The sequence below is a fragment of the Oryza glaberrima genome, chromosome 1, assembly GCF_000147395.1.
Source record: "Oryza glaberrima chromosome 1, OglaRS2, whole genome shotgun sequence".
Classification (NCBI taxonomy): domain Eukaryota; kingdom Viridiplantae; phylum Streptophyta; class Magnoliopsida; order Poales; family Poaceae; genus Oryza; species Oryza glaberrima.
This window is the reverse complement of record NC_068326.1, coordinates 13,585,810-13,657,898: the sequence shown is the minus strand read 5'-3', so window position 1 is coordinate 13,657,898 and position 72,089 is coordinate 13,585,810. Positions and strand designations below refer to the sequence as shown.

The 72,089-nt window shown below is 41.7% G+C and overlaps 1 protein-coding gene and 1 pseudogene across 8 annotated transcripts; both read left to right on the top strand.

Annotated features, from left to right (window-relative positions):
- The first annotated feature begins 46,030 nt into the window (after positions 1-46,030).
- LOC127771059 (putative disease resistance protein RGA4) lies at positions 46,031-52,527 on the top strand. 8 transcript variants are annotated; one of them, XM_052296883.1, is made up of 4 exons: positions 46,031-46,156; positions 47,290-51,626; positions 51,716-51,879; positions 52,124-52,527. In XM_052296883.1, the coding sequence occupies exons 2-3, from the start codon at positions 47,639-47,641 to the stop codon at positions 51,877-51,879; spliced, it is 4,152 nt and encodes a 1,383-aa protein (XP_052152843.1). In that variant the 5' UTR covers positions 46,031-46,156; positions 47,290-47,638; the 3' UTR covers positions 52,124-52,527. The 8 variants fall into 8 exon arrangements, with proteins under 8 accessions (XP_052152843.1, XP_052152881.1, XP_052152867.1 ...); XM_052296921.1 differs by having other exon boundaries at positions 47,281-51,626; positions 51,729-51,879; positions 52,129-52,527; XM_052296907.1 differs by having other exon boundaries at positions 47,281-51,626; positions 51,729-51,879.
- Positions 52,528-57,863: 5,336 nt separating this feature from the next.
- LOC127771107 (disease resistance protein RGA2-like) lies at positions 57,864-64,867 on the top strand (annotated as a pseudogene).
- The last annotated feature ends 7,222 nt before the right edge of the window (positions 64,868-72,089 follow it).

The window sequence follows — 72,089 nt, the reverse complement described above, 5'->3', positions numbered from 1 at the left end:
ATCCAACTGATGTCACAGGGTGGTTCTAGTTCTATTGGTGCAGGAGCAGGTTCCTCAGGTGGTGGCAAGCGGTGATCACAGCAATGGACGTAGCATTCTGTGATCACGGCCAATGACAGGATTGCGTAGTTTGTTTCCTGCTAGTTTCATTTCATTGTCAGTTGTTTATTTTGTTGTTTTCAAAATAAACCTATCATTATGTTTATATTATTTGACGTGCTAACATTTGGTACGTACTGTTTGAGTGCTTGTGAGTTCGTGCAACATTTGCGGAGTTAACATTCATTTATATTTGTGTGACTTTGGGTGAATTAAATTTGTCAGACTACATTTGTGTGAATTCAAGTATTGTATTGTTGTTTTGTTAACAAAAAGTCCCGCATGTTTAATTTTTTTTCAATTTGAAGCATACATATGACATTGTTTGTGCTTTTCATACTGTCAAATTCTTAAAGGAATTCTGCGATGAGTACTAGTGCGGGTGGCTTGAACTGGACAGGAGGGCACACAAGCAGCGATGAGGATGATGCCATTGTCGACATACTAGCTGCTAGTCTGGAAATAAATGAGAGAATCAAGGAGAATACCGATTCAAACCGGTATAAGTTGGATGGTGGAAACAACGACGAATCGAAGGCAATGTAGGCAATGTTCTAGTTGACTGCATTGTAGATAAACAGTTTACATGACCTCCTGATCACTTCGTATGGCCTCGATGGAACATCCGAGGTATGTGCGCTAGAAAAACTTGGGATGTTCTTGTACACTACGGTTGGAAATCGTCCGATAGAGACACGGTCAATCGGTGGGTCCGTTATAGCTCAATAGTGTCTATTTACTTCAACCATGTTTTGATTGCCATGAATTAATTGGCTGCAGATATTTTGAAACCCGTGGATCCCAACTTCACGGAACCTTGGTTCAAATCATTTTACAAGTCAGTGCGCGCATGTGTCCATCGTGACTTATGCAACCACGTCTATTGAACACAGGAATAGGCACCACGTAACGATCAAAAATATTCTAGTCATATGTGATCATGGCGGGAGAGTTATTATTTTCTGTGATGCTGGATGGCCAGCTCAGTTCACAACCAAAGGATTCTGAACGAGGCAGTACAGTATTATCTCGATAATTTCCCAAGGGTATCGTTTGGTGAGTAATTTTTTTCCACAAAAATTTAAATGGCATATGTTACTACATTTCAAACATGACCATTAATGCAAAAAAAACAGAGAAAAGTTCTAACATGTTGAACAGGAAGGTATCTACCTGTGGAATCTGAATTTCCTAGTAGGATGAGATTTCTTGCACCGTACCCACATGTACGATACCACAACGATCAACTTGATAATGAAGGAGCGTTGCCACCCGAAGGACGAGAAGAGACATTTAACCATCGACACTTATCGTTGCGAAGTATTGTTGAAAGAACATTCAACATCGTCAAAAAACAATGGAAAATACTAAAAGAAATACCCTACAACTGAGATGAGCATGTTCCCACACGCATAATTCATCCTACTTTTGCTCTGCACAATTTCAGGATGGATAGTAGGAATGTGAATTATTGATGTGATCATCAAGTATAAGCATATATCCAAGCATGAGAAATATAAAACATGGCCAAAGAATACATTTAGTGAATGGAGGATCTACAGGATATTAAAGTCCAATAAGTTTTGGAATCCAGTTCGGCCTTCAGAGACAGCATTGACTTCAAACGGACCTAGTGCCTTCGTACCAACTCCGATTTGGGTGATCTTGGACTTCGTGGAAAGCTTATCTCGTTACCTTTCAAACACATCTGGTCTCATGTCCAAATTCATCTCGAGTCAACGGGAATCGCCAAAACAAGATAGTGCTGTTACTGAAACCGAATTTGGGCCGTGGGCCTTATAATAGACTAGACCCATCTCGGGAGTTTCTCCCTCCACCTCCACGAATTAGCACTTAAACTAGCTTTATTTTCCTCTATAAATAGCTTTGTACATCCTCAAAAACATCTGGGTTTTGTTTAGTTGAATTTTGCCAAGTGCCATTCATCTTGTCTCTAGTCCTCGTTCGATTAGTCAGCGACTATTGATTCAGAGCTCCCAATAGTTGGTGTGTTGATTTGCCTGGTCGATTAGATCTACCACTTCAATCGCAACTATTCCTTTGTGCTTAATCACCTATTCGCAATATTTAGATTGCATCTTATCTTGTTCTTGCAGTGTTCTCTCATTTGCATTGCAGGGATCATCAACCGCGCGTCACGGTTGGTACGACATCGTTTGTGGTGTAGCGATTGCACGGCGTCCTGGACTTCTTCTGGTTGGTAGCCACGTCGCAAATGTCGCACTCGATCAAAGCGAGAGTTATCCCCTCACCAGAAGATCGGGCCACGAGAGAGAGCGTCATCAGCTGGTATCAGAGCATCAGTTGCCTGGTGAGGATTTTAGTTTTGCAATTTTATTTCATCTACCCATCGTCTACCATATAGCCACATCATTTTTTCCCATCACCAACATTAGTTTTGAGCCACGCAATTTCATTCAGTTTTGCTTTATTGAGTTTTTGTCCACTCCGAAAAACGCGTGGTATAATTCGAGTAGTAGGTCAGAAGGCAAGTCTTGTTCGCTTCCTAATTTCTTGCGCCAACAGAACATGAAAGACCGAGATTTCCTCCTGTGATTTTGGTTTATTCCAAAAAAAAAAAGCTGCTGCGTGCACATCCATGCAAGGAAATTTCTTTCCAGTGCTAGCTAGAGTCTTCTTGTAATTTAATTAGCCGGTTGTTCCATTTGATAGCCGCCGCTTGTTCAAAAGAAAAAAAAAAGAGAAAAAGGCAGAAGGTGTAAAAAAAAAAAGAAAAAAATCCGCACCAAAAGAAAAAAAATCAAAAAAAGAGAAAAAAATTAGAAAAAGAAATTGTGGATATTTTTTGGTTGTTGGTTACTTGGAAAGAGTTGTGGGATAAAATTGAGTTGTTTCTAGTCCGAGTGCTAATCATTTGCTTGCTTGAACTAGGATTGAGTCTAGGTTAGGCCAACAACTTTGACTAGTATTTTGGACTATTATTCAATTTTGTATATCTGTTTGACTTTTGCTATTTCTTATGATATAATTAAGTCTACCAAGATCCACATACTACTAACCTTTACAGGTCCGGCTTTGCAATCGCTCCACTTATCAAGCGTGTCATTGTGCTACGAACCAGCCACGATGATTGACCTGCTTTGTATTCTTTGAGAACATTATAAGAATTTGGTATATGCTTGAGTGTTGAGTGACTTGAAACCCCACAAGCAAAATTTGTTGTTAATAAGAAGTTACATGCATCTGTTTGTTTTTCTTGTTTGCTACTGACAATGACAGGTGTGTATAAAGAGAACGGGATTGAGCATATAAAACATTGGCTTTCACATAAAAAAGAGGTACATAATGAGGTTTGTGAAAATAAGATATCGTTGTCTTCATTTGTTGGTAAATTTAATCCTCGGGACTATATTGACTGGGAGTTACTAGTGGAAGATGAACTTGAATATTATGAATGGTCTGAGGAATAAAAGATTAATGCAGCCACAAGTTCTTTTACTTCTTTTGCATCTCTTTGGTGGAGTGATATTTGTCTTGTCGGTAATAAACATGGTTGTTGGAATGACTTAAAAATAATGATGAGAGCTAGATTTGTACCCGATTATTATATTCGTGATTAACAAAAGAAAATGCAAAGTTTGAAACAAGGGAATAGAACCGTGAGAGAGTACCATCGGGAATTTAAAATTTGTATGCTGTACAGTGGTATAGAGGAGTCTAGAGGAGATACAATTAAAAGATTTTTACATGGGCTTGATTTAAAAATTCAACTAAACAAAACCCAAATGTTTTTAGGATGTACAAAGCTATTTATAGAGGAAAATAAAGCTAAGTTAAGTGCTAATTCGTGAAGGTGGAGGGAGACACTTCCGAGATGGGCCTAGTCTATTAAAAGGGCTAAGGCCCAAGTTCGGTTTTAGCAACAGCACTGTCTTATTTTGGCGATTCCCGTTGACTCGAGATGAATTTGGACATGAGACCGGTTGCGTTTGAAAGGTAGCGAGATAAGCTTTCCACGAAGTTCAAGATCACCCAAATCGGAGTTGGTACGAAGGCACTAGGTCCGTTTGAAGTCAGTGCTGTCTCCGGAGGCCGAACTGGATTCCAAAACTCATTGGACTTCAATATCCTGTAGATCCTCCATTCACTCGATGTATTCTTTGGCCATGTTTTATATTTCTCATGCTTGGATGTATGCATATACTTGATGGTCACATCATCCTTCCCTTCCTGTTTGAATACCGTCCTCGGTTTCTTGTTGCAATTATCGTCATAGGAGAGATCAACTGAAAATATAGAAAACAAGTAATCATTGTGTAGCATCATTTGTTCCTTATAAATCCAATTTACATCATGAGGAAACCAATTCACCTTTGAATTTAATAGTGCACATCACTCTCTTCTTGAATATTGTCATCGATCTTTAAAATAACGTTAAGTGAATTTATCCCAATAGTATCAACGTTGTACCATCCATTTGGTTTCTCATATTTTTCCATATTTAAAGGATGATTCATATCTAAACATATATAAACACGATGCACCATATAACATTCTCTATTATTATATTTACCAATGACATGATAATTGTTCCAAGAATAACATGAAAAATCATAAATTTTCTTCTCTAAGGTATTTAGATCACAAAGAACATCAAATTCGATATAACCAAAAGTACATAAAGAAGACAATAATTTCAGCTCTTCTTGGTCATCAGCAATAACAAAGACACGTTTATTTTGAGTGGAAACCAAATATTCAGAAATAGGAGTAACATGTTCTTTCACTAGTTGTGGCATGTATATAAGTGAAGCATTGCACAACTCTTCCTCATTACAAGCATTATCAATATCAACACAATGTGAATTTTTAGCTTGTGATAAAGGCAAAATAGAAATCTGTTCCACTAGAGGTTGCTCTAACATAGCATAATTAGTGGACAATTGTAGCATAGCACAATCTTTCTTACCTTGGTCCAGTTGACCATCAGTTAAATTACTTGAAACGCTCTCTTGACCTAATTTAGGTTCTTCATTGTTCTTTTCTTCAAAATTGTTTTTACCTTCGTGCATGATGTTTGATACAATAGAAGGCACAAGAATATTTTCATGTATCATAGGTATTTTTGTTTTTTTCTCAATCTGACTTTCAATATCGCAAGCAAGCAAAAGTAACTGAAAAAGATGGCTATGTGTTTTATTTTCAAGTCTATGCTGAATTTTTAAATCAAGCCCATGTAAAAACCTTGTAATTGTATCTTCTCTAGACTCCCCTATACCACCGTAAAACATACAAATTTTAAACTCTCGGTGGTACTCTCTCACGGTTCTATTCCCTTGTTTTAAATTTTGCATTTTCTTTTGTAAACCACGAATGTAATAATCGGGTACAAATCTAGCTCTCATCATTGTTTTTAAGACATTACAAGAACCAGGTTTATTACCGACAAGACAAATATCACTCCACCAAAGAGATGCAAAAGAAGTAAAAGAACTTGAACTTGTGGCTGTCTTAATCTTGTGTTCCTCAGACCATTCATAATATAAGTTCATCTTCCACTACTAACTCCCAATCAATATAATCTCTAGGATTAAACTTACCAACAAATGAAGGCAACGATATCTTATTTTCACAAACCTCATCATGTACCTCTTCTTGATGTAAAAGCCAATGTTTTATTTGTTCAATCCCGTTCTTTTTGTGCACTCCTGTTATTGTTAGTAGCAAACAAGAAAAAGAAACACTTGTAACTTCTTATTAACAACAATTTTTGCTTGTGGGGTTGCAAGTCGCTCAGCACTATAGCATATACCAAGTTCTTATAATGTTCTCAAATAATGAAAAAATGGATCAATCACCGTGACTGGTTCGTGGCACAATGACACGCTTGATGAGTGGAGCGATTGCAAAGACGGAACTGTAAAGGTTAGTAGTATGTGGATCTTGGTAGGCTTAACTATGTCACAAGGAATAGCAAAAATAAAACAGATTTATGAAATTGAATAATAGTCCAAAGTACTAGTTAAAATTGTTGGCCTAGCCTAGACTCAGTCCTAGTTTAACCAAGCAAATGATCATTGTCGAATAAAACAAAACTCGCTATAGCAAGCGACTCACTCTCCAAGATTCCAAAAAAAAAATATCACACTTTCTTTTTCTATTTTTTTTCTTCTCTCTTTTTTTAAAAAAAAATTTCTTTACGTTTTCTTTTCTGTTTTTTTTTTGGTGCGGCTCTTTTTTTCTTTTTATTTTGCACCTTCTGCCTTTTCTCTATTTCTTTTCTTCTTCTTTTTCAAGTAATTAACTCAAGCACATATACACGATTGTGTTGCATGCGTACCTCGGTCACAAGAGAAAACGATGAATACCTCCTATTTTTGTGGCGCAAGGAATATGGGAACCAATCTTGATTTATATACTTTCTATTTGTGCGTGGCAGCTCAAAAGGAAGAAAAACTGGGAATTGCTATTTTTTGGCACATGCACTTCGGATATATTGAAACACGATTAGCTTCTAATTTCACGCGCTATTTACTTGGTAACGTACCAGAATTCCACGGCATGCATGCACTAACACAGGAGGATGAAAAATGATCAGATCTAATGTTTTCTTCTCCTTCAACCGAACGTACAGGCAGTGAACAACCAAGATGCAAAACTCAAACCAGACGAAACTTGAAGGGAGAATAGCTACTTTAGTCCCTAAAGTTTCTCTGTAGGATCAGTTTAGTCCCTAACCTTTTAAATGGTCCAAAGAAATCCTTAAACTTTGTCATAAGGCCTAGAATAGTCCTTGGGTCCACCAAAATTATCATATGAATATGCCATGTCATCATTCATACAAAATCTATGATGAATTGTTCAATTTACCCTTATGTATATCCTAGAAAAATAAATATAAGGGTGAATTAGACATAACCATAGGAAAAAAATGCTTCTCCTTTTTTTCACCCTTCTGAGGTATATTTTTACTCTTACATAAACCATATATTTTTTAAAACTTTTTCCTTTTGTTTTTTATTTTCCTATGATGCATGTATGGGTAAATTGGACAAATCATATAGATTTTGCATAGGAAGGTGACATGGCATGTCAATGTGACAATTTTGGTGGGACCAAGGACTATATCAGCCCATATGACAAATTTAAAGGACTTGTTTGAACAATATGAAAGATTAAGGACTAAAATGACCCAGGAGTGAAACTTTAGGGACCATATTCGCTATTCTCCCAAACTAGAACTAAAACCAGCACTTGACACGAGAGTGGACCAAAACTCAATAAAGCAAAACTGAATAAAAATTGCAAGGCTCGAATCTAAGGTTTGGAGATGGAAAAAGTGGTGCGGGAATTTTGTGGGTGATGGGTAGGAAAAATAATAAATCTATAAAACTAAAATCCTCACCAGGCAACCAAAGCTCTGATACCAACTGATAATAATCTAGTCCAGGTGGGATCAGCCGAGGCCCAATAACTTAGGGTTGCCCGCACCGCAATAGTTCTTTAGCACATCCACTCAGGGAAAGGCCCAATCTCCCTAAAAGACTAGTCCAATAGGGGAAGGGTGGCTCTCCCTTTTAAGGTGGCTTCCTCCTCCCAAACTAAGCAAGGTGGGATTATTCAGAGGCTTACACGGTCGCCGTCCGACTTTGACATCTTTGTCAGTGGGTAATAGTGGAGGATGTCCTCATCACACAATACAAAGCTCAGTACTGACTAGACTGTACATAAATCCTTACTGGTTAAAACCATACAAACTCTCAAATCTAATAAACAATAGACATAACACATATTAGGGATAACATGTAGGTCACTTAGCACCTGCTGATACCGACAGTAAACCACATCGGCAATGCAGTCATACAATGTGCTCATAGCATGCTCACTATTTGTTGAGTAGTACATCTGCTCGAAGGATGTGTGTTGTGGCGGAACATGATAGCCATTGGACAGAGCATTATTTTGACAGTAATTGATGTGACCATCAAGTATATGCATACATCCAAGCACGAGAAATATAAAACATGGCCAAAGAATACATCGAGTGAATGGAGGATCTACAAGATATTAAAGTCCAATGAGTTTTGGAATCCAGTTCGGCCTCCGGAGACAACACTGACTTCAAATGGACCTAGTGCCTTCGTACCAACTCTGATTTGGGTGATCTTGGACTTCATGGGAAGCTTGTCTCGCTACCTTCCAAACGCATCCAGTCTCATGTCCAAATTCATCTCGAGTCAACGGGAATCGCCAAAATAAGATAGTGCTATTGCTGAAATCGAACTTGGGCCTTGGGCCTTGTAATAGACTAGGCCCATCTCGGAAGTGTTTCCCTCTACCTCCACGAATTAGCACTTAACCTAGCTTTATTTTCCTTTATAAATAGCTTTGTACATCCTAAAAAACATTTGGGTTTTGTTTAGTCGACGACTATTGATTCAGAGCCCCCAATAGTTGGTGTGTTGATTTGCCGGGTCGATTAGATCTACCACTTCAATCGCAACTATTCTTTTGTGCTTAATCACCTATTCACAATATTTAGATTGCATCTTATCTTGTTATTGCAGTGTTCTGTCGTTTGCATTGTAGGGATCATCAACCGCGCGTCACTGTTGGTACGACATCGTTTGTGGTGTAGCGATTGCATGGCGTCCTGGACTTCTTCTGGTTGGTAGCCACGTCATAAATGTCGCACTCGATCAAAGCAAGAGTTAGCCCCTGTAGGATCGAGATGTCGACTAGAGGGGGGTGAATAGGTGATTTAAAACTAAATGACACTTAATCAAAACTAACCTAAGTTGCTAGGCTCGGTGAGGATCAACTCTAACTAAGCAACTAAGGTATGTTTTGCAAACCTAGGGTGATAGTGGCTCAATTATATCTCTAGGAAAGTAAATCACACTCCTATGTCAATGTTTAGCAATCCTAGGGTGATATGATCTCAAGTATGTCTCTAGAAATGTAAATTGCACAAATGTAAATGTGACAATCAAATGAGACAAGGAGACAAGAGATTTTTCACCGAGGTTCGGAAACTCACCAGTTTCCTACTCCCCATTGAGGCGAGCCCAACTCCACCGCTCAACCACGAAGCCACCGCACGCCCCCTTCGTCAAGGGGTGGGCAAGGCGGGAGCCGGCCCACGGAGAGGACTGCCCAAGCCTCGATCACTCGGGGTAGTTCTTCCTTCACTCCGAAGGTGGTGAACTCCAAACCACTCACAAACTGGCACCGGGCCTCCTCCACAATCTTCTCGGAGAGGTCACCGGGCAACTCCTCCACAAGCCGTCTAGGAGGCGGCAACCTCCAAGAGTAACAAGCAATGACCCGGCGTGGCGATGATCAATCAAGTGCCACACTAGCTCTACAAATGGAAGCAATGCACTTGACTCTTGGCTAGAACAACCCTCTAACACACTAGATGGATGAACACAAAACTCAAGTGGGTGTGAGAGAGGTGCAAGGGGTGTATGCAATTGAAATGGGTGCCAAGAGAGCCCCCTTGCTGTTGGAGGGGGAGTATTTATACTCCCACCAACCAAAACTAGCCATTGGGGGCAAAATCCCCCAACTTTGTGCTCTGCCGGTCTGACCGGAGGTATGTGGCCGGTCAGACCATGCTACTCTGCAACGGCTAGAAAACTAGCCGTTGTAGCTCTGTCAGAGGGCCGCATCGGCCTGGCCAGTCAGACCGATGTTGAGTGGCCGGTCAGACCGCCATCAGCTCGGTCTGACCGAATACGGCTCCGTCGGCTCTGTATCGGCCACCCCGAGCAACACCATCCCGGCCTCCAGGGGGTCGGTTTGACCACGCAAGTGCCGCCGGTCAGACCGGCCTTTTTCTCCGGTCATACCTCCCGCTTGGGGCCGGTCAGACTGGCCAGGGCACGCCGGTCTGACCGCCCCTGGTCAGGCCGAGCCCAGTAAAAAGCAAAGTGTTTGTGTGTGTGTGATGAAATGTGAGTACAAGTCTAAATGCACAATGACCTAATATGGCAATTAAAATCATCTCTTTGGTAGGTCATTACCCCTCTTAATAGTACGGCGAAACTAAAAATAAACTAGCAAATTTGATCGCCCTACACCTCGATCAATTCAAATTAAAGCACAAGTTTTACCGTCTTCTTTCCCTTTGCTTTGCACCGTCAATTTTAATACATCGATAATCATCCATGCGCACATATGACGTGGACCTAACTTAAAATATATAGCTCAAAGACAACGGTTAGTCCACAATTAGCGCTTGTCATTAATTACCAAAATTAACAACGGGGGCCTAGATGCTTCAATCTCCCCCTTTTTGGTAATTGATGACAAACACCACAAATATATATAATCAAATTTAAATCACATGGATATATATTGCAATGACAAGCAAAAGCTCCCCCTAAACATATGCATAACAATCACAAATAGCAAATATGGAACAAATGCACTCTCATTCACATTTCAACATAGCACAAGCACAAATGCAAATTATAATGTGAACTTCAAGACATATTCATCCATGAGCATAAGATGGTCACATATATTTCAATATCACATACACCATCCATCATCGCACAAGTTCACATCACTTAACCATTCAAATCACATAAGTCACAGATCATCCTAAAAGGGCTCACAAATAAACATAGGCTATTACAAGACCACGAAGGGTCCAAATGACATAGAGTTCAACAAAACGATAAAGAACACACAATATAAGGTAATAGCCCATACCCATACATAATATTGCTCAAACCACCTTAATCTATTAGATAGGGGGTGCTAACCTCACTACTCCTAGTCCCATCCCACATAAACAAAAAAACACCTAGAATTCTTCTCCCCCTTATGGCATCAAGAACCAAAAAGGCTTCACTCTTGTGGAGGAGAAGGAGGACGAGTCGAGGAAGAAGGGTGAGGAGCATCACGGCGGCGATGATGCACAAAGGCTTGAGAGCTCTCCAACGCTTGGACCCGGGAATCCAATACACCCACTCTAGTGTGCAATCTTCCCATGGAAGCATTCAAGTTGCCAACATTGGTGCGCAAGCCACGAACATCCTCATGCATTGCTTCATTGAAGCCCGGTAGACAAGCATTGAATGCTCTCACTTAGGGTATTAATAGCCCCAAGTACCGGGTTGAAGTATTCATTAGGTTGCATTCAAAAGTAAGCATACTATGGATGGAAGAAAGCATTTGGATCATACCCATGAGGAGGAAGAGGTGCTGAGCTTGAGCTAGCTCCAGGGTGTGAAGAGGGCACCGTCCTAGGTGCACGGGGAGCTCCAAGCTGAAAGCGGGGCTTGTACTGCTTGTGCTTTTTCAAATTTTGGCCGGCAGCCCCAAGCTTGTCTTGAATCAACCTCATGATGTAAGGGGCATAATAGATTCCCTGAGTGAATGTCCCCTTGGAAATAGCAATCTCTTGCATCATGAGGGACACAATGTTGAACTGACGACCCTGAATGATTGCATCGATGACATGCCAAGCCACCCCCCTAATGTCATCATTGTTGCTAAGGCGAGGGAGGATAGTGGCTCTCACAATCCTATTAACCACACTAGGGATAGTCCTCAAGCCGACAACCTTTCCATGTGTGTACCACACTCCATCTTCATAGAACTGAGAAAGATAGTCTATGGAGAGTGGATTGTGAGTGTGCTCCTCATGCAAATCATCTCCAAAATCCAAGCGAATATTTAGGAGCCGCTGAAACTGCCTCCGAGAGATAGAACACTGGAGGGTGTCAGACATCCACTTCATCTCACTATAGTCTCCAGCCACCTACATTGTAGCATAGAACTGCCGGATCAAATCTTCATTGTAGTCTTGCTTGAGGGTCACAATCCGGTCAATGCCAACAATCTTGAAGAGATCATGCAAGCTCTCAAACTCTGGTGTCTCGTTGATGTCTCTCCAAGAAATCCACTTATGCTCTGCAAAAGCTTTCCCTGCATAAACCTGCTCATACACAGTCTTCTGGAAAGCGGTGTGAAACCGGGGATCCGAGGTGTCCCGAGGCCTCAAGAACTAATCATGATGCCTCAAGACGGTATACTGCGCTGGATTCCTCATGTTCACAACAAACTGGATGGTGGGATCAATTTGCATCTCATCACCTTCTTCATCCTCATCCTCCCCACTATCGCTGTCATCATCTCCACTTTCCTCCTCACTAGCCCCCTCAACATTTGCCTCAACCTCTTCATCACTCTGAGCATAAGCCTCTCCGCTCGACTCCTTAGACTCACTCACAGGATCCGGAGTGGGTGCACGACGACCATGGCGAGTGCGGGGAGGCATCACTGTCAAAGAGCAAAGGATGATAGGATATTAGCAAGAATTTTAGAAACAAATTGGAGAGGTGAAAATATGCCTGTATCCTGTGGGGAGGGGTGATCAGACCGCAGCCAGTAGGGCGGTCAGACCGACGGCATCAGGCCGGTCAGACCGCCCACTGGTGGGCGGTCAAACCAGGCACACACACCGGTCAGACCGGCGGCTGACCCACGGTCAGACCGCCTGTGGCTCCGGGCAGACCACCTCCCACAAGTTCAAACATCCAAAAATTTTCACAAGTACACATTTGGGTCTAAAATTTGCTAGAACAATATTGCACAAGATTGGAACTTGAACATCAAAGGGTATGGCCTATTTCATCAAGATTGGAATAATGGTGGAAACTACCCTAAACCCTAGAGATTGAAATAGACCGATTTGAGAGTAATGCACAAGAGGGAGAGTGATTTACCGGTTGAAGGAGTTGAATCACACCAAGAAACTACCATCTATTGGTGCGAATCGAAGAACACCTCGTGCTTCACTTAGGGTTCCATGTCATGGATCAAAAACTCAACAAAAACACAAACCAATACATGGAATAGAGAGAGGAAGCGGAGGAGAATCACTTACGGTGTAACCAGAGAGAAATCCGCGGTCAAACCGAGGGGATTTGGTGGAGGAATGAGTTAGGGTTTGAGGGGAGGTGTGAGAGAGAGAGTTTTTCGGCTTGGGGATGAGATGAGAGAGGGTAGGTGCGGGATGGAGAAGAAAAGGGGCAAAAACTGCATGGGCCCACCTCGGCCGGTCAGACCAGCCCTATGTGGCCGGTCAGACCACTGCACCTGGCCGGTCAGACCGCGCATATAGTGCCGGTCAGACCGCCAGGCCCCTGCCAGCTGTGCACAACCCTTGCACAAGCCGGCAACCCCCACACAATAAAATTCAGTAAAAATTTGATTTTTTTTGGAGCAAAATTTTGAAATGTGGGAGTTTAAATATTGCTATTGCTAACCATCCATAATATTTGAAGATTATGATGATTTGCAACAAAACTCACTTAAGTGCTAGGAGGTGACCTTTTATGGTCTATAGGGGTTTTTGGGCCAAATTGGTTTTCAAACAACTTTTGAATGATTTGGTTTTTGAAATAGGTTTGAATACCAAAAACATTTCAAATCCTCCTCTCTACCAATTTTGTTTTGAAACTTTTCTCAAATTCTTTCTCAATCTCAATTTGGGGATAAATTTCATTTTGGCCAAAACTAAGAATCTAGTTTCTTCAAAAGAGGGCCAAAATGGCATTTTCATTCAAAAGTCATTTTTCTTGCAATGTGAGGCTTGGAAAACATATAGGAAACCTATTGAAACATTTTCCAAGAGATAGTTTTCAAATTACATTGATATTGCAAAAGTTTTGACTTATGTTGACTTGGGCATTTTGAAAATACTACTAGCACTACTAGTTGATTTGCTCACATATAAAAGGAAGTAGAGCACATGTAAGAGTGCAAGACTCCCCCTTAATGTGACATGCTCCATTTTCGCAAAGAAGAACGAAATGGCAATAAATCTAAAGCATAAGAGCAAATAGGAACAAATATACAATATACAAAAGAAGCAATCATGGTGCACTATCTCAAGCCACATTAGAGAAATCTATGACATTTAACTCATTCCTCAATTTGCAAAAGCGGGTTTCATCAAGAGGCTTGGTAAAAATATCGGCTAGTTGATCCTCGGTTCTTATGTGGCTAATGACTATGTCACACTTGGCAACATGGTCTCTTAGGAAGTGATGGCGAATGTCAATATGCTTGGTTCTAGAATGTTGGATCAGGTTATATTGGCTATCTTTATGGCACTATCATTGTCACATGGGAGTGGGGTTTTGGTGAAGGATATGCCATAGTCCAACAAGGTTTGTTTCATCCAATACAATTGGGCACAACAACTACCCGCTGAAACATATTCCGCCTCGGCGGTAGAGAGGGCTACGGAGTTTTGTTTCTTGGATGACCATGACACAAGAGATCTACCAAGCATTTGGCAACTACCGGATGTGCTCTTTCTATCCACTTTGCAACCGGCATAATCCGAATCGGAATAGCCAACTAGCTTAAACTTAGCACCTTTTGGGTACCACAAGCCAATAGTTGAGGAATGCTTTAAATATCTTAAAATCCTTTTTATGGCCACTAAGTGACACTCCTTAGGAGCGGCTTGAAACCATGCACACATGCAAACACTAAACATGATATCCAGCCTAGATGCGATAAGGTAAAGCAAGCTACCAATCATAGAACGATAAAGCTTTAAATCTACCGGTTTATCTCCCTCATCAAGGTCGAGATGCTCGTTGGTTGCCATAGGTGTCTTGATGGGCTTCGCATCCTCCAAGCCAAACCTCTTGAGTAGATTCTTGATGTACTTGGTTTGGCTCACGAACGTTCCATCCTTGAGTTGCTTGATTTGAAGTCCAAGGAAGAAGCTCAACTCTCCAATCATGGACATCTCAAATTCCCTAGACATCATATCACTAAATTCCTTGCAAAATACCTCATTTGTAGAACCGAATATGATGTAATCAACATAAATATGACACACAAAGAAACCATCACCAATTATTTTTGTGAAAAGGGTGGTGTCAACTTTTCCAATTTTGAAATCCTTTGACAAAACAAAACTCTCAATCTTTCATACCAAGCCCTAGTAGCTTTTGAGAGTTTGTAAACATGGTTAGGATATTTAGGATCTTCAAAACCGGGAGGTTGTTCAACAAAGACAAGTTCGGCAATTTCACCATTTAGAAAAGCACTTTTCACATCCATTTGAAATAGTTTTATATCAAAGCATGATGCAAATGCAAGAAGGATGCGAATAGCCTCAAGTCTTGCCACGGGGGCAAAAGTTTCACCAAAGTCCAAACCTTCAACTTGTGTGAAACCTTGCGCCACCAATCTTGCCTTGTTTCTCACCATCAACCCGTTCTCATCTTGTTTGTTCCTAAAGACCCACTTTGTCCCTATGACATTGTGGTCTCTAGGTCTTTCAACCAAAGTCCACATCTTGTTCCTTACAAAGTTGTTTAGCTCTTCATGCATAGCATTCATCCAATCCGGATCACAAAGAGCTTCATCTACATGTTTTGGCTCAAGACAAGAAACAAACGAGTAATGTTCACAAATCGAAGCGACACGAGATCGAGTTTGAACACCCTTACTAATGTCACCCAACACTTGGTCAATTGGGTGATACTTGGAAAGAGCGGTGTGTATCCTTGGAGGCATAGGTGGATCTTGTGCCTTCTCCTCCTCCACTTCAACTTGAGCTTGACTTGGCGAAGCGGAAGTAGATGGCTCATCTTGAGTGGAGGTGGATGGCTTGTCTTCCACTTCAATAGGCTTGACATCTCCAATAGGCATGTTCTTCATAGCTCTCATCAAGCCTTCATCACCTACATCATCCAAATTCTCGTGCCCCTCTTGGGAGCCATTAGTCTCATCAAATTGAACATCGGCGGTTTCTTCCATAATACCTTTGTTCTTGTTGTAGACCCGGTATGCCTTGCTATTTGAGGCATAACCTAGAAGAAACCCTTCATCACACCGACTTTCAAATTTGGTTAGTCTAACACCCTTTCGATAAATATAACACTTGCAACCAAAAACTCGAAAATATGTAACATTTGGCTTCCTCCCAACAATTAGCTCATAGGAAGTCTTTTTCAAGAGACGATGCAAATAAAGCCTATTGGTTGCATGGCAAGCGATGTTTATGGCTTCCGCCCAAAAGGAATCGGAAACACCATATTCATCAAGCATAGTCCTTGACATCTTAATCAATGTACGATTTTTTCTCTCCACTATACCATTTTGTTGGGGTGAGTAGGTAGCGGAAAGTTCGTGTTTAATACTAAGATCATCACAATAGTCCTCGATATTGGTATTCTGAAAAGTCGGAACCATTGTCACTTCTAATTTTCACAAGAGTGCAACTAAATTCATTTTGGGCCCTTTTTGTAAATTTTTTGAAAAGCTCGGCAACAATAGACTTATCATGCAAAAAGAACACCCAAGTATAGCGAGAATAATCATCAACAATCACAAGACAATGACTATTACCACCAATGCTCTTATAGGTTGTTGGGCCAAACAAATCCATATGCATGAGCTCCAATGGTCTAGATGTGGACATGATACTCTTAGTAGGATAAGAATATGCAACTTGCTTGCCGGCTTGACAAGCACTACAAAGCTTATCTTTCTCAAATTTCACATCTTTCAAGCCTACAACTAGATCACATTTTGAAAGTTTGCTCAATTGATTCATGCCAACATGGGCTAGCCTCCTATGCCAAAGCCAACCCAAAGAAGTTTTTGCAACTAAACAAGTTTTCAAATTTGCTTCACTAGAATTGAAATCAACCAAATAGAGATTTCCATATCTAAAACCTTTGAACACACAAGACTTGTCAAGAAGACTAGAAACAATAACCTCTTGCGAGAAGAAATCACATGACAAGCCAAGATCACAAATTTGAGCAACCGAAAGCAAATAGAAATTTAGAGATTTAACAAGAGAGACATTATCAATTGACAAATCATTGGAGATAGCAATTTTACCTAACCCAATTACCTTTCCTTGGCTATTGTCTCCAAATGTCACTTTCTCTTGTTCTTTCCCTCCTACTTCAAATGTGGTGAACATAGCCCTATCACCGGTCATGTGTTGAGTGCATCCACTATCAAGCACCCAATGGCTCCCACCGGTTCGGTAGTTCACCTACAAAAGAAGATAAAGCTCTTTTAGGTACCCAAACTTGTTTGGGTCCTTGGAGGTTAGAGACCAAAGCTTTGGGTATCCAAATGGCATTCTTTTTACCACCAAGTATAGGGGAACCCACATATCTAGGAACAATACTACCATCATGAGCCTTGCTAAGCATATAATGAGAATCAAACATGCATGTCTTAGAAGGCTTACCACCGGGGCAATCACTCACCAAATGCCCAACCTCACGACACTTGGAGCAATACTTACCATTGCTCTTGACAAAATGAGTGGCACGGTGAGAAGGTTTCTTACCCTTCTTTGGAATGAATCCAAGTCCCTCCTTGTTAAGAATGCACCGTTGCTCACTCAAAATCTTGTCAAGAGTGTTCTTACCCTTGAAGCATCTCTCTAAACTCTTGTTGAGCTTAGCCACTTGCTCCTTAAGCTCATTGTTCTCAACAACAAGTAAGGCATCACAAATAGAAACACAAGAGCTAGAGCTAGAGTTAGGCATATCCATAAGACCATCACAAGAGGTAGAAATGCTAGATGATGCAACATGAGCAATATGGCAAGTAGCACTATCATCAAGCAAATCACAAGTATGCCAACATCAATGTGAGCTCCATGTTGAGTAGTGGAAAGGAGGTTGTCATGAGCTTCTTTAAGCTTCTCATGAGAAATGGTGAGTCTCTCATAAGAGGTCTTTAGCTCCTCATACAAGACCTCCAAAGAAGCATGATCCATCTTTAGGGCCTTCAACTTGACAATCTCCTTCTCACTATAAGCATGGAGCTCCACAAACATACTCACAAGCTCATCATAGGAAACATCATCACAATCATCATCACTCTCACTATCACTAAGAGATGTTACCTTAGAGGAGCCCTTTGCCATGAGACAAAGTGGAGCGAAGAGTGATGGAGCTGAAAGTGCATTAATTCCCCTAGTGGGTTTTGGTGATTAATGACAAATGTGGTTAAGGGACTAATGAGTTTATTGAGCTACATTCAGGTGCATTAGTCCAAGGTGTGGAAGATGGATGCTTGGAGACCCCCCAAAAAGTATAAAATCAAAGCGGACCGGAACTCGAGGAGTGCATAGGATAGTTTATTTATTGCAATGGAGTTTTAGGAAAAACCGTACTATTAAGAGGGGTTCCAGGTGATGCTCTGAGATATATCAAGTGCTCTTAGTGTGATCCAAGTGAAAGGTTTCCCTAGGAGTTATTTTGCAAATACTCCATCTGTCCAAATTTGCAAGTCCGGAACTTCCTGTCTTCCAGGTCCGGAAGTTCCGGTCTTGCGAAAAAGATTTTCCTAAGTGTAGTCCGGAAGTTCCTGTCTTCCAGGTCCGGAACTTCATGTCTAGTTTCCAGTTCAAATTTGTGAGTAACGGCTGGATGATGTCACCTAGCCGTTATACATAACTAGCTCGTTTCCAGCTCATTCTTTGGCCATTCCACTTTCTCTTTTCGAACCTAGAGCTGTTGCTAGCCTCTCCCAAGTGTTTCTTGCCTTCTCCACTCAATCTAGAGCCTAATTCTTGTGAGAAAGAGAGATTGAGAGAGAGAGAGAGAGGGGAAGATTTGAAGATGTGTGAAGACTAGGATCTTGGGTCAGCACTTGGAATATCTCGTGGGTTGTCATCTCGGTGCTTATTACTCTTCGAGATGATCTCCTAGACGGTTAGGTGTCGCCCGCGAGAATCCGTTGCATATTGTGGATGTCCCGGGTAAGTTTGTGAAGGATCTCCTCTCCTCCGAAAGGGAACGAGGTAAGTTAATGAAGTTCTTGTGCTGAGATTCTAGAGGCTTTCTAAGTAGAGCAACCCACACTTGTGGTGGATTTCTAGAAGTAGGTTGAGTTGGATCTTGGTGGTCACTCAATTCTAGAAATTTGCCTAGGGGTGTTTGGGGTTGAAGGTTGTGGATTTCCTCTAGGTTTTTTGCACAAGTGAGGCAAGGGGTTAATCGATACCTAGCTCTTTGGGGCTCCTCAACGGAGAGTAGGATCGCAAGATCCGAACTTCGGGAAAAAATCGCTCTTGTCTCTTTCTGTGATGTTTTTGTGGATGTTTCTGTGATCTATCCTCTGTTTAGAATACCTGTTTACCATCTTGTGAAGATTGGCTTAGTCTCCTGTTTCGAAATTTGAATTTCATCTCTGTTCAGTTACCCGGAAGTTCCTGTCCTAGGACACCGGAAGTTCCAGGCCTGGCAGACCAGAAGTTCCGTGTTCCTTACCAGGAAGTTCCGGGTCTGTTTGAATTTTACCGCTGCGATTTGTTTTTAAGTTTTCAGGGACAGCCTATTCACCCCCTGTTAACAACCAAATTTGGTAATATTGGCATCGGGAAAGAAGATTAGATCGAAGCAAAGTCGGAGGCGGAGATCGAGTTTGGAAACAGAGCAGGAATCGGCTGGAGTCCAGATCGGCTAGGATTAGGATCGGCTGGGTCTGAGTCGGGCTAGGTAAGCCGATGCAGCCGATTCCGACAATGCAACTTGATGTATGACATCGGGTTGAATTGAGGTGCTTCAAGGTGATTGCCGCACATGGATAGAATCCTGAGAAGGCAATTGTATCTATTAATTAGGATGTTTTATGTAATTTCCTTACAGATATGCTTGGGCAAAAGTCTGCCGCAAAGACTTATGGTACCTTAGAGTTTGTTAGAGATAGTAGTCGTGTCCGTTATGGACATATCTTGTAATTCTCGGGTATAAATAGACCCGAGCCCTATGTAACTTTTAACACACACGTTCAATACAATTTCGGCGCATCGCCACCCTTTTTGCTTTAGTTTTATTTCGACGAGTTCTTACTTTCGGGTTGAGCTGCATCTGTTTCAATCTTCAAGAAGAGGTAAAACTTGTTATGGCGGCTTGCGTTTTCGGGATTAGTGCTTCCATCTTTATGACACTCTAATCTTATTTATGTAATTCGTCGAGTTATCATATATCCTACATAATCCTTGGCAATATCGATATCTGACCTACAATTGGCTAACATCCGTCAATAGAAGGTAGCCGATTAGGTTAAATACCGATGATGACTTAGATTATATAGGATATCTACCACTCTATGACACATCCAACGGCTTGATTGTCTAGATATTGTCCTTCTTTTCATACTTATAGCTGCATCAGTTAAGTTTGATCTTATGAGCCGTGATTAGAATCTCAATCTCTAGCCCGCTTCTTGGTTGCTGATTAGGGTAGTATCGGAGTTTCAGCCGATCTTGCCTGATTTAACTACTTTTTATCCTATATGCTTGATTGACATGTTAAATCTGCCCTTTACGTTAAGATCTTGCTGCATTTAAGTATATTAAGCTTTTGTTTAGTATATTCTACTTGCTTTAATATCTTATTATAGAGTGGTATCGGAGTATTAGCCGATACATGCTAGATCTATCTGATCGGCTATGCTATGAACGTATATAGTCTCATTATTAATATATATTTCGATCTAAGTGATTTATACTGCCTCGGCATGGCGACCGATCTATCCCAATCACTTGATTTAAGTATATATCGATATAAAGATTATATATTGGTAATATCTGCAGCCGATCGAGTAGATTCAGTCCTTTCTTATTTATTAATGACTGCCGATCGATGCATATACGACATCGGCTCAAAGATAAATGATATGTCATCGGCACCTAACTGATCGGCTATCATTTATAGATTTAACTGCGGTTTCTTTGCTTCTATTTCTTGTTGATTACAGGATCAAATCAACTGGCACGCTCATACATTCGAAGGCGAGCTTTGGACCTGCACTGGAGTTAAGCAGATCTCCCAGGCCTCGTGTTTTCTGTCAACACCCCCCCCCCCTCTAGGCTTCATCAGCACGTTCAATTGGTATCAGATCTTGGTGCTCTAAATTCAAGCTTCACCTCTTTGAGTGATCCACGATGTCGGACTTAGGGGGAAATAATGGGGAAAATGGAAAGGAAGATGGAGCGAGCAGCAAGGGAACTCCACCACCCAAGGGAGCTACTATACCTTTTGATTACAACAAACTTACCATTCCCTCTCACAACTTCGTCTCCGTGCCTTCCGGGCGTGCTCCTCAATTTGATGGGACACATTACGCTGCTTGGAAGCACAAGATGAAGTTGCATCTAATCTCTTTGCATCCAAGTATTTGGAAAGTTGTTTGTACAGGTATTGATGTACCCCATGATGACATGGAGCTCACTTCGGAGCAAGAGCAACTCATCCATCGCAATGCTCAAGCTTCCAATGCAATTCTCTCCGCCTTGAGTCCGGAGGAATTCAACAAGGTTGATGGACTTGAGGAGGCCAAGGAGATATGGGATACTTTGCAATTGGCTCATGAGGGATCACCCGCCGTTCGTAAGGCCAAGATTGAATTGTTGGAAGGAAGGCTTGGAAGATTTGTGATGGATGACAAGGAGACACCTCAAGAGATGTATGATAGGATGATGATCCTTGTCAACAAGATCAAAGGACTTGGGAGTGAGGATACGACAAATCACTTTGTGGTCAAGAGACTTCTCCGTGCTTTTGGTCCAAGAAATCCCACTCTTATATCAATGATACGGAAAAGGAAAGACGTCAAGAGGCTCACCCCAAGTGACATTCTTGGAAGAATTGTGTCTCATGAGATGCAAGAAGAGGAAGCTCGTGAAGTGAGGCAAATGGTGAAGAATGCCGCTATGATCAAAAATCAAGAAGTGGCTTTGAAGGCAAAACAAGAAGAAGAGTCAAGTTGTGAAGAAAGTGAAGATGAAGAGATGGCTTTTATTGTCAAGATATTCAAGCACTTTCTTCGCAAGAGTGGCTATGGCAAAGGGAGGAAGGATGATGACAAGGGAAAGAGGCAATCAAAAAGAGCTTGCTTCAATTGTCGCGAATATGACCACTTCATTGCCGATTGTCCCAAGTCAAATGAATCTAAGGCTAAGGGAGGTAAAGAAGAAGCAGGAGCGTGCTCATGTGGCGGAGGCACACATGGCGGAGGTGTGGTACTTCGGAGATGAAGATCCCGAGGTCAAGCCCAAGCCCAAGCCAAAAGACAAGGTTGAAGGAGAAGGTGGTGTTGCTACCGTTGCCTTCAAGTCATCTTCTTCAAGCAAGGAGCGTCTCTTCAACAGCTTGAGTGATGACGACGACGACTCCTACCACTACTCATGTTTCATGGCCCAAGGCCGCAAGGTGATGACTCAAAAGCCCTCTCACACCTCTCTTGATGTTGATTCTAGTGATGAGGAAAGTGATAATGAATTAGATGATGTGCTTAAGAGCTTTAGCAAACCCGCTATGCAACATTTGGCTAAGTTAATGAGAGCTTTGGATAGTAAAGAACAATCACTCGAAAGGCAAGAAGAATTGCTTATTCTTGAGAAGAAAAGAAACCTTGCCTTAGAGGAGAGCTTAGCTAAAGAATGTGCTAAAAATGAACAACTAGCTAATGAGCTTAATTTGGCTAATGGTTCTTTATCTAGCCTTAGAGATGTCAATGAAACTCTTCAAGAGAAATTTGTTAATTTAGACAAAAGTCATAAAGATCTTGAAGTTCAATTTGACACTCTTTGGAATAGCACCTCTCAACCAAATGTAGTTTCTAATCCTTCCGACCCATCTACTAGCAATGATTGTGCTAGGTGTTATAATATTGATTTAAAATCTTATGCTACTAATGTTGATGCTATGCAAGCTCTTAAGAAAGAGAATGAAAGGTTGGGTACATTGGTGAAATATGGATGCATGAAGACATACCATTCAAAAGATGCCCTTTACAAGACCATCACCGCTCATCCTAACAAGGATGGACACGGGCTCGGGTTTTCTGGTGGAAGTCTTGTGTCTAAGCGTGTCATGGTAAATGGGAAAGAATGCTTGATGTTTGTGAGAGAAGGTAAAGCTCCACAAGCAAGTGAGGAGACTTGTCCCTTCACTGGTCAGACACCCGGAAGTTCCGGGCAAAATGACTGGAAGTTCCTGCCCTGTAAGACAGGAAATTCCGGACATTTTGTCAGGAAATTCCGGACATTTTGTCAGGAAGTTCCGGGCTTCTGATAAGCTGAAGGGGCTGACCGGAAGTTCCGGGTATAATGCCAGGAAGTTCCGGCCAGAGGGTCTTTACTATGATTCATATGTAATTTCCAAAAATTCAGAGGGCAAAGTGGTTGCTTATTTTAATGGGAATTACAATGATGAGTACCGCACTTGTGTGTGGGTGCCAAAGGCTTTGGTAACTAACATCAAGGGACCCAAACTTGGACAAGTTTGGGTTCCTAAATCCCAAGCTTGATTTCTTTTGTAGGCATACTCCTCCGGTGGCTCAAGTTGGGTTGTGGACAGTGGCTGCACCAATCATATGACGGGAGAGAGGAGTATGTTTACAAGTCTTGATGAGGAGGGTGGAAGTCGTGAAAATATTGTCTTTGGAGATGATGGTAAGGGAAAGGTAATGGGTCTCGGTAAGATTGCCATTTCCAAGAATCAATCTCTATCTAATGTGCTCCTTGTCAATTCATTAAGCTACAATTTATTGTCCGTGTCTCAATTGTGTAAATTAGGATTTAATTGCTTGTTTACCGATGTGGATGTGACCGTTTTTAGGCGAGATGACTCTTCCATAGCATTCAAGGGTGTGTTAAAGGGTGATCTCAATCTCGTTGATTTCGACGTGGATAGAGTGAATCCGGAGGTATACTTGATTGCTAAATCCTCTATGGGTTGGCTATGGCACCGTAGGCTAGCCCATGTTGGAACGAGGAATTTGGCATCTCTTCTAAAAGGGGAACACATTCCTGGTCTATCTAATGTTTCCTTTGAGAAGTATCATGTGTGTAGTGCTTGCCAAGCTGGGAAGCAAGTTGGGAGTCCGCATCCTATCAAAAACATCATGACTACAACAAGACCACTCGAGCTTCTTCATATGGACTTATTTGGGCCCGTGGCCTACATAAGCATTGGAGGTAACAAGTATGGTTTTGTCATTGTTGATGATTTTTCTCGCTTCACTTGGGTGTACTTTCTCCATGACAAAAGCGAAGCTCAAGACGTCTTCAAGCGCTTCGCAAAGCAAGCCCAAAACCTCTATGATCTCACTATCAAGAGGGTGCGAAGCGACAATGGAGGAGAATTCAAGAACACTCAAGTGGAGGAATTTCTTGATGAAGAAGGAATCAAGCACAAGTTCTCCGCCCCCTATGATCCTCCCCAAAATGGCATTGTTGAAAGGAAGAACCGAACCCTCATTGAAGCCGCAAGGGCAATGCTTGATGAGTACAAGACTTTGGATGTCTTTTGGGCGGAGGCCGTGAGTACCGCATGCCATGTCATCAACCGCTTGTACCTCCACAAGATCCTAAAGAAAATTTCTTATGAGCTCTTGAGTGGTAAGAAGCCTAATGTTTCCTATTTTCGTGTCTTTGGGAGCAAATGCTTTATTTTGAGTAAGAGGCCTCGCTCATCTAAGTTCTCACCTAAGGTGGATGAGGGATTCTTACTTGGCTATGAATCAAATGCACATGCCTATCGTGTCTTCGACAAAATCTCCGGTATTGTTGAAGTCACTAGGGATGTGACATTTGATGAATCTAATGGATCTCAAGGAGAGCAAGTTGTTGTACATATTGTAGGTGATGTGGATCCAAGTAAAGCTGTAGGTACTAAGGCTATTGGAGACATACGACCAGTCGAGACGTAGGATGACCAAGACAAGTTCAGGCCCTCTCAATGAGAGGTAATACCCTACTCCTGTTTGGGAATTTGAATCCGCCGGGTGTAGTATACATCTGACGATCTTATGTGCTCATGCCCCCTAGAGGGCCTCCTGCCCACCTTATATAGGATGGGGGGCAGGATTACAAGATAGAAACCTTAACCAATACGGTATCGATTTCCTAAATCTATTTTACAATATTATCAAACCAGGACTTTAGGCTGTTCCGTAATATACAAGGTGTCACGTCCTGATAAATTCATCCCAAAATAAAAATCATTTTCTAAAAGGAATAATAGAATTAATTAAAATTCGAAAAGAAATTGGCAAACACTAAAATACGTACAAGAAAAATTCGAATGTGGCCCGAAAAGGAGCCCTCAAATTTTACTTGAATTTTCAGAGCACCGAAAATAATTATTAAGCAACAACAACGATTATCAAAGTTTACTAAAAAGAAAAACTAAAAATAAACCCTCCTTCCTCCTTTGGGCCGAGCTCAGCCCAAAGTCCTCCCTCTCTCTCTCCCTTGGCCTACGGCCAAAGTCTCCATCTTCTCCCTCTCTTTTTCCTTCGCTCTCTCTCTCTTGGGCCGCCCCTCCCTCCTTCCCCTTGGCCCAGCTCCCTTCCCCTCCCCCTCTCGGCCACACGGGGTCCGTTTCCGTCGACCCATGGACCGTCTCTGTGTACCCGGTCTACCGTGATCCCTTAGGTTGACATGTGGGGTCCGCATGTCAACGGCGCAGCCTTCCTGTCTTTTCCAGGCTAGCACTTACACATGTTTTATAGTTGCAAAACCTAATTATAATAATCCGCAAATCTCCGTATAACAGCATTAAACTTCGGATGACCATGTCTTGGTCATACGAACTCTGAATCGACCCGTTTAAGTCTCCTAATGTTTGTTATAACCTAAAGAACCCTGTGCTTTCTTTTTATGTATTATTATTGCTTCTTTATAGGCTTGTAGCTTTGCTTGTGTGCTTCGCGTAGCTTCTCTCGTTCAGGAGGTTCTCGAAGCGTGGGTCGCGGTCGTCGCCGAAGGTTCGAAAGGCCGTTGTCTCTGAGCAAGGCAAGTCACATCATCCTTGAACATATTGAATCCCAAGTTTATAAAATTATTTTGATTTAAATTAATGCATTATCACTTTATTTAAATTCCCGCGTTATCACTGTTTTATTTAGCCATGCCTATTTACCTTTGTTATGACCTTATTATTATTGCTATTGTTATTATTACCTTGTTCACCCTAGGATAAATAAAACCCCAACTAGTGGGTACTCTATCCATGGTTCCCCTAGTATGAACTTAGGTAGATGCTTCGCTGATTAATTAGCCAATATTAGGTGGTTTATAACTTTAGACATTGGGAATTCTCATATCATTTGGACAGTATGGAATGGCTGGCTTATGTTGGAATTGGACACACACCTCCCCCTCTTTTCAAACCCCAAAAACGGTTTTAGGCTGGGCTCGAGGTGCGTGGTTGGGTTTTGTTAGTCGTACCTCGGGTACTATAAGGATTAAACTCGGGCCTCTGTTGCAAAGCACTACCGTACTTTCACATGTCTAGTGGGTAAGGCTTAGTTTGTGGCTCAGTCTGATTATAAACAAAGGTACACGGATGGAGATGGACGAAGTCGGGGGTCGATGGACATCTCTAGGACAAATAAAGACTACACGAGCTGCGGCCCGGTAGTCGAGATGTCATGGCACAGGGCTGGTGTCCTGCTGCTAGGGGCTCAATCCTGCCTGCCTGTCCCGGAGGTTCCGGCCGTAGGTCGGGTTGGGTCGGTACTCTTGTTTATGGCTAGGATGGGTTGGGAACTATGTCACGTCTTTCGTCCGTATGCCGTGGTGGTATGTGGCACGTGGTTACACGTGAGGAAGATGTGTCTTGTAGGTAAAGATGTACACCTCTGATCAGAGTATAATCTATTCGAATAGCCGTGCCCTCGGTTATGGGCAAGCCTAGCAATGTACCCAAGTTAGTGTTTTAATTCTTAAAACCTGCTTAACAACTAAAATGTGGAATGGTTGGCCTGGGTTGGCTTGGGACGAGCTGGGACCCAGGGTCGGGTTGCCAGTTTGGTCTGAATCATCGTAGGCCTTGGGTTAAGGCAGGTTCGTGTGGGTTCACGGCCTTGTTTAATAATATTGTGTAGCTCTAGGATCGTGTTTACAAAGTAGCTTTGAGCAACTAAGTGTCTTTTAAATGCTGTTTACTGCAAAACTTAACCCCTATATTATTACCCCTTGTACCCCCTTGCATTAATCATGCATCTGCCGGTGTGGCTGCTGAGTACGGTGGTTGTACTCATTCTTGCTTTATCTTTTCCCCTTCAGTAAGAGAAGCTTTGGAGAAGAAGTTTTAGGTGGAGTCCTGGCTTATACCCCAGTCCGCTAGTCCGCTGCTGTTTATTTTTGTTTGTCAGGCCTGAAGTGCCTTTGTAATAATGTAAATATTATCGATAAAATAAAGATGTGCCTTTTGTATCATGTTTGTGTGGTGTACCCCGGCTTTTCCTGGGACGGGGATTAATACACTAGCGTTTGGGAAAAGGTAATTTTCTTGGTCGCGACACAAGGAAACGTAATACCCAAGTCATGATCTGTTACATATTCCATAGATATAAGTTATCCCCTATAACTAGTCGGATAACCATGCCGTGTGGGTATGGTGTACCCATAATCTCCACAGTAGCCCCTGAGACCTTCATAGTCGAAAAGATAATCTTCTCTCAAACCAGATTACTCCAAAGCTGAGTGCTTCAATCATCTTTGCCATGGTCACCTGAGTACTTTTACCAAATCTGAAAACTGTGGAGGGCTGAAGAATAAAGTCAGGTGCATCGACTAGATGCACCTAATAGGTGTAGCCCCCAACTATGTGGTTAGTTGAACAAACTAAGCATATAGTCAAGGAATAAATAATCCAACCAGCTGAGTGGTTTTGATAATTGTAGTCGACCAAGTGACTTAATATTAATAAAGTAAAATACACCAGCGGTCCTTAAACTTGTCAGGAGGTTTCACTTAGGTCCACGAACTTGCAAAGCGCACATCGAGGTCCCTAAACTTGGTTTACTGTATCATCCCGGTCCAAAACCGTGTTTGACCGTGGTCTTGCCTACGTGGCACGCCACGTGGACGATGACATGACATTTTTTTTAATTTTGTTATTTTTTATCGCTTCTTCCTTTTTTTTTCTCTCTTCTTCTTCTTTTTTTTTCTCCCGCGCCACCGCCGGTCAACGCGGCGGTGCCCTAGCCCGTCAATTCCGAGTCCACACCAACGTGTCGGCGGCTCATCGCCGCCAGCGAGCCTATCCAACACCTGGGCTGCTCGTCGTTGTCCACCGCGACTCCATCAACGCAAACAACAGGAGCAACAAGTCAGATTCAGTGCCAAAATCCAATCCAAGCAGCAGCAAGCAACCAATCCAAAATCCAAATCCAACGAGGCAGCACGAGATGTAGCAGTCGCAGACATCAACCTACCTAACCCTCGGCTCGTCGTAGTCGCACGCCGCGGATCTGCTCGCCATGCGGTATGGCTGCTCCCTGGTCGCGCCATCAGCGCCAGCGCCCGCCCGTTGCCGATTTCCTCGTTGTCTTCAAGCTCGTTGTAGTCGGTCGTTGTCGTCATCCATCACTGCCGCTGGCCGTCTTCGCCAATCTCCTTCCCCGCCGAGCTCAGCGGCCTCTCTTTCTCTGTCGACCTGAGCTGAGGGCCATAGAGGCGTCCTGCTGGCTCCGCCGCCGGTCGACCCGGAGCCACGGGGCAGGATAGGAGCGCAGGCGGCTTCCAAGGCGACGCGTGGCCGGAGATCGGCAGTGGGCGGCTGAGCTCTTGGGCTCGCGATAACGGGGGAGGAGTACGGCAGTGCCACGAGTAGCGAGCCCGCGTGCGGGCGGCGCCGGAGGCGGCGAGCGGTGAGTGGCAAGCGCAGGCGGCATCGAAGGCAGCAAGCTGCGAGCGTGCGAGGCCCTTCAGCGCCGCCGTCCCCCTCCCTCCTGTCAGTGCTGCTGTCCTCCTCCCCAGTCACCGCCATTCTCCCCCCATCGCCGCTGCTATCCTCCCCCATCAACGGCGCCGTCTTCCTCTCCGCGCGCTCGCCTCCAGCACGGCGGCTTCGCAAAACCGCAGCAGCGGCAACGCCCATGGCATGAGGTGGTTTGGTTGCGCATGAGAAAAAGAATAGAGAAGAAAGGAGAAAAAATTCTATGTCATCGTCCACGTGGCGTGCCACATAGGCAAAACCACGGGCAAATATGGTTTTGGACCGGGATGATAGAATAAACCAAGTTTAGGGATCTAGATGTGCGCTTTGCAAGTTCGTGGACCTAAGTAAAACTTCCTGGTAAGTTTAAGGACCGCTGGTGCATTTTACTCATATTAATATATAGCACATGCGGTGTGAATCCCAGAATAACATGATCCAAGTGATATACCGACTGCTTTGTGAAATATTATGCGTGCAACCTAAAGTTGACTACATCATTGAAAATTCACATAGCAAAATAACCATAAAGAAGCTTATATGTTGTGAATGAAGAAATTTCCAAAGTATTGGGCACACACCATGCGCACACTACTTTAACAGATGTGCTTAAGTCCCTAAAAGACACATGGTTTTACCACACCTAGAAATATATGGCATATGTGGTGTAAAATCTGAGAAAATAAACTCATAAAGGATTTGCCAACCGCATGGAAAATGACAACAATATATAATCAGCCTAAGCCATAATATTGGTCAATAAAAATGCACACTTACGTGGCAAAAAGCAATGATATTGTATCCAATCAATTGCTTGAAAAACCCAAACAGTGCCTTGACTATATAAAAAAGTCAGGGGGGCAGCTATAAAAAACTTCACTGTTGGGCACCTTTTAAAATGCATTGTACCAACTTCTAAAAAGTTGAGTAACTGCTATATGAAAGGATTTTAAGGTATTAGACACATAATCATGCGTACTTTGGCCTAAGCAAAAAGTGCCTAAGTCCCTAAAAGAACGTGACAGGCCACACCTGAAAATATGGGCTGCAGACATATTAGGCCTAGGCCAAAAAATATGCCTTCGACACCCTTTAAAGGATGACGCATGTAACATGCTCCCGAGTAATAAATCTTCCGGGTGATATAGATCAAGTGTAGCTCATATGAATAGCTTCTGATCTGAGTGATTATCCCTTATAGGATACTCCAAAATAGATAAAAAAATTGAATCCCGACTGGCGCAAGTATTCGGTTGATAGCCCTTACGGGGAATAATGATTGGTCCAGTCTTTGAGCATAGAAAATGGACTCATGACTATGAATCCATGTTAAATGTATCCAGAACAAGTCCAAATTGGAGATATGATCCTCACACTTGAGTTGATGATCCCCTGAGCATATAGCTTATCCTTATGGAGATGATATCACCCATCAAAGCTGACGAAGATGTTGGTGGTGGTAAAGACAATGACACCAATCAAAGGTGATGAAGTCGCATAGCCGTGGAGGCGAAGAAACCAGTCGGCAGCAGACAAGTCAGCCAACAGTGAAGATGAAGGAGTCCAGCAATAGCGACAAAATTGTGTAGCCATGGTGGCGTAATAATCAGTCAGTGACAGACGAGCCAGCAGTCGATGACGACGAGAACAAGCCGACAATGAAGACGTAGACGCACACCAACAGCGATTGCGAAATCCATCAATCATGAAGATGAAGAAAATAGTCGGCGACGACAAACGCAACCGACGGTAATGACGATTAGCAGCAACAGAGATGATCGATTATGATGATGAAGTTGCCCACCAATAGCAGTAGAGTTGGCTATGTTAAATAAGCTTGATAGGATGTTGATGATGATGACGATGTCGGTGACCCAGTCAATAGCGGTGTAGTAGCCAATGATAATGACGAAGACGCTCATCAGCATTTGCGTAGTAGGTCAACCATGAAGGCAAAATAACTAGTCGGCAATGACAGAAGCAGCCGGAGGTGAAAACGTAGCCATCCATTAGCAACAGCGGAGACGTCCGGGCTGATGAAGTAGAGGTGCTGGCGATGATGTCAGTGACAATAATCCATCAAATTGTTGAGAAGATATCAAAACTCGAGTAGTTTCCTTAATGTGAGCGTGTGCATAACGAAGACTGATGCAACGCTCCTTGATTTATAAAGATGACAGTAGAACTTGGTGTTATAGTTGTTGCAAATGCTCTACTTGGAGGAAAGTAGATGCTGTTGTCCAACTCGTCGAAACTGAGCTGATTGGTTAATAACTCTGAACTCCCGGACATGTAAATTAAATCTCACACTTGAGAAATTTGGAGTAGATTGTGGTGACGACGGAGAAGCCAAAATTGCCGGTGAAATAATTGGATTCACTGAAGTAAAACTTGTCGAATTTTGAGTCTCGTATTTGTGTACCCTCGACTCTTTGGTTAGTTGGAAAGCAACTGAACATAGAGTCGAGAACTGTAGCTTCTTGCCATCGAGTAGCCATCACTTGAGTGAAGATATGTATTGAGGATGTCCGACTAGAATTCTTGAAAATTGGAGAACCACTTGTTGTAGTAGAATAGCACGGCGTCGAATCTGGAAGTGCATGCCGAGATGTCGAAAATCTTGTAGATGTCGTGGTTGGTGAAGTAGCAAAACTTGCGAAGTTGAGGCAATAGAGTTTGCCGGTTCAGAAGATAATGAAGATGAAGTCGCTCCACCCAGTTGGCGGCGGCATAACCAGTCAGCGATGGAAGAAGTAGAATGATGACGAAAACGAAGACGTCCTTGAACGGCGGCAAAATAGACCAACCATGAAAGCGAAGACACCATGGGCGGCGACGAAGGCAAATCGATGATGACGATGACGCCAGTCAATGATGACGAAGGCGCGTTGCCGTGGAGGTGAACAAGCCAATCGGCGTCAGACAAGGCGGCCAGCAATGAAAACAATGACGTCCATCAGTAGAGGTAGCAGTATAAACCAGCCGTAGAGGCGAGGGCAGTAGACAGCTTGTGTTGAAGGTGATGACGCCTATTTGCAGCGGCTGCGACGTGGCCAGCCATGAAGACGATAGCACCAGTTGGCGTCATACGAGGTGGCCAGTCGGAGAAGATGTAGACGTCCTACAACGGCGACATAATAAACCAGCCGTGCAGGCGGAGACACCAGTCGGCGGCGGCGAAGGCGAGCCGGCGGTGAAGACGTAGACGCCCAACAATGCGGCATAATATGCCAGCCGCGTAAGCGAGACACCAGTCGGCGGCGGCGAAGGCAAGCCGACGGTGAAGACGTAGACGCCCAACAATGGCAGCATAATATGCCAGCCGTGTAGGCGAGACACCAGTCGACGGCGGTGAAGGCAAGCCGGCGGCAAAGACGTAGATGCCCAACAACGGTGGTGTGACTAACCAACCGTATAGGCGAAAGCACCAGTCGATGGCGAACGAGGCGACTGGTCGGTGAAGAAAACGACGCCCAACAACGGCGGTGTGACCACCCAACCGTATAGGCGAGGACACCAGTCGGCGGCGACGACGGCAAGCCGGTGGTGATGTTCTAACTGATCCATTCCTGTTATATAGGAGATAAGCTTAAAGCCATGAATCCCTTTGATGCATATCTGGATCTGGATCCTGCAGAACAAACATATAGGATGAGTAGTATCTGATGTAAATACAGTACTTGAGAAAGATTCAAGTATTAAAAGTGTTTATAAATATGTATTTCTCCTCTCGTCAATTTTGATTTCCCCGAGCAGATGACTCATTACATTTAAACACTCTGCCCGACTAGTCATAGCCACTAAGCACCGGGAGTCGGCCTAGGCACTTCCCAAACATGCATATGAGTGACATGAGTTCGTCATTAATGGAACAAAGTTTCACGGATCAGAATTTACTACTCGGGTACATTTGCAATTATTAAGAGTAGAAAACAAATTTATCTTATCTCTATGCTTTTGATTTATTCCGAATAATACTTAGCGCCTTGCGTTACTCGGTCCATCCAACGAGCCCCCGGGTGCTAGGAATCGGCCCAAAGGCAACTATCCATCGACAAACTAAACAGAAAGCATAGGAAGATAGAACTCCATAACTCGATAGGCACTTTTGTACTCAGATTATGTCGTAAACAATCAAGATAAATATTATGAAAAATTATTGAAAAGTATGATATAACATCTGTAGTCCCCGACTCACTACTCAATGGAAAATCAATTGGTGTAGTGAGGCAGAGGAAAAGAAAAATATCATATAAAGAAAAATATTAATGATGACTTAGCTTTGTAATATTCCCCTTGGTGACGATAGAGGTGACCGTTGCGGAGCTAAGGTCGTCAATCAATGGCAATGAAAACACCAGTCGGCGGCGGCGGAAGCAAGCCAGTGGTGTAGATGACGAGGCCCATCAACGGCGGTAGAGTCCGCCAATCGTATAGGCGAAAACACCAGTCGGCAGCGACGGAGGCAGGCTGACGGTGAAGTCGTAGAAGCCCATCAACGGCGGCATAATAGGCCAGCCGTGTAGGCGGAGACACCAGTCGGCGGCGGCGAACGCAAGCTGGTCGGTGAAGACGTGAACGCCCATGAACGGTGGTGTGACCAACCAACCGTATAGGCGAGGACACCAGTCGGCGGCGACAGAGGCAGGCCGATGGTGAAACAGTAGACGCCCAACAACGGCGGCATAATAGGCCAGACGTGTAGGCGGAGACACCAGTCGGCGGCGGCAAAGGCAAGCCGGTCGGTGAACCACTTGTAGGCGGAGACACTAGTCGCTGGTCGGTGAAGACGTTGTTGCCATCAGCAACGGCGGTGGCGTAGACAAGCCGGCGGAGTAGACTCGTGGCCGATTGACCGCATAGCGAGACGCCTCGAGTCCATGACCAGCATAAATCACCTCAGTATGCCGCGCAATTATATGTGATCAACAACAACAAAAAATAACAAGAGATTAATTTGATATTTAGAGATCTAATGAACATCAATAAGTTGGAAGGGAAAAATCCTGGTGATGTTGGAGTTTAATGCCCACAAGCAACCAGGAACTCCGTAGAACTTGGGCGACCATGTGCATGACGATCAAAACTTGGGTGAAATCGCGCGACATCGACTCGCCGCCACAAGTTCATGCATTTAAAAGAAGACCAACAGATTAGACGAGAGCATATACATATATAAATATATATAACAGCTGCATGTGCATATATGTGAAGAAGATTGATCACTTGCTTTTGCCATGAGCGTATATAAAGCTTCACCCTGTTGGTTGATGTGCTTCAAGTCAGCATGTGTTTTCTTCTGGTAGGCTCGGCAGTGTTCATCAATAGGCACCACATGCCGTCGGCTCGGTTGGCGTTTAGGGTCATGCAAGCACGAGAAAAGTTTCGTCGCTTGAGGACACGGCAGAAAACTTCGCCTCCAACTCAGCCGACCGACCCATGAACACAAGAAAATACCAGGAAGTTATTCTCGAATTAAAAATCTCTATCTCTACTACTTAAAAAATAAAAGATGCTTTCATCGTCCGTAAAAAAAACCAGACGAAAAAAACCAAGTTTGTCCGATAAAAAAAACGGGCGAAAAAAGTGCGGAAAAAAAGAAAAACCAAATATATCCGATTCAGAAAAAAAGGGCAAAAAAACCGGGTGAAAAAAAACCAAAATTGTCCGATCCAAAAAAACCGGGCAAACAAAAACGTGCGAAAAAAAGAAAAGAAAAAACAAAATAGCGATTAAAAAAAAGTCCGACTTCTCGGTCCCGTAAAAAAATATAGCGATAAAAATAAAAAAAGTCCGACTCCTTGGTGCGATTCCCTCTCAGAAACAAAAAAAAAGGTCCGACTCTAGATCCGAGTCCCACTCCTCTCGGTTTGAGTCCGAGATAGCACCATTTCTCTCGATTTCAATCTATACCGTGATATTCCATATATCTTAGTGAAAAAAATTGATGTGCCGGATTGAAAATCTGTTTGCAAAAATGGAACCTACATGTCGAGAGCATTCCATTTTTATATGATTTTAATTTTTGGGTTTGTACTTTTGCATTTGAGTCCCTATAATTTTTATATTTACATTTGAGTCCCTATAATCTTGCAATAAGATGCTTTTGGTCTTTTTTAAAAAAAGCAATAAATAAAAGGGATAGAACAAAGGCAGAAAGGTGCATAAAAAGAAAAAGAAAAGGCACAAAAAAGAAAATAAACAAAAAACAACAACAACAAAAGTCTGTTTCCCCTAAGTGGCGAAAAACAACTGTAGATGCAAACGGAAAAAAAATCTGATTCCTATAAAAGGCAAAAAAAAAAGTGGTGAAAAAAATCGCTAGATCCAATTCCTTTAAAAACACAAAAAAAAGTCTGATTCCTGTAAAGGTGAAAAAAAATCCGAAAAAACATCTTAAAAAAGTTTGTCCGATTCCCTAAGAAAGCGGCAAAAAAATGGTTCGTAAAAAATAAAAAGCTGGTTCGTATAAAATAAAAAATACATGCGAGAAAAAAATAGAAAGGGCGAAACAAAGTCCAATTTCTAATTAGTATATCTCTAATCTAATATAACTATTTAAAAATAAAAAATACACGAGAAAATAAAAACGGTTCAAAAAACGTGTGAGAAAAAAGTCAGAAGAAAGCGCAAAAAAACACGCTAAAAAGGTTTTTCCATCTTCTTAAAAAATAAAAAAACGCGTGAGAAAAATTATTTTCATCGTCGGCAAAATTTTTTTTAAAAAGCATGCGAGGAAAAGACTGTCAGAAAAAATGCGCCATTTCTAAAAAAATAGTTTGAAAAAACCACGCAAGAAAAAACACTATCTATATAAAAAACAAATCGCTCTGAAAAAACTGTCAGAAAAAAGCTAAATTGATAGACGCTTGAGTCGGATAGGATCCATCGATTTTTTACCATCTACTACACGGCTTTTATTTCGTCATATATTCTCATGTATTGAAAAAAAGTAATTGTCAGAAAAAATAGGCAAAATCACACGAGAAAAGCAAAACAAAAAAAGGGGAGAAAAATATGGAGGAAATAAACATGGGAAAAAACTATTAGAAAGAAATGCGCTATTTCAGAAAAATGGTTTGAGAAAATCGTGCAGAAAAAAAAACACCGTTTATAAAAAAAACAAGCCGCTCATTAAAATACAAACATTGTCATTGACATGATTATGGATGAAAAACGTATATTATCATTAGAATTTTTTTCACCCGTTGCAACGCACGAGCATTTTTCTAGTCAATCTAAAAATAATAATAGATTGAAAAAATAAACCCGGTGATATCGAAAATTGGTCTATGTCACCGATTCCGAGACGAAGAAAATTGGCAGTTGGTCTTGTACTCTGCACCCATAATCGAGCAGTTCTGATTTGTTTGGTCAGACGGGCTCTTATAGAAGCGTGGTGGTGATAGGGAAAAATACGCCGACACGCCGCAACCCCAAAATCAGTAAAGATAAATATATGCCAGCAATTAATCAAAATAGAAAATTGCTGGAAGCCGGGAACCGGCAGTACGGCCGAAGCTCATCTCCGTCCGACACGTTTCCAGCGAGTTCCTCATGCGAGCTTTCGTGCTTGCCGGCGAGCCCGAGACTCTCACTCTGAATTAGACTCGAATTCACACCGAGTGAATGGAGCGCTTTATCTCGCATAGCGGCAGCTTACCAATGCCCAATGAAACACCTTGGTCGTCAGCAGTACGTGCAGACAGGAAAAAGAAGAAAAATAGCAACATCAATATGTGATTAGAAATCAATCTAATAAACAACGATAAGCCGAAAGAGAAAACTCAGCGACGTAGAAGATTCAATTCATCGAACTCGTCGAAATTGATCTCCCCGGTAGATTGAATCTGATAAAGAGAGGAAAAGCTTGCCGGAGCCCTTGGTAAGAAAGTCGAGGCTTCCAACAATTTCTAAGGTTGATTCCATTGTACTTTTTGACGGATAATTCGACGCTTCCCCTACCTGGCGCGTCAACTGTCGAAACATGAATTCGGCAATAATAAAAGGGGTAGCGCACGAGACCTAAAAGTGGATCGATGCGGAGACAAGGATTTAGACAAGTTCAGTCCCTCTCAATGAGAGGTAATACCCTACTCCTGTTTAGGGATTTGAATCCGCCGGGTGTAGTATAGATCTGACGATCTTATGTACTCATGCCCCCTAGAGGGCTTCTTGCCCACCTTATATAGGATGGGGGGCAGGATTACAAGATAGAAACCTTAACCAATACGGTATCGGTTTCCTAAATCTACTTTACAATATTATCAAACCAGGACTTTAGGCCGTTCCGTAATATACAAGGAAACGTAATACCCAAGTCATGATCTGTTACATATTCCATATATATAAGATATCCCCTATAACTAGTTGGATAACCATGCCGTGTGGGTATGGGGTACCCATAATCTCCACAACATCAAACGTTTGAACACCTGTATGAAATACTCCCTCCGTCCCTAAATATTTGACGCCTTTGACTTTTTTAAACATATTTGACTGTTCGTCTTATTCAACAACTTTTATAAAATACGTAAAACTATATGTATACATAAAAGTATATTTAACAATGAATCAAATAATAGAAAAAGAATTAACAATTACTTAAATTTTTGAATAAGACGAACGGTCAAATATGTTTAGAAAAGTTAACGGCGTCAAACATTTAGGGATGGAGGGAGTATTAAATATAGGTTAAAAAATAACTAATTGCACAGATTACGACCAATTTACGAGACGAATCTTTTAAGCCTAATTGCTCCATGATTTGATAATGTGGTGCTACAGTAAACATTTGCTAATGATGGAGGCTAAATAATTTCATCTCGCGGTTTGCTGACGGATTCTGTAATTAGTTTTTTATTAATGCCCAAACACCCCATGCAACACCCTATATAATCTTCGATGCGACACGCCAAAATTTTATACCCTGAATCTAAACAGCCCCTCAAGATACCGTGAAATGTCCATCACTTCCAAATAACCTCATCCTCCCCTCCTTTGGTCAAGATGCACCTCGTGGACTACATCCCAGATGTTGATATATTCACTTGGATGGCGCCCCTTTTGTGTCTCGCACCCAACGGTTGCTCTGTAAGCCTCTCGCCACTGCTAGCCTAGCTCTCGCCTTGATGCTTCCGTTCCTCAGTCTCGATAGCAATCGGCTTTTCAACAAATTGTGCCCCTCCCATCGCCCACCACATGTGGTGTTGTTGCATACAAGAAGTCTTGTAGGTTTGGAATCGTCCAAGGTCGATCACTCGATCGGCTTGCTCCTTCCTTTGCGCAAGCTGTCCAGTGGTGCCGTAGACAGGAAATTACAAATTGTACTTCTTAAATAGCAATTTTTTTCATGTTGTGTTTGCTGTGTTTGTTACTACTCGAAGTCTACTTATTTTGGGACGGAGAGAGGGTACGGGATAGAGACAAGATGTACCTCGTTTTTCTCATGCACTTTTTTCGAATGGTTAAACGGTATGTTGTTTTTTTGCAAAAAGAATATACAAAAGTTATTTTAAATATCATATCAATCCATGTTTCAATTTCAAAATAATTAATACTTAATTAATCATAATCTAAGAGCAAGTTTAATAGTACAACCAACTGCTAACTCTAAACCATCTATAGTCGATTTAATAGCTAATTCATACAATAGTTACCTATAAACATATACTATACTAATTATATCTGGTCCCACCTGTCATACATATATTGCATTTTGTAGTATGTGCTGCAGCTGGCTACAAATATATAGCCCGCTGCTCTTCTCTTTCCTCATTTATCTTCTCGATATGTGTTTATAGCTGGCTTATAGTCTGCTATTGTACCTGCTCTAATGACTCCTCTAGTTTTGGATATTTTCTCAATCTTCTCTTTTATCCTCCTCTCAAACATGCCAGTAAGTGTATGCATGCATATCCTGAAATAAAGATTAAAGAGTATGCATATAGTAATATATGTCATAAAATTTTGAAGCATAAGTTGAACAAACTGCTGCAACAGTGAATATGAGACCATGGCTACCAAGGGCTGGCACATCACGAAACTCACCTTATTAAGACAGCATGAACTTCCCTGGCATCCCTGTGATAATTAGTCTCACCGTGACAGAATTGTAGGATCGCAAAGGGCTTTTCCTACCCAAAAGCTAGTTCAATGAGGTGAGAGGTTCCCCTACTTATCATATATTAGGTCCATTGTCTTTCCACAATCAATGTGGGACGATAGGTCCATTGTCCTTCCACAGTCAATATGGGACTATTAGTGTCCCTCATCCATTCACCGTACACCGATGATCCCTTAGGTATATGGGTCCCGTAGGCACCCAGGGTCCATCAGGCTTTTACACTGTGTCTCTTAGACTCTGATACCAATTGTAGAATCGCAAAGAGTATTTCCCACCACAAAAGCTAGCCAATAATATCAGGGGTTCCATCAATTATATATTAGATCTACTGTCCTTCCATAAGTAATATGGGACTATTCAATAAGAATATATCTGGTACCACTGCATTCATAGTTCTCCCAATGTCCACATTATTTCAGTGCAATAGGGGCTGTGGTAATCACCCATCTCACCAGGAGCTTGTACATTGCTTTCAAAGATAAAGATATTCAGATTTTTCTTAGAACGGTCGCACAAAACAAGATGTTTGGTTTCGTGTTAAGCTTTAATTTCTTCCTTCTCTCATCGCTTTCTGTGGATTTTTCTCTTTAGTGTTTGAAAGTGAATTAAGATGATAGTGTCACATATAATTTGATGTTTTTGTTTAATTACAATATTACATTTACCTAAAAGATAACATATGCATTTGATCTGGTTAATGAGTGTGAAAACATGTCGCGCCTATCATGATTTTCTAAATTCTGTAATCTTTCTTATAAAATTCCGGTGTTATAAAGGTAGCGTTAATCTATAGATGAATAATTTTGATCATTTTCAAGAGTTTACTCATTCTCAGAATCAATTACTTTCTGGAGTTCAAATACAGGAATAATAATGATATTTGCTATATTGTAGGTCCTAGATTGCTAGAACCAAAATCTTGGAAATATATCATCCGTCGGAACAGAGATTTGTGAGCCAAACCACTGATGAGGCTATGAAGACGCTTTTTTATAGAGGTTTGCAGGATTAATTATTATTACTCAACAAGACCTATATACATTATTTCCATATGCTACTGGATTCAGTTTGATTCCTGCTTGTTTGATTTCTTTCTCTGCCTGTCTTCTTTGCAGTTGCAGGATAGCTAGCTCCCCTAGCAGAGTTAACAAATTGTTGCCTTTGAGATTGAATACAGGGGCCATGCACCTTCTAGGTTGCAAGATGAAGCATTTTCGTATGGTCAATTCTATGGCTGAAGCCACTAGAAAACCTCGTCTCGGTGAACTGATATTTTTGTACCATATTGTTGCAGACTTTGCAGCAGCGCTATATATTCTCACCGATTACGCATGCTTTTGCACGTATGTGTGAGCACATCCGCACGACTGCTGCTGAAGATAGAATTCAGCAAGGAATGCCAAGAGTGAAAAGCGAAGACGTGGAATATATCCAAATTTAGGTGGCAAATGGAGTATAAGCGAACAAGTTTTTAGGTGGCATATATATCCAAATTTACGATTCTAGCTGCCATGTATCCAAAAGGACTTTGGAGTACTCCTATATCAAGCTTTTAGTATTTTTTTTAGGAAAACCAACCAACACGGATTATCAATTCTGATAAATCCTTAGTAATTCATTTGTTTATTTGGACTAAGTAGCTGACCTTAAGACATAGGTAGGGTGTGGTTAGTACACGTCAAAATTGAAAGTTTGATTGAAATTGAAACGATGTGACGGAAAAATTGAAAGTTTGTATGTATAGAAAAGTTTTTGATGTGATGAAAAAGTTGGAAGTTTGAAAAAAAATTTGGAACTTAGATCAGGAATCGATATTGAGATTTCAGCAAGCAGAAAGGTCTGAGCGTCTGACCGTCCGCCACGTTGAAGGCCACTCCGGCCTCAATGGCCACCCAAACGCGCCGGCGGCCACCAATCAAGCGCTACGATGTCGCAGGCGGGGCGGCGCTCCTGGCACGACGTGGTCACGACGGGCCCCACTGTTCACTCTGGCGGTCACCACGACGAGACGAGCAAGGAGAGCTGGACAGAGGTCCGCCGTAAATCCAAGCGGCATTATGGCAAACCAACCACCCCCGAGACTCCGACCACCCACTGGCATTCAGGGGTTGTTTAGTTTACTCCTAAAATTTGCCAAAGGTTACCACATCTAATATTAGACAAGTTTGATCAAATTAGCTTATTGTTTGGTTTATAGCCACACTTGTAGCAAGATTTCCTCCCATCCATTATGACCCCCACATGTTATCATCTCAAGAAAGTGTGGCACAATTCTATTTTATAAACTAAGGTGTGGCTTACTATTTATAAGCCACAACTTAGATAAGTGTGGCATAAAAATATGGTAAATGGTGGGTGTGGCTAATGGGCGATCCCATCCCCTGTACACTTCTCTCCTCCCTTCCTCCTCCCATTCTTCTCTCCCTAATACACTATAAATTTTAAAAAAATAAAAAAACAAAGTTGGAAAAATTTATATATAGAAATACTATATATAAAAATATTTGAATTCAAATTCAAATTTGAATCGGATATGTAAACTTTTGACTTATAAACTTTACGTCTATAAACTTTAGGTGCATAAACTTTAGATGTATAGAAATACTATATATAAAAAATATTTGAATTCAAATTTAAATTTGAATCGGATATAATTCAAATTCAAATTTGAATTGGATATAATTCAGATTCAAATTTGAATCGGGTATGTAAATTTTTGACTTATAAACTTTGGATCTATAAACTTTAGGTGTATAAACTATAGATGCATAGAAATACTATATATAAAAATATTTGAATTCAAATTCAAATTTGAATCGGGTATATAAACTTTTGACTTATAAACTTTGGGTCTATAAACTTTGGGTGTATAAACTCTAGATGTATAGAAATACTATATATAAAAAAATATTTGAATTCAAATTCAAATTCTAATCGGACACATAAACTTTTGATTTATAAACTTTAGGTCTATAAACTTTAGATGTATAAACTTGAGGTGTACAAACTTTAGGTGCATAAATTTACTAAAATAGGAAAGTAATGCGGTGCCAAAAAAGAAAACCACGTGGAGGAGAGGGGGAGACCCGATCGCCAATCGCCGATTAGGAGTTTCGGTGAATGGTGGCAATCTTAGTATAGCATCCAAACAGCCCCTCAAGTCGGCTTTTCCCCTCACTCCAACGAGGAGGGGGAGGCGGCTGGCGAGCGCGCCGGGTGGGGCCCTAGAAGGAGGAGGAGGCGCTGATAGGTGGGGCCCACCCATCAGCGGTGGAGGTGGGGCGCCGGCTCGGCTCGGCCCGAGCCAGGCCAGAAAACGCGGGAGATGGGCCAGGCGGCGGCCCAGGTGGGGGAAGGAGGGGGGAGGCGGCTGGACAGGGCCGAATGTGGCCCAAGGGAAAAGAGGGGATTTAAATTGATTCTCTTTTTCTTAAGAGAAGCTGATAAGGGTTATTGTGGCATTAAGAATATTTCCGGTGCTCTGAAAATTCAAGTAAAAATTGGTTACGCATTTGAAGGCACGAGGAACTCAACAAAAATTCCCACACACCTTTTCGGGTTGAATCTTGATGCCTTTTAATGGTTGAGGCTAATTCGACTTTTACAATTTCTCAAGAACCAATTAAAAGGGTAGGAAAATTTTAGGGTGTTTTAGGACGCGACAGGCTGAAACCACAAAGTTAAAACAAATAAAAAAGCCCAAAATTTACACTTCTGTAGTGAGGAGCCAACGAGGGATTGGCCTGTCAGAAATTTGGGCCGATTGGGCTAGCCTGTGGTTCGACCGAACGCCCTGAGCGCCGCTAGATCTAGGGTTTGGCAGGGACAGCTGTGATGCAATCCTAATGACAGTTGGAGGGCATTTCCGACCTTACCAACCGTCATACTCAGCCTATTTAAGGAGCTCTCCTCACTCTCTCCAACACATACTCAAGCAAGAAGATCAAAGCTCTCTCTCAAGTTTAGTTAGTATTCTAGAGCTAGTGGAGTAGGAGTAGAATAGTTTTCTTAGTTCTCGGAGTCTTCGGAAGAATTCGGGTATGACTCTAGTAGTTTTTCCTTCTTTTGTAAGACTTGTACGATTTATAGAATATCCTTCTTTATACAATTGTGGTACTTTACTCCATTCTAATCATTCGAGTACCGAATTTACGATATATTTATCTTGTTATAATTATGTAGCTAGCCTACCTGCGATATGCATTGGTGTGGGTATAGTGATCATGTTAATGATTGCTCTAAGTCGTGACGACGATTGTAGAGTAGTATTTAGTAATTTAAGCGTAGTGCTTAGGTTATTGAATATCATTATTTGGGGTTATATGCTGCAGGACAGTAGAGGCGGGCCGCTGATGGTAACAGCTCAGTACGGGTATTCCTCCATGTTAGTATATAATCCTAAGTTACTTTCTTGAGGAGGGTACTCCTCCGTATTTAGCCCCAGTTGGATGGCCATGACTGATTGTCTTAAGGAACTCGGCAACCGGGGGTGGTTTCTCGAAACACCAGGAGAGCATTATAAAGGGGGTATCGGCTACATGATTGTATACTAGAAAAGTATAGACTAAAGTTGTGTGTCTAATAGAGGTATAGGAATGAATTCTTTTCTTATTCTTTCTCCACTTAGCCCAGCATTAGTATTTATGAGAGTGTTTAGTTCTTCTGCTTTGTGTCACTCTACCCATGAATTAAATTAACCCCTGCTCAGACTCTGATTATTACAAGTAATATATAAATTATTATCATAGTTCTCTCTTATAAATCTTCCCTCGAGATTAAATAAATACGATACCTTGGAATAATTCCGGGTGAAATGCTACAATGGTTTATTCGTGCGCTTTGTGGATATGATCTGTAACCATAGTATATAGTATTTCTACGATATTGCTGAGAATTATATTTCTAATAACATCGTTAAGAAATACCAACAACCGAGAGGAGAGACCCTGAAATAGGTCCATCTCTTTGATGTATTTCTCTCCTTTTCCTATATGGTAGGATGGTGCATACCTTAATGTGATTTGAGTGGCTTTCTTAAAGTAGAGATGTTGTCCTAAGAACATCTTAGAAGAGACACACCTATGTGAGTTTGACTGCTAGTCACAATCTCTATATACTCATGAAAATGCATGGAGTATGACTTATACGCTCTAAAGAGAGGAGATGCAAACAACAGCCTAGTATCAGTTAAGGAATTGAGTAAAGCCTGTCTACACAAGACTGACAATTCAATGCTTAGTCCATTGTTCAATTGTGGTCAAGAGTAGCTCCTTTTCTACGTAGAATCTCAATTTAACAGTCTTCACCGAAACACTTGTATAACCAATATGTTCAGAATTGAGAACATTTCTTGTGAGCTCTGAATTTTGGTGGGGATTGTTAGAATAAATGGGCTAGACTCAATTTATTCCTAATAAATTCCATATGCCACCTTGGAAATCAATGTGGAGGGATCTCAACTTAAATACGCTGGGATTGGATAGCATCTGTTGAGCGGTTGAGGTGGTGGTGGGACTGCCACACGCGCGCGGGCTAGTCCGGCCAGGACGAGGGCAAGGCAGACAGGAATTGAATCGAATTGAATCAGTGTTGTTACTCCTGTAACGGATGAACAAATCAATCCCGATTTGATTATTGGTAACGGATGAATGAATCAATCCCGATTTGATTATCAGATTGATTCTCTCGTTATGTTTTGCAATTGACTGGGATTGAATCGAATTGAATCAGCGTTGTTACTCCTATAGTAACGGATGAACGAATCAATCCCAATTTGATTGTCGGTAACGGATGAATGAATCGATCCCGATTTGATTATCAGATTGATTCTCTCGTTATGTATTGCAACAGACGGGAATTGAATCAAATTGAATAAGCGTTGTTACTCTTGTAACGGATGAACGAATCAATCCCGATTTGATTATTGGTAACAGATGAATGAATCAATCCCGATTTGATTATCAGATTGATTCCGTTGTTACTCCAGTAATGGATCGATTGATTCCTCTCCCTCTCGCGTACTATATAAGCCTACTATCGGGACAGACAGATAGGTACTTCTCCGCTCTCCTCTCTCCCGCACTAGTTCTCCTGGGCACATCTTGTTTCTTCTGTCCCCACAACCAAAAAGGTGGTTCTACTCTCTTGATGCTAATCTTTCAGGTGCTTTGATCTGTAATAGAATCAACACAAACTACTTCAGTATGTAAATGGTGGGTTCAAAACTCAAACAAACAAGCATCGTAGATTCTCTGGCTCAGCTCACTAAACTGGAAGTAAGAATCAGGCAGTGATTTACAGTGATTCAGAGCTCACAGTAAACATTCAGTAAACTAGTCCCTCCGTCCTATAATATAAAGGGATTTTGACTTTTTGGTTACACTGTTTGACCACTCGTCTTATTCAAAAAATTTGAGCAAATATAAAAAACAAAAAGTTGTGCTTAAAGTACTTTAGATAATAAAGTAAGTTACAAATAAAATAAATAATAATTCTATTTTTTTAATAAGATGAATAGTCAAACAATGCGAACAAAAAGTCAAAATCCCTTATAGTAGAGTACTACGCTATAATTTGAACTTTCTTTTCTTTTATTTCTATGAAAATCAGTTGCAAAAGCATGGGCTTTTTTGCTAGCACTAAGATCGTGTTTAGATGTGACTAAAACTTTTAATTCCCTATCACATCGAATGTTTGGACACTAATTATAAATATTAAACGTAGACTATTAATAAAACCCATCCATAATCTTGGACTAATTCGCGAGATGAATCTATTGAGCCTAATTAATCCATGATTAGCCTATGTGATGCTACAGTAAACATTCTCTAATTATGTATTAATTAGACTTAAAAAATTTATATCACAAATTAGCTTTCATTTATGTAATTAGTTTTATAAGTAGTCTATATTTAATACTCTAAATTAGTATCTAAATAAAATACATGGACTAAAGTTAAGTCCATGGATCCAAACACCACCTAAATAAAATAATTCTGAATTGACCTTTATACCCCCTGATGGCCACCCGATCCTCATTCCCAAATCCCAACCTAATCATAGAACATGGCGGCCGGGCGTGGGGCAAGGTAGCAGGCTGCGGCGGCGAGCAACAGCCGGCGCCCGTGGCTGGGCGGCGGCTGGCTAGGCTGGCCGGCGAGGATCGAGAGCAGCAAGCGGCAAGTTTTCTGTAAGCTAATTATAGCCTCATTTCGCGTTTTCTGTAGGTAGAACTTGATTGTTAATGGCAAACTGAATCGATGCCGCCGGCCATCTTCTTTTAGAGCAACACCAATTACTACTAGTATAGTAATTACAGTATCTGACCACAGTGGCGTAAAGACCGCTCAATATATAGCAGGGAAAGTGGGAAACTAACTAGCTAGCTTGTGTCGACAGAGGACAGAGTAGCTCGCTTGTGTCGAACGGTAATGTAGCTTCAGTAGAAGCCATTTTCAGTTCACCTTTTTATGTGGCTATGAAAATGAGTGATGTCTCTTTCTCCTTTAAACCGATCTCGAAGGTGAAAGTTCCATTAAAATCCAGTGCGCTTGTGTGGTGATTGTTGAGAAATTGTATCCTCACCACAGATATCAAGACAAGGGGCTGACATGTAGTTGGTTTATCATTTGTGTCAAATTTTATTGAAATTATGTAGAATTCTGCCAATTTTTTTTCATATTTGTCGAATTTCTTAAAATTGTTAAAATTCATGTCAAAATTGAATTCTGTGAAAATCAGGTTGAAATTGGGCAAGTTTCATGTCAATGTACTTTGATATCAAAATAGGGGGGGATGCAACATATGTACAAAAATAGGGGCAAGTATGCAACAATAATGAAGGCTATACATGTTGTTTTACCACAGACTTAACACTGTCAACACGAGTTAACAACCCTGGGTCAAATCGAAGCTTTGATTAAAAAACAATGGCAAAATCACAAACCCTAAAAAACAGGGGGAAAATCACAATGGTGTGGGGAAGTAGGGGCAAGAACACATTCGCCACATATCGTAAATATCAAATGGAGTTTTCAACTGTACGGTGTGTGCTATGTACCAGTCTGCATGAGCGTAAGATATTTGCGAAAAGGTGACCCAGTCCCAGTGTGTGTAGTACAGTGCATGTCAAAGGAGGGAGTTTACCACCAGTCCCAATGTGTGTACTACAGTGCATGTCAAAGGAGGGAGTTTACCTCCCAAAATCTTCCAATCAGGCATAGTTTGGTCATTAGCTAGATACTTACTTTTCTATTACATTGTATATATAAGTAAAACAAAAGAACTCAATTATTGTCTCACATACTTGTTTAGTTTCTGCAGAGAAAACCCAGAGCTGGATTATGGACAGAGCAGGCCTACAGGCATAAGCTCACAACATCAAGCAACAATAGTGCAACTGTGCAACCAATAATTGCACCTTATGATGAGACATTCCACAGCCTTGCTGTGAGGGTCCCTATGTGACACAAAATATCCAAAAGCATGCAGTGAAGTCAAAGTCAATAGACTTGTTTTTAAGGGAAGGATTTTTTTTTTTGTCCTCAATAGAAGTGTTAGGTAAGGCTGCCAACAAGCCAATGGATAACTCTAAGCTTTTAAGAGGTTTGATTGATTCAATTGTTCAGCACAGCTTTGCTGGTCTGTTGCTTCACAACATTAATTGTCATCCATGGCTACGAGCATGCTGCTTGGGCCTCTCATCGCCTTGGTTAATCGGCAGGTCTCCAATTACCTGTTGCAACAGTACCAAGAGCTGGATGGTATGGAGGAGCAGCTCACAATTCTGGAGCGCAAACTGCCGGCCATATTGGATGTCATCATTGATGCTGAGGAGCAAGGAACTCACCGTCCTGGGGTAAGTGCTTGGCTCAAAGCACTCAAGGCTGTTGCTTACAAAGCTAATGACATATTTGATGAGTTCAAGTATGAAGCCCTTCGTCGTGAAGCTAAGAGGAGGGGAAATCATGGAAATCTCAGCACTAGTATAGTCCTTGCTAACAATCCTCTAGTGTTCCGTTACAGGATGAGCAAGAAGCTGCGTAAAATTGTCAGTTCTATTGAGGACCTTGTTGCTGATATGAATGCCTTTGGGTTCAGGTATAGACCACAAATGCCAACCTCCAAGCAGTGGAGACAGACAGATTCAATCATCATTGACTCTGAGAATATTGTCAGCAGAGAGGAAGAGAAGCAGCATATTGTTAATTTGCTGCTTACCGATGCCAGCAACAGGAATCTCATGGTCCTTCCAATCATTGGAATGGGTGGTTTGGGCAAGACCACTTTTGCTCAGATAATTTACAACGATCCTGAGATCCAAAAGCATTTCCAGCTACGGAAGTGGGTGTGTGTCTTGGATGATTTTGATGTTACAAGCATTGCTAACAAGATCAGCATGTCAACTGAGAAAGAATGCGAAAATGCACTAGAGAAGCTCCAGCAGGAAGTCCGTGGAAAGAGGTACCTCCTTATTTTGGATGATGTATGGAATTGCGATGCCGATAAGTGGGCGAAGCTAAAATATTGCCTTCAACAATATGGTGGTGTTGGGAGTGCCATATTGATGACAACACGTGATCAAGGGGTAGCTCAGCTAATGGGAACAACTAAAGCCCATCAATTGGTAAGAATGGAAAAAGAGGATTTGCTTGCAATTTTTGAAAAAAGAGCATTTCGTTTTGATGAGCAGAAACCTGATGAGCTGGTTCAAATTGGCTGGGAGATTATGGACAGATGTCACGGGTCCCCTTTAGCTGCAAAAGCCTTGGGTTCAATGTTAAGCACACGAAAAGCTGTAGAAGAATGGAGGGCCGTATTAACCAAAAGTAGCATCTGTGATGACGAGAATGGAATTTTACCTATACTGAAGCTCAGCTATGACGATCTGCCATCATACATGAAGCAATGTTTTGCTTTTTGTGCGATCTTTCCCAAAAACTATGTGATTGATGTGGAAATGCTGATATTGCTCTGGATGGCAAATGATTTTATCCCATCTGAAGAAGCAATTCGACCAGAAACAAAAGGCAAGCAGATTTTCAATGAGCTTGCTTCAAGGTCATTCTTTCAGGATGTCAAGGAGGTACCTTTACACAAGGATGAAAGTGGACATAGTTACCGAACTATATGTAGCATCCATGATCTCATGCATGACGTTGCTGTTTCTGTTATTGGGAAAGAATGTTTTACTATAGCTGAGGGTCACAATTACATTAAGTTTTTGCCAAATACTGTTCGTCATTTGTTCTTGTGCTCTGATCGTCCAGAAACCCTCTCGGATGTTTCACTAAAGCAGAGATGTCAAGGTATGCAAACACTTTTGTGCAGTATGAATACTAGCAATTCATCATTACATTACTTATCAAAATGCTATTCTCTTCGAGCATTACGCCTCTATTACCATAACTTGGGTGGACTTCAGATAAGAGTGAAGCACTTGAAGCACCTCAGGTTTCTTGATCTCTCTGGCAATTGTCATATCAAGTCACTTCCTGAAGAAATATGCATTTTGTATAATCTACAAACATTAAATCTTTCGGGTTGTAAATCTCTTGGTCACCTTCCTAAGGATATTAAAAACATGATTGGCCTTCGTCATCTCTATACTGATGGATGTATGTCCTTAAAATCCATGCCTTCAAACCTTGGGCATCTAACATCCCTACAGACACTAACATATTTTGTTGTGGGCAATAATTCTGGTTGTAGTAGCATTGGAGAACTAAGGCACCTCAAACTCCAAGGTCAACTCCAGCTATGCCATCTACAAAATGTAACAGAGGCAGATGTATCCATGAGCAACAATGGGGAAAAGAAAGACCTAACCCAGCTATCTTTTGGATGGAAGGATGATCGTAATGAAGTGATTGATTTACATGAGAAGGTACTAGATGCTTTTACTCCAAACAACAGGCTTAAAATTCTATCTGTGGATTCCTACAGAAGTTCCAATTTTCCAACTTGGGTGACAAACCCCACAATGATGCGAGATCTAATCAAGCTCCAACTAGTTAGTTGCACAATGTGCGAGAGCCTTCCACAATTGTGGCAATTGCCATCTCTTGAAGTTCTTCATTTGGAAGGGCTGCAAAGTTTGCAATACCTGTGCTCGGGTGTTGACAATTCGACATCTTCAACGTTTCCTAAATTAAGGGAACTTATTTTAGTTGATCTAAAAATTTTGAATGGTTGGTGGGAAGTAAAAGGAGGACCTGGGCAAAAGCTAGTGTTTCCCCTTCTAGAGAATCTATCAATTGATAGTTGCTCTAAATTGGAAAACTTTCCAGACACAGTAATATTTGGTGAATCTTCTCAATTCTTAGATAATAAAGGGAACTCCCCATTTCCAGCTTTAAAGAACCTCAAGTTGCACAATCTGAAGAGTTTGAAGGCATGGGGAACACAAGAAAGATATCAACCAATATTTCCTCAACTTGAGAATGCTAATATTATGGAGTGCCCGGAGTTGGCGACTCTACCTGAAGCACCAAAGCTGAGAGTATTAGTATTTCCCGAAGATAAATCATTGATGTGGTTATCCATAGCAAGATATATGGCAACACTGTCCGATGTCAGATTAACAATTGCAGCTTCTTCCTCACAAGTACAATGTGCAATACAACAGGTCAGTGGTACAGAAGAATTTAGTCATAAAACTTTTAATGCAACTATGGAACTACGGGGATGTTACTTCTTCTGTATGGATTGGGAATGTTTTGTGAACTTGCAAGATTTAGTAATCAACTGCTGCAACGAACTCATCTATTGGCCACTGAAACAGCTCCAATGCTTGGTATCCTTGAAAAGATTAACAATTTATTCTTGCAATAATCTGACTAAATCTGGTGATGTTCTAGAAGCACCATTAGAAAAAAATCAGCTACTCCCATGCTTGGAGTGTATAGAGATAAAAGATTGTCCCAAATTGGTTGAGGTTCTCATCCTTCCTTCATCTCTAAGGGAAATATATATTGAGAGATGTGGTAAGCTCGAGTTCATATGGGGTCAAAAGGACACTAAAAATAAGAGTTGGTATGCTGAAAACCAAGATGATTTGAGGTCAGAATCTTATAGCAACCTAGTATCCTCTGCAGATGCACCTTTGGCAACAAATACACATTTACCTTGTATGGAGTCTCTAACAGTGATAAGTTGTCAAAGCTTAGTAGTGCTTCTCAATTTTCCCCTATATCTGAAGGAAATACACATTTGGAGTTGCCCTGAGCTTAGATCTATAAGGGGAAAGCAGGATATAAAAGTCGAAAGTAAATATGTTGAGCGTAATAATGGCATGGCTATATCAGAATCTAGCAGTGATCTCAGTGCATCTATAACTGTAGAAGATCAAGGAACATGGAGAAGCAAATATCTCCTGCCATGCTTAGAATACCTAAGAATAGCATATTGTGTAAGCTTGGTAGAGGTTCTTGCTCTTCCTTCATCCATGAGAACTATAATTATTTCAGAGTGTCCTAAGCTTGAAGTCCTGTCAGGGAAACTTAATAAACTTGGGCAACTAGATATTCGATTCTGTGAAAAGCTGAAACTAGTGGAGTCATACGAAGGATCCTTCTCATCATTGGAAACTGTCTCCATTGTCGGCTGCGAGAACATGGCATCGTTACCAAATAAACATTCAAATACTCCCTGTACAAAAGGTAGTGCATGATTGAATCCTTTCTGTATTCAAGTCAAGAGGAATTTCATAATGTCTATGGGGAGCGAAAACAACTTATTTTTGCATCAGTAATTTGTATCAGGGCATTGTTCTCTTCAGAGGTACAAATATATGGAGATATCTACTCGGTACTGTCTCAATTTTCATTTTCCCTCCAAATGTGGACCATGATGTGGACTATGGAAAACCAAGAACATAATCTTTCTTCTGCTGAATTCTTCAAATTTGTCTAGGTAAATGACGTTGACATATGTGAGTACTCAACTTCGTACATACAAAAACTCTGTATAGTTGTTCTTGTTCTTACCATGAATGCAACACTTAAATTAATGTACTCTTCAGCAATAACAAAAAAAGCTTATTTAAACGCTTCAGTTTAGTTTTGGTTAACATTTGATACATTGAGATGCTTAAACAATTTTTATGCATAAAGCAGTAGAATTGATTAATGAATTTTTGAAAATTTGTTTGTGCAAGATAAGCATGTGGCTGTGGAATTGCTGCCCATAAGAGAAGTTCACAGGACAGCAGCGCAATAATGGTACGATTGATAATTGCACTCGTGCTGTATGAATTTTGCACAGTTTTGCTTACTGGGAGTGTCCCATTCTTAAAGCTTACTAAAGTCTTGTTTGGCACAACTATCGAAGGTTTTTAGGAGCTAGGTATTTCTAAGTCCACAAATTCATGAATCTGTATCTGCGATTATGTTGACAATATTTGGATGAATCATTTTGTTCCTATTTTAAATAAAACTAGCATGGTGGCCCCCACAGATTGCGCTCATCATTATATTTTCTCTCTTATAATAGCATACATATTTTCTCAATTTATTATTAAATATATTAAAATGACAACATAATTTTAAATTTTGTACTAACTTTACCAAAACTACCGATGTGTAATATTCATACAGTATTGTATATATGTGATAGTTATTGATTATTTTTAATATCAAATTTTAGTTATTTCTAAATTGTATTCCTATATGGACTCTAGGTTTTTCTTCCCATTTTTTTAATTTCGAATTTTAGTTATTTGTAAATTGTATTTCTGTATGGACTTTAAAGTTTAAACTGTACTTTTAATTTTATTATATTTATTTCGAATTTTAGTTAATTCTAAATTCCTAATATTCCTTTTTAATATATATACTCTTCTTTTAATATTCCTTTTTTAATTCTGAATTTCTATTATTTCTTAGTTGTATTTCTATATAGACTCTGTACTCTTCTTCTTAAATTCCTATATGGACTCTATACTCTTTTTCTAATATTTCCTTTTTCAATTCCGAATTTTTATTATTTCTTAATTGTATTTCTATATGGATTCTAAGATAATTTTACTTTTCTTTTTTTTTAAATTCAGAATTTTTATTGATTCTAAATTGTATACCGGCATGGACTCTAGTCTTCTTTTCCAATATTCCTTTTTTCGCCGGGGTGGCGAAGAATGCCGACCGATGTATATCCCCCCGGCGGAAGGGGGCACAAATGCAGTGCGTCAAAGCACCACCTTTACAACATTAAGCAAGTTACAAAGGCTATAATGTCCCTAAAGTTGGCGCTGTGGCAACACTTAACGAGCTAACTAGCCCTGCTGATTTTCATGTTTCCCATTCATCACACATGATCACACACAGTTGTGTGACCGACGAGGCTGTTCCCTCGAAAACCCGTGCGTTGCACTCTTTCCAAATCAACCATATAACGAGGATGACCTTAGCGTCGAACGTCTTGCGGTCGATCTTCGCAACAGACTGCCGGTAGCGAGCCACCAACTGGCAAAATCTGAGGACAGCGGCGAGCACAAGAAGCTTAATCAAGCCTGGACCTGCATCCAAACCTGCTGCGAGAAGGGGCAAGCCTGGAAGATGTGTTGGCAGGACTTTCCATCCTCGGAGCAAAAAAGTGACAAATTGGTGCAAGCTTCCAACCTCAGCGCTGCAGCTTATCGACTGTTAAACAGGCATTGCGGACGGCAAGGAACATGAAGAACTTGCATCTCGCTGGCGCACGGGATTTCCAAATAATCTTGCCAAGCGGGCAGGATGTTCTGCCGGCCGAAAGGATAGAGTAGGTAGACCGCACCTAGAAGTCGCCACTTCCAGATCATAGAGTCCGTACTTCCGGGGTCGAGAGAAATCCCGGCAACCATGTCCCAGAGCACAAGGTATTTGTTGATGCGAAAACACGTGGCCTGGAAGATCTGCTTAACTTCAGTGCAGGTCCAAAAATCTTGCCTTTAGGTTCGTGAGCGTGCCAGTTGATTTGATCTTGCAATCAAAAGAAATAAAGACAAATAAACCATGGTTAAATCCATAAATGATAGCCGATCGGCTAGTCGCCGATGACGTATCATTTATCTTTGAGCCGATGTCATATTTGATTCGATCGGCAATTATAAATAAGTAAGTAAGAACTAAATCTATTTGATTGGCTGAAGATATTAATAGCATATATCGCTTCCGTCGATATATACTTAAATCAAGTGATTGGGATAGATTGGTCGCCATGCCAAGACAGTATAAATCTCTTAAATCGAAATATATATTAACAAGGAGATTATAAGCATTCACAGCATAGCCGATCAGATAGATCCAGCATGTATCGGCTAATACTCTGATACTACTTTATATTAAGATATTAAAGCAAGCAAAATATATCAAACAAAAAGCTTAATATATGTAAATACGACAAGATCTTAACATAATGGGCAAATTTAACATATCGGTCAAGCACATAATATATGAAGGAGTTAAATCAGGTAAGATCGGCAGAAACCCCGATACTACTCTAATCGACAACCAAAAGGCAAGCTAAAGACTGAGATTCTAATCACGACTTATAAGATCAAACTCAACTGATGCAGCTATATGTATGAAAAGAAGGAAAATATCTAGACAATCAAGCCGCTAGCTGTTTCATGGAGTGGTGGATACCCTATATAATCTACGTCAACATTAGTATTTAACCTGATCGGCTGCCTTCCAATGATTGATGTTAGCCGATTGAAGGTTAAATAACGATATTGTCAGAGATTATATAGGGTATATGATAACTTGATGAATTACATAAACAATATTAGAGTATCATAAAGATGGAAGCATTAATCCCGAGAACGCAAGTCGCCATAACAAGTTTTACTTCTAGTTGAAGATTGAAACCGATGCAGCTCAACCCGAAAGCAAGAACTCGTCGAAAGTAAACAAAAGTGAAAGGGTGGCGATGCGCCGAGATTGTATTGAACGTGTGTTGTTTGATTACATGGGTTCGGGTCATATTTGTACCCGAGATACAAAATATGTCCTTGTCGGACAAGACTCTTATCTCTAACAAACTCTAAGATACCATAAGTCTTTGCGGCAGACTTTTGCCCAAACTTATCTCTAAGGAAATTACATAAAATATCCTAATTGATAGATACAATTGCCTTCTCAGGACTTAATCCGTGCATGGCAATCCACATGAAGCACATTAACTCAACCCGACAACGTGTATCGAGTCGCATTGTCGAAATCGGCTTAATCGGCTAACCTTGTCCGACTCGAACTCTACCGATCCTGATCGCAGCCGATTCGGACTTTAGCCGATTCTCGCTCTGTTTCTGGAATGATCTCCATCTTGGATTCCGCTTCAGATTTATCTTTATCTCCGATACTTGAATTACCAAATTTGGTTGTTAACAGTATTCCCCTATCGCTTGGACAGACAGGTCGCCCCTAACATCTTCAATCCAGGTATTGTCGCGGAGGGCGGCAACCACCATGATTCCCCTCAGCTTGACAAAAGAGAAAAGAATTGGAAATCTGTACTGCACTGATCCTCCGTCCGGCAACCAGCTATCGCACCAAAACAAGGTAGAGGCTCCGTTCCCCAGCAGTACTTTGCTACCAGTGGCAAAGCAGTGCAGTGACTTTCTGTCAGCAAGAGGTGCAACGCGCGTCCAGGAACGCTCTGGCTCAGTGCGGTGCAATCAAATCCACCGAGCGCGAAGCGCCATTCCCATTAGGCGTAGGTTTCTGATCCCTAATCCCCATTGCTCGATAGGGAGGCAAAGCTTCTCCCAAGCCACCAAGCTGCACGAGCCCGCAGCATCTTCGTCACCCTTCCAAAGAAAACCCCGGCATTTCTTTTCAATTTCGTTGATTGCCCAGGCTGGTAGTTCCAACGGACATGTAGAGTGGGAGCGCCATTAACACAGGCTAGATCAGGGCTAAGCGGGCATTTGGAGATAAAAGCTTGGGCTTCTAGCCAGCCAGATTTTTGGCAAGCCTATCCATCATCGATTGGATTTGTGCTTTCGTCGGTTTACACACAAAAAATGGCAGCCCAGGTAAACAATCGGCAATTGCTTGATCGGGCATGTATACACCTCCGTCACCTTTTCAATTTGGGTATCGGTGCAATGGATATCAAGGTCAACAAGCTCTTGGCTAGATTGGAAACCAAGCCGGTGGCGTCGCCCATCAGCTTGAGCACGAAGTGGATTTTCAGCGCATCCCATCAGGAAGGATGGAAGAAGATGATGGTATCATCTGCATATATTGAGGCGCGGAGCGGCAAGGAATCCGTAGCAAGGAGGGAAAACGCGCCACGGCGTGCCACCGTTGCGCAAAGAGCCACAAACGCCTTCATCACAAGGACAAAAAGCAATGGCGAGAGAGGATCCCCTTGCTTGAGTCCCCGAGCTAACCTGATCCTCTGAGTATCTCTACCATTCATGGTGACGGTGGTTGAAGAAGTGAAAAGCAGAGCAGAAACACAGTCGCGCCATCGAGCGCCGAAGCCCAAATGTCGGAGCAGGTCCAAAAGGAATTCCCATGAGACCATATCAAAAGCTTTTGCAATGTCAATCTTTAACAACATGGCAGGCGTTTTGGACCGATGTAACTTCTTAACCACACCTTGAATGTAGAGGAAGTTCTCTTGTATTCTTCTTCGCCTAATGAAGGCCAACTGTGCAGGCCCGATCAGCTCATCCATTCTTGGGGCGAGACAGAGCTCCAGAATTTTGGTTAGAATCTTAGCGAAACTGTGAATCAAACTAATTGGGCGGAAGTCAGTTAGTTGATTTGGGTCCTCTTTCTTGTGCAACAGGATGATGGAGGCCGTGTTGACGAGATGCCGGTGCTGGGAATTCGCTCTCCAGGCTAAGTTAAGAGCCGCAACCAGGTCACCCTTGATAATTCCCCAACAAACCTTGAAGAAAGTGGTGCTGAAACCATCTAGCCGCGGCAGCTTGTCACTTGGTGACGCCATGATCGCCTTTTTCACCTCTTTCTCAGTGACGTCGCCCTCCAATTCAGAGAGACCGTGGGCCGCCAAACCAATCGAGCCGAGGTTAATGGACGCCGAAGGCGGACACGACGTCCCCAAAATATTGAGGAAATAGTTGTAGGAAGCCTGCAACTTATCTTCCTCGGTGGTAGCATAGACACCGTCAAGACAGAGGGTAGGAATTGCTTTCTTTCTTCGACGTGCATTGATTTTAAGGCGGAAAATTGCTCCGTTGTGCCGCTATGTTTGAGGAATAACAGCCTGGCTCGCTGACGGAGGAGCCTATATGGACTCTGTTTTTCTTTTTCTCCGATTAATATGAGAATTTTTATGCCATGAGAGTGAACGTAGAGGCTCCTTTTTCTATTTCTTTAATAAGTTAATAGATATCGAATTTTAAATCAGTGTAATTTAACATACAAACTTCAAATCCGGCATAGATAAGGGATGTGGAGCTATCAAACATGACTTAACATAGACATTGAGTTATATGGTTAAAGAGACGTGTTTTAACGTTGGGGTCATACTTATTTATCTGAAATGTTGATCTGGAGGAATGTTAACAAGATTTGTCTTCAATAACAAATTAATTCTGAATTAACATATACACAGATTTTTGCAAAGCCGTCTCAGGAAAAAAATTGAAAAAAAAGCATGGCCAACGAGCAAGAATAGGTCCATAACTAGCATGGCCATAGTGGATCAATAATTGCAGTTGATGAGGGAAGAATCATTGCACAGTTGTGCTTAACTGGAAGGGTCCCAACTGTGACAGCACAAAGATATAGACAAGCAAGTCAAGTCCAGTCCAGTCCTGTCCTAACTTATTATTATAGTTATTAATTTTAGGATTGTAATTATTGGAATTGGTACTCTAAAAGTTTTTACTATATCATGAGGAAACTATAATTGACTAATTTCGAATGTTGGAATTATTTAATGGTCAGGAAAAACGACCAAAAACTAGTATGTATATTGTACTGCAGTTTCTCCCTTTCATTTTTATGTATGTTGGAATTATTTTTGTTTACACATATCATCTATCCACATGGCCTCCTTCCTGTTAGGACTTCTGAAGCACTGCCAAACTAAAATCATCAGGATGGCCATAATTGATTGCTTTTGATGATTTCACCCTTATTTTGCTGTGCGTATACGTTTGAATTCTTTTTTTTTTACTGCTGAGATCTGCATTTAGGCTATTACTAACCATCTCATCAGTGTGTTACGTAGCCACAAAATTCAACTTCTTTTTCAAGGAGTATAGGTACACTGAATTGTGAGAGCGGAACTCATGCAATCAGTTAGCAGCATCGCACCGTTGTAACTTCCTACAATCTTACCATCGATGAAAAACAGAGAAAAAGGGTAGAGATGTAACCATGTCCTACTGTCCTTTTCATAATTTAATGACCTAGATTTTTCATAAAGGCTAAGCACCAGTCCCTACTTTGTTTAGCAGCTTCTGGACATCAATTGCTTGTCAGGTTGGGAATGTAGCGTAATTTAGAACGGGTGTTCATTCCCTTTCAAAGTAAGTGCCTAATAATTACATTCAGGATCATGACAAATTGAAACTTTCTGCACACAGCGATCGACAATGACAGCACATCACGGGCACCTTTTCTTCTACTGATTGTACTGATTGATTGGGACGCTGTCCAAGATAAGGGCTCCTTTAAATCGCAGGATTGAGAAAACGTAGGAATAGGAAGAACGTAGAATTTTGATAGGAATGTAAGTGTAAAACAGAGGATTGCAAAACGCAGGAAAAACACAGGAATGACCGTTTGATTGAACCACAGAAAAAACACAGGAATTGGATGAGAGAGAGACTCAAAGGAAAGTTAGCAAGAGGTTGAAGCTCTTGCTAAATTTCCTCCAAAATCTCTATAGGATTATCCATTCCATAGGAATTTCAAAGGATTGGATAGGATTCAATCCTTTGTTTCAAAGGGCTTCATAGGAAATTTTCCTATAGGATTGAAATCCTCTAAAATTCCTATGTTTTTCCTCCAAATCAAAGGGGCCCTAAATTGCGGATAGACCTAGAACCACCAGTTCCCTCTCCATCAACCTACCATTTCATTGATATTTGCTAGTTTGCTTTGTGTGTGAGCTCTACAATGGGTGAACTGGTGACCAGCATGGTGATCGGGCCACTGGTCCGCATGGTGAAGGAGAAGGCTTCCAGCTACCTCCTGGAGCAGTACAAGGTGATGGAAGGTATGGAAGTGCAGCACAAGATCCTCAAGCGCAAGCTGCCGGCCATCTTGGACGTCATCTCTGACGCTGAGAAGCAGGCATCTGAACACAGGGAAGGAGCGAAGGCCTGGCTTGAGGAGCTCAAGGCAGTGGCCTATGAGGCGAATGAAGTCTTCGACGAGTTCAAGTACGAGGCGCTACGGCGTGAAGCCAAGAAGATCGGGCACTACACCAAGCTCGGCATCGATGCGGTAAAACTCTTTCCTACTCACAACCGTGTCGTGTTCCGATACAAGATGGGCAAGAAGCTCTGCCGGATCGTGCAGAATATTGAAGTGCTTGTCGCAGAGATGAATGCCTTCGGGTTTAAATTCGAACCTCAGGCTATAGAGTCCAAGGAATGGAGGCTAACCGATTCTGACATCTTTGACCCAATGAACATTGCTAGCAGATCGAGAGATGAAGATAAGAAGCTGCTCGTTAGCATATTGCTCTCCCAAGCAAGCAATGTAAAACTCACCGTCCTTCCTATTGTTGGAATGGGAGGGCTAGGCAAAACTACCTTAGCCAAACTCATTTACAATGAGCCTGAAATTCAGAACCATTTCCAGTTGATGATCTGGGTATGTGTGTCTGACAACTTTGATGTTGCGTCTGTTGCTAGAAGTATAGTTGATGCAGTTCCAAAAAAAGGTGATAAAGTAACCATCAATGAAAATCAAACCTCGGCACTTGACGAGCTTCAGAAATTAGTGAGCGGGCAGAGGTATCTCCTTGTATTGGACGATGTTTGGAATAGGGATGATGAAAAATGGCGTAAACTGAAGAAATGCCTCGAACATGGTAGCACTGGTAGTGCAGTATTAGCAACAACTCGTGAAGGAGGAGTTGCTGAACTAATGCACACAACTGATGCATATAATCTTACTTCTCTAAATAACAGTGTCATTAAGGAAATCATTGACACAGCAGCTTTTAGACCGAAAAAGGAGATCAAGCCCGCTGAGCTAGTTCAAATGGATGATAAGACATTATTATCTAAAAACGAAAGTGCATGTAGCCTAGTGGTTACAGTGACTTGAGTAGTGCCCTAAGGTCCTGAGTTCAAATCTCCTATGGAGCGAATTTCAGATTGGGTTGTTTGCGGGGCTAAGTTCCCTATCTCAATGGCCGTATATATCGGTTGGATATAGAGGCCAGGTAGAAAATACCCTTCTCTAAAAAAAAAATAGATGTGCTGGGTTGCCATTGGCAGCAAAAGCACTAGGTTCTGTACTTTATACGAAGGCCAGTCTGGAAGAATGGGAGGCAGTATTAAGAAGCAGCAGCATATGCAATAAAGAGACTGGAATTTTACCAATACTCAAGCTCAGCTATGACAATTTGCCGTCACATATGAAGCAGTGCTTTGCTTTCTGTGCTATTTTTCCTAAGGATTACGAGATTGATATGGACAAGCTTGTCCAGCTATGGATCGCAAATGGATTAATCCCAGAAATAAAAGATATCCGCCTTGAAACCACTGGAGAAGGTATTTTCAATGAGTTAGCTTCTAGATCTTTCTTTCAGGAGTTGAAGCGAGTCCGATTTGACAAATATAGAAGCAATCATGGGCATTGTTCCAGAATCATATGTAAGATGCACGATCTTATGCATGATGTTGCCACTTCAATTATGGGAAAGGAATGTATCGCTATAACTGAATATCCTATTGAAAGAGGGTCATATTCAAATGCTACTCGCCATCTACTTTTATCATGTAATGAGCCAGCTAATGTGATGAATGATTATCTGAAAAAAGAATCTCCAGCTATCCAAACGCTTCTCTATGATAGATCTTTTTCCAGATCAAGTTCATTGCAGCACTCAGCAAAATACAGAGCTGTACGAGCATTGAAACTCTATCAGTTTAGGAGTTTTTTCTTACTTCAGCCAAAGCATCTGCATCACTTGAGGTACCTGGATCTCTCAGGAAGTTATATCAAATCACTTCCTGATGATATAAGTATCCTATACTGCCTACGAACTTTGAACCTTTCTGGCTGCAGATATCTCTGTCGCCTTCCAAAACAAATGAAGTACATGACAGCTCTGTCACCTCCACACTCACGGATGTACATTGTTGAAGCACATGCCTCCAGATTTGGGAAAACTCACTTCCTTACAAACGCTCACTTGTTTTGTAGCTGGTACTGGTTCTGGTTGCAGTAATGTTGGAGAGCTACAACATTTAGACATCAGTGGTCAACTAGAGCTACGTCGGCTGGAAAATGTTACAGAGGAAGATGCAGGACGGATCAACCTTGAAAACAAGAAGCTCTCAACACTTTCTTTAGTATGGAATGAAAATGACAAAGAAGATCGATCTTACAGCAATGCACCAGATTGTCATGAGAAGGTGATCGAAGCTCTCAAACCTCATGATGAGCTTCGCGTTCTGAATGTCAAGTCCTGCAAGAGCTCATCTTTCCCATCATGGATGGGTATGCTTAAACGCCTTGTAGAGATTGATCTAGATAATTGTACAATGTGCCAAAATATTCCTCAGTTTTGGCAGCGACAAGATCTTCAAGTTCTTCGGCTGGATGGATTCCATGGACTGCAGTATTTGTGCAGCATTGGTCAAAACTGTGAGATACCCTCAACATTCCCAAAACTAAAAGAGCTTAAACTAACAAACTTGAAGAGTTTCAAGCGATGGTGGGAAATAAATGAGAGACAAGAAAAGCTTGGTTTTCCTCAGCTTGAGAAGCTGGTTATTATGGGATGTGGAGAGCTAACATCACTGCCTACTAGTGACAGTAATATGTCACAGCCTGCATTACCAGCTTTAAAGGAACTCGAACTCTGTGATTTAAATCAATTCGAGAGATGGCAGGCTGCGGAAGGAACACAAGACAAACCACCGACCTTCCCTAACCTTGAGAGCATTTATATTGTGGAATGTCCAGAGTTGACAAGTCTACCAGAAGCACCAAAGCTCAGTGTGTTACACATAGGAAATGGCTCTGAACAGATGCTCCTTTGCATACCTAGATACCTGACTTCATTGTCCACTCTGACATTGCAGCATGAAGGTGTAGAAACAACGCCTCCAGCGGGACACAATTTGATTGAGTGGTTGGACAGCAATGACAATTGGAAATGTGAATCCCCTCTGGCATTTATGAACCTAAATAACTTGAACATGCTCTTCCTTTCTGGTGCACATGCACTATGGGCATGTTTTGCACAGCTTACATGTTTGAATATTATTAGATGTGATGTGCTCATCCACTGGCCGGAGAAAGAATTTCAGAGCTTGGTATCCTTGAAGAAATTATGGATATGGAACTGCAACAAACTGAAGGGATACGCACAAGCTCCTGAGCAGTCAACATCAGGAGGAGGCCAACTCCTAACACGTCTGGAGTCACGTGTGAAAGTTTGGTAGAGGTTTTCAACACCCCACCATCTCTCAAGGATTTGAACATACAACGTTGCCCTGAGCTTAAGTCCATATTCGGGTCAGTATTAATTGAAGGGCCTTGCAGTGACAACATTGTGTCCGCTGTTGTGTCGGAACCGTCATCACCAGCTGGGGACCACTTCTCTCTTTATGAATCACTGGAGTCTCACTCGGCCGAGCTCCCATCGTTGGTAGAACTCAAGCTCTACAAATGCAAAAGCCTGGCATCGCTGCCCAATTCACCGCAAGCATACTCATCCCTCCAACAGCTTATGATTTGGGAATGCCCTGCTCTAAAAGTGCACCCTACATGCCTGCGGCAATGGCTGGCCAGCCTCGAGCGGAAATATCTAGACGCCCGTCATGAAGGTACGCAATAATTTCTGTATTTCCCACAATGAAGCGAATTCGATCATTCACCGTGTGTTTTGTCATTTTTATCCCATTATACCACTCTATCGTTCCAACTTGTTCAGACATCCTAGGCTGAACTATTTTAGGCATCTACAGGTAATCAGTCCAAAGATATGTAAGTGCTTATAAAAGTTTCAAGCTCGTGAAAAACAGATAAATGCGGAGAAACTAGTCAATAGTAAAAAGAGCAGTCAGAATTATATAATAGAATGACAAGTACTGCTGAAAAAATTTAAAGAAATATTCCTTTTACCTTAAACTTGTTTTTATTTAGTAGTGTTCACTTCAATACTCCTCTTTACATATGGTACGGATCTTTAAGCCAAATTCCAAATATCAATGACTAGGGGATAAATTAGTTCTAACAATTGATTAGTGCTTATATTTCACAGCATTGTTCTTGGTTTGAGATTGAGTTTTGCCAGATGCCAACAAGATTGAAATTAAACCCATTCTCATTCTTATCATGCATGATGTTCTTTCCATTAAAATTATCGTCAAGTCCTCCATAAAAATCTCAAAATGGATATAGCAAATTAATGTTAAGGGACTGAAAAGTCGAATATACTGGATCACCAACCCTGCTCTTGCAAGTTCGTTAGCGATTGCCTATATACTTCATCTTGACATTCTGTTAGCCAAGGATTTCCTCAACACCGATTTGTACATATGACTTCCAACATCATCGTCTGTGACCAGGGCCAAAGTTAATGAAGCCGAAGACTTGGAAATATGCAATCTGCACATGATAGTATTCTTTTTCGCCAGAACACATGACACATGATTGTATGCTTTTCATAGCAACATAGACAGATACGTAGGAAGCTACATGGCTGAAAATCAACGGGAACCTCGATTTTATGCTTCCCACTAGCAACCAGTCCGCAAGCCAAAACTTTGTGTTTTTTTCATCTCCTACCTCTTGCCGTGATGCTGAGTAGTAGAGGTCTCTCAGATCTTTTGGCAGCACAGTCGCCACTGTTGTCCAAGGCCGGTCTTGCTGCTCACCCTTCTTAGCCAACTGGGGAACGCACCGGCTTGACAGTGGCTCAGGGGTTGAGGAACCACAGGTGGGTGCGTGACATCAAAGGTGCGCCATGTAATCGAGCCATCGGGGAGTATTTTCAGATTTGGGATGCAGTCCAGGAGGTGCTGCTGCAAGGGGGAGAGGAGGATGTGACTGTTTGGAAGAGGACTGCAAATGGGAAGTTCATCCCAGCTTCGGCTTACGACCTGTTCTTCATGGCAAATACAGAAGCGAGATGTGGCAGTCTGATTTGGCACACTAGAGCACCTTCCAAAGTGAAATTCTTTATGTGGTTGGCTGAGAAAAGCAGGCGTCTCACTGCCGACAATCTCACCAAGCGAGGATGGCCACACCAACAATCCTGCCCCCTCTGCATGACCAATAATGAAGATTGCGAGCATCTCTTTGTCTCCTGTCCATACACTTCAAGTGTCTGGAGAAAGATCAAGGGTTGGATCGGCGTCGGGTTCCAGCTGCCGGTGGAATCCGGATTGGACCTTGGAGATTGGTGGTTGGAGTGGTGGTAGGTCTTTTGGACCAGCCAGAGGAGCGCATTTGACACTTTGGTGGTGCTGGTCTGTTGGATGATTTGGAAGGAGAGAAACATGCGAGTATTCCAGAATCAGAGCCGAACAGTGGGGTTCTTGTTTGGCTCAATTAAAGATGAAGCAGCAATCTGGAAAGTAGTTGGAGTTTTCAATGTTTTAGGAGAGTAACAATCTTCTGTAACTTGTTTTTCTTTTAGGAAGTTGCTGCGGTGGCAACATCCTTTCACTTCGACAGCCTTTTGTCGGAGTCTGAAACTTATATATGTGTAAATACTCATTTTCTTAAGTAAATTTGGTCCACCTATCTTAGGCCAGCCTGGCTAAAAAACTTAGGAAGCTACCAAGCAGATCTGTTAACAACACGATCTGGAAAGCAGAATTGTTATCTAGTACTATCTCGAAGTCTTGGAGATGCTATATTCTCGATTTGGTGGAGATGCCATATTCTCGATTTGGTGAGTGTTCAACGGTTCAACCGCTTGTTCCTAGACTTGTGGTTTCATTTTGTGCCACTTGAGTCTTTTCTGGTTTTGATCATGTGTTTCTTATTTGCAGAACGTTTCCTGCAGTCTGACAAATAAGAGCTAACTTGGAGAACCATCTATTCCCTAGCAGAAAAACACAACTCTAAAATTCCCCTAAATAGAAAATCAACGTGAAGCCTTTTTTTTTTCATCGTTCGATGAACATTTGATAATAAGGTGTTCAAAAGATGTAAATTTGAATTATCAGATTTTCCTAGTAATTTAAATTGTCTTTTTTAATAGAGGAAAACTTTCGTTTGTTTGACATGTGTACCTTTTCATCATATTGTGTTCCAGAAATGAAGACCAATGAAGATTGCATTGTTGAAAGTATATTTGTACGATAAAAGGCATATTTCAGAAATGTTTTCCCTTTCCAATATTCATGCCAATTTTTTTGTAAGCCTAGGAAGGACAAATTCAAATATTTCGAATATGTTCTACCAGCCATTACTAGACAAAATTTACCTCTTACAACTATGCTTGACATGTAGCTTTAATAAAGCTGCAATAGCCTGGAAACAAATATCTCTCCAAAAAAAAAAATAGTTAATGGTACTGTTCATCATAGTTGTAAGTTTCTGATTTAACAAGATCTGAAATGTTAGCCTAAACAGGTCACCAAAATTCAGCCTAAACAGGTCACCAAAATACAATCTACCGTGGTATTTGGTGGTACTGACCAGATTAATTAGGTGAAGACATTAGTGCCGCTTGGTGATGATCAATTGCCTACTTTGGTGCCTGTGTTGGTGTAGTTATCCTGCAAGAAGCATCGGTTGATGATGAGGTCGATCCCGGAGATCAATCATCGGGCATCTTCTTCCTAGAGAAGAATCCTGCGATGGATTGGAAGCTGTCCTCCGGGTTCCTTCCCCATGCCTTATCTAATAAGTAGTGTAACATCCTTAAAATTTAAATATTTCAAATTGCATCATGCCATTTTTTCATTTCTATTTCTTGAGTTGAATTTATCAATGTTCAGTTTTTTTATTATTCTCACAAATTTATAGAAAATTCTCTTTTAGTCTAATCCTAATTTTCAAATCTTTCATTTTCTTCGATTTATCCTTTCTAAACAAGGTCCAAGAATGCCATATTCTATCTCTAGCTTTAAATCCCAAATAGTTGATATTCCATATCCTCACAAATATTCTATAAATTTCCTCCACATATTCCCATACACAAAATTTTCTCCAAATCAAATATCTGTTCCCTAGCTCTTGTGCTAAGAAAATCCTATTACTCCAAATTTGCTCAAACCCTAAGTACATTTTCAAATCTCCTTCCATCTACAACTAATTCATCTACTTATTCCCTCCACTTCAGTACCAAAGCTTAGCTTCAACTTTTTTAATTGGAACAAGTTCACTCTAGGTCCCTCAATTTATCGTACAGTCTGATTTTCATCCTCAGACCAGAAAACCAGATACAATGAATCCCCCAACTTACAAAACCATACAAACGAGGTCTCTCAGCAGTATTGACACCGGTTTTGGCTGACATGACGTCTACATGGACTAATTCTTCGTCCAACATTGACGTGGTGCCTATGTGTCAATTAGATACGAAAAAATAATAAAATCTGTAGGACCCACATGTCAAGTACACACAAAATAATAAAAAATGGTGGGGCTCATGTGGCCCCACATGTCATCCTCACTACTCCCCTTGTCTCTCTCTATCCTCTCTCTCTCCCCTTCAACCTACAAGAAGGTCGGAGCGCCCGGCTGCCAGAGCGAGGCGAGCAACGGGCGGAGCGGCGGGGACTGCTCCGGGCGGCGGAGCAGCAAAGCACGGAGCGGAGCTGGGTGAGTGGCGGCCACAGCTCCACTCCTTTCTCCCTCTCCCCTTTTCGGCACATGGGCGACGGAGGGTGGAGCGCGGAGTGGCGTGGCGGGTGGCGGCCAGAGCACTGGTGACCGCTCCATGTGGTGGAGGGCGGAGCGTGGAGTGGAGTGGGGCGAGCGGCGGCCGCAGCTCCACTCCTCTCTCCCTTTCCCCTTTTCGGCACATGGGTCGCGGATGGCGGAGCTCGGAGCGGCGAGGCGGGTGGTGGGCGGAGCGGCGGCGACCACTCCGGGCGATGGAGGGCGGAGCGTGGAGCGGATTGGGGCAAACGTCAACTGCAGCTCCTGCTTCCCAACCACCGCAGCTACCTACGCCGCCGAAGACAACGACAACGACGGGTTCGAGAAGGAGGAGGAAGCACACCTCCTCTTCCTCTTCCTGTCTCATCCGTCTTCGCGCCGCCACGACGAGTGGTAGCAGATCGACAACGAGAACAAGGAGGATGCCAGCAATCCTCCTCCTGCTCGTCGTGCTTATCCTCTGCTTCGTCGTCGCCGTGCTCGGCGTCAATGGTGACATGCTCTTCTCCCTTCAATGTTGCCCGGCGCGCGTGGTGACCATGTTGCCCGGCTGCCGCACGCCGCTCCCTCCACTCCCGTCTCCTGCCGGCCGCAACTTGCTGCTGCCTCCCGTCCTCCCCATTGCTCCTAGAGAGAGATGAAGAGAGGGGAGATGGGGAGAGAGGAGGAAGAAGGGGAAGAAGAGGGGTGACATGTGGGGTTGTTAACAGCGAAATTTGGTAAGCCCCTAAGAGAATTATCACATCGCCAATAGTCAGATTCCTGCTATATTCGGTTAAGGAAATTAATCTATTAAAGGAAGCTTATCCAGAAGTGTCTGAGTTCAAGGAGGATGCAGTATGGCAAGTTATCTATTAATTAGGAATAGTTTGTTAGTTTACTTTTATCTTTAGGAAAGTGTGTTTAGTGTCCTATAAGGACTTTATGTTTTCCTTTCATCTTTAGGAAAGTTTCTTTCTTATCCTACAAGGACTAGTATCTCCACATGGGTATAAATATGTACACCCGGGGTCATTGTAACACATCTCCACGATCAATACAACTATTCTCGGCGCATCGCCACCCTCTTTACCGAGGTTTTTATTTATCAACCGGCGGAATTTGGCACCTGACGCGGGGCTGCATCGGTTCAGTTCGATCTCCGGTGAAGGGGTAAGTTCTACGTTCTGCTGGCCTTGGCAATTGTGTTGGCTTCATCAACGTTGTTCAAGGCTGCATCAGTACATTCGACCTCTTGGATAGCTCTGGTTCGGTTGATATATTTGCCTACCTATTTATCATATGTCTCTGTTAATCTAGTCTTAGCATATCAATTTAGCTCTATCGACTGCTTCTCATTTTAGGGTTTCTACCGGTACCGGCTAAATCGTGTTGCTAGATTAGATTAGATTAGCTTAGGCATCTACCACCCTGAAAATCAGTCAAAGGCTTGATTGTATAGATATTATGTTTCTTTCCATACTTAGTGCTGCATCAGTTAAGTTTGATCTACCAAGTCATGCTTAGAACCGTAATATCTAGCCTGTTTGTTGACTGCCAACAAGGGTTTCATCGGGGTTTTAGCCGATGAGGTACCTGGACGTTGCATCGGCTTACAAGGATTGCATATAAGTTGGATTTAGCCGATGATAACAAAGATTTCACCGTTTAATACAATATGTGGATTTTATGACATCGGACCTTCAGCCGATGTATGCTTTAACATTCGGATCAATACTTGTTCTAGCATATCATTGTTAGCCCATTGGTTTCTATTGGATTATATTGTTGCTTTCTTGCATTATCATCAGCCGATTGCCTTTATATTGTTATTTACATCAAGCATCAGAATCTACATCAGAACTATAGCCGGTATCTCAAAACCCTATTACTATCGGCTGGTATCGGCATCGGCTGGAATTAATCTATCGGCTTGTCAGCCGATCGGCTCATTGATCTGCTATTTGTATATCTTGTCAGTTGCAGGGTCAAACTGACTAGCACGCCCGCATCTTGTCAACATCTTGCACTTGCACTACAGCTAAGCAGATTTCCCAGGTCACTGTGTGTTTTTCGCATCAATAGGGGCCCATATGGGCCCCACTATTTTTTATTTTTTTGGTGTAACTGACATGTGGGACCACATATTTATTATTTTCCAAAGCAAATTGCCACATCAATGCAACTGTTGATGATCCTTAAACCATAATATATGACTGTCAATGCCTGCATATAAGGAAACAAAATATGGTATCCAACTTAGTGGTAGGACTAAGTATTAATACTAAGTGCTCTAGTACTAGGACTCTGGATAAAGAAGAAAATTCCTGCACAAGTATTAGAGTAGTAATTAATAACTTAGGCGTGGTGTCTAGGTTAGAAATTACCTTTGTTTGATGTGTATCTCACGGATTTGTTAGAGGTAGACGGAAGGTGGTGACAGCCCTGAATACTGTCCTAATAATCCTCCACGTTCGGGTACATCATAGAGCTATAGGCGGAACCAAGCTAGAAGACCAGCAGAGGTCAGTGCCCAAAGCAACATATAGGAAATTACCTTTACTTAACTTAGATAATTAAAACACATAGAGAGCCCTTTCTAGCCTAGCTAGCTTACCGTCAGATGTTGTCCTTGGATAGTATTAGCCTTAGGTAGATTACACACGCTCCCTGAGTTCGATATCCGTTTAGAGTCACCCGAAGGTCAAGTGCTACCACAGTATTCCGTGCGCTTGCGGATTTATATGTGGTCGTAAAAAATACCAACAGCCACATCAATGCCACGTCAGATGAAGACCGAGTCAATTTAGCCACGTAGGTGCCACGTCAGCTAAAACCGTCGTCCAAACCACCATGGGACCTATATTGCACCGGTTTTGACAATTGAGGGATCCGCTATATCTGGTTTTCTGGTTGAAGGACGAAAATTGAATTCGTTGACGAGGTAAGGGACCTCGGATGAACTTATTCCTTTTTAATCTGACCCAAACTCTCAATCCCTCTCAAATTCAAATCTTGTCTGAATTTCAAATTCTTGCTTTAGTCCACAAAAGTTCTACCAAATTCCTACATCATCATGGCCGACTCCTACACTAAGTATTTGCATCCAAGCCCCTCCAAATTATTCATTTTATTCTCTAAAACTTCCTAAAAATACAAAACTATACTGTTCATGTCCACCAAGTGCTCGACAGAATGTCAAGCCCATTCTTGCCGGCCCAAAACCTCTGCCTAGTCAAATTCTTCCCACAAAGCCCGACATCAACCGGAATCAGTCCACCTCGGCCCAAACCATGGTGGTAACTTGCCCCTTGCTCAGTCGAAGCATAGATGTCCACGCGCCGATGGGCACGACCTCGTGCAGGACAGTGATCGAGCACTATGCGTGCATACACTCCACCACCATCCACCAATTCAAACCAAATCCTTCATCAACTTTGGGTGGAACGCGATACTTAGGCATCGTTATGCCATACTCGAAGCTTTTCAAGTCCTCGCCGGAGTCCGACACCAAGTGCGTGCGCTGCTCTGTTTTTCCCCGCGCAAGCGCATTTCTCAGTCCAGTGAGCCTTTTTGTTTGTAACATCGCAATACAGCTATACCACCTATCAATTTCACAACCTCAAACCACATCATCATCCCTTCTCGGTTGTGCTTTTCGGTCCGGCGCCATGGCTGCCAACCCTCTGGCCGGCTTCCTCCGTCATAACCAAACAACTAACCACAAAAATGAGTTATCATCATCATCCACCTAGAGGCTAGATCTTCCCATGACATCAATTTAATCTGAACTACTCTACACGGAAGCCACCACCCATCCCCTTCTATGCCCATCCGCCACGCCCATTCTCACCTACTGACCTTGCCGCTGGCACAATTAGCCCTTCCACTGCGGGGTATATATACTACGCCGCAGTTGTGCGCAACCTCGTCTCCCAATCCGCACTGGCCACGGCCGTCGCAGCCATTGGAATCCCCAACCCTAGCCATGGCCTGCAGCAAGAAAGAGAGAGGGGATCGGGAGGAGGAAGGAGGAGAGAAAAGAAAGAAAAAGAAAACAGAAACCGACAGGTTGGCCGGTTGGCCCCGATGAACACTATTTACTACTTTCTAGATTTAATCCAAAGTTTTAGGTACATGATTAGTCTTCGTATAATATTCAATTGCTCACAAGTGAAAGGTACGTCTAATCGATGGCTTTATCCATTTTCTTGGCCTTTCCTATACTTTAGCATGGCTAAGCATTTGCTTTGAACTTTACTATACTTTAGCACGGCTAAGCACTCAGTGCAATATAGGTTCAATATACATAGATGCTTTATGTTTGTACTCAGACTTATCACAGGTTCTTTGTCAAAATTCTTTGAGGGTGTGGATATCTATCTACAAGGGAAAAAAAAGCTAAAAATTAATACCAAAGAAACATGGAAATGGGAAATGCTTTAAAATTCATGAGATGTTACACATTGAATAGTATATTGTTTATGAAGAAATCTATCTATTATATTATTAAAACAGCTTTGAAAGGAGACACCACGTTCGCTGTGGGGCTAGAAATTCCCACATTAATCGGAGAAAAGGAAAAAAAAAGAAAAGGAGAGCCCAAGTAGAAGTACAATTTAAAAATAGCTGAAACTCAGAATTAAAAATAAGCAATATTAAAAGAATAGTCCATATAATAACCCAATACGAGATTAATTAAAATTTGGAATAAAAATAAAAATAAATCCAAAATTAGCAAAAGAAAATGAAAGAAGAGTTTAAGTACGAATACAATTTAAAATTAGCTGAAATTCGGAATTAAAAATAAGCAATATTGAAAGAAAAATTCCATATAAGAACCCAATACGAGATTAATTAAAATTTCGCATAAAAAATAAAATAATATCCAAAATTAGAAAAATTAAAAAAGAGTGCAAGTAGGAATACAATTTTGAAATGACAGAAATTGAAAATAAAAAATAAAAACGTTAAAAGAACATAATACGGTATTAACTAATATTTTTTTAAAAAATAAATTCTAAAATTAGAAAAAGAAAAATAAGATCAATTAGGAATACAATTTATAAATAACTAAAATTTGTGACAAAAATAAAGACTATTGAAAGAAAAAAGCATCTAAAACACATGACGAGATAAATTAAGTAA

Excerpts from the sequence above, each read along its gene's own strand:
- LOC127771059 (XM_052296883.1), top strand. The coding sequence starts at position 47,639 with ATGGCTACGAGCATGCTGCTTGGGCCTCTCATCGCCTTGGTTAATCGG. Across the intron at positions 51,627-51,715 it reads AAATACTCCCTGTACAAAAG|TAATTTGTATCAGGGCATTG; the intron begins GTAGTGCATGAT and ends TTTTTGCATCAG.